At 41.9% G+C, this 70,775-nt stretch overlaps 2 protein-coding genes and 1 pseudogene across 2 annotated transcripts in view; 1 reads left to right on the forward strand and 2 right to left on the reverse strand.

The window, feature by feature from the left end:
* LOC120051939 (homeobox protein Dlx4a-like) overlaps positions 1-7,886 on the forward strand; it is a 19,695-nt gene extending 11,809 nt beyond the window's left edge. The window contains exon 3 of the mRNA XM_038998821.1: positions 7,635-7,886. Coding sequence (XP_038854749.1) covers positions 7,635-7,886 — 252 coding nt within the window. The remainder of the gene's footprint in view (positions 1-7,634) is intronic.
* Positions 7,887-21,075: 13,189 nt separating this feature from the next.
* On the reverse strand, positions 21,076-27,635 carry LOC120052156 (homeobox protein Dlx3b-like). The gene is made up of 3 exons (XM_038998989.1): positions 27,293-27,635; positions 23,172-23,356; positions 21,076-21,396 (listed from the first exon to the last, which is right to left on the reverse strand). Exons 1-3 carry the CDS (start codon positions 27,633-27,635, stop codon positions 21,076-21,078), a joined length of 849 nt encoding a protein of 282 aa, XP_038854917.1.
* A 6,598-nt stretch (positions 27,636-34,233) lies between these two features.
* On the reverse strand, positions 34,234-59,220 carry LOC120051940 (annotated as a pseudogene).
* Positions 59,221-70,775: the final 11,555 nt, after the last annotated feature.

The raw sequence follows: 70,775 nt of genomic DNA on the forward strand, positions 1-70,775 counted from the left end.
ATGTTACCTGGGAGGAGGCAGGAATTATTGATAAGGTCATATTGAGAAGGGAGCTAGATATATTGGAATCACTCGTGTCCTCTAGCCTTCCATGAGCAGCAACCACCTGGCAGATTATGCATAGTCTTTTTTTGCACCAGAAACACTCACCACCACTCGCCAGTCACCACACATTTAACTAAGGAGAGTGGTTTCCCCAAATTGTACGGTACACACGTTGATATTTAGTTGGATATGTGGGACAGGATTTTCTAGCGTAATTTCTTAATTACCAAACAATTACCAAAAATTTCAGGCTGAAAGCCCTTGTCAGCTGAGTGTTGCTGTTGAAATCTAAAACCAATATTTCCAATTATTATAGGAAAAGCTACTTACATTAGCATGCTGTTGATTGACATTAGGGTCAAATTACTTCATAAATATATTTTCAATGCAATTCGGCATTAAAGGGGTAATCAGCAGTCGCTATATCACTTTTGGACTAAATGAATGATATGTACCCATTGATTCTTGAAGAATATAACTCATAAAGACCTTATGAACTTATTAGTTAAACAGTCCTACCCCATAAGAACCCAAAATATAAGCTTGTTTTACTCCAATGGTTTATGTGAGACTTGGTTTTTGTTACATCTGCAAGAACTGTTAATTATATTGCTGGCATGGAATGTGATACACAGTTTTTATTAATATACCCATTTAGTCAGTGTTAAAATACACTGGAGTGGGTTAAAAAAATATATATATATAATTTTAACACTTATAGGGGTGCCCACATTATTACGTTTAGGCCTATGGGAGTGTCCTAATGTGTTTATGGGAGTGAAATATGTTATTGTTATGGTCCTAATCTTTTTTTTTCATGTTGATCAGAACTGATGATGTGTAGGCTAAAGTCAGAGAAAACGACGTAAAAGTTGGCGGACTTGTGGACTCCAGTCACATGACTTGGACTACTCGAGTCACATGACTTGGACTCGAGTCTGACTTGAGTCACAAATTTGATGGCTTGAGACTCGACTTGATAAAAAATAAATTAACTTGAGACTTGACTTGGACTTGGAGCCTCAAGACTCGGGACTCGACTTTGACTTGAGACTGAAGACTTGAAATTATCTGTCCAGGTTTTGTAATGTTGTCACTCATTTTGTGGCACAGAGTCTACGTGGATTACACTACATGCAGCCAGAGACAATAGCCGCAGCATCGCAGCATAGTAGCATCACAGCATCACCCTTTTGGCTAGTGAAACGCACACTCAGCACTCTGATTGGACCAGAAAACTATCAATCAACACAGGCGAACAGATTGGTGATTTGCTATACAGCTATAGGATCGGGTGCAGCGCAAGCATCAAATTGTAGGAAGAGAGGATTGAAATCAGGCCAGCAGGCAGTAGCAGTGCCTTGGTAAAATCACTGGAGAAGCCAGTGTTAGACAGATTCGATTTGGTTTCTCAAGGGGAGGGTGTACTGTCTTGCCCTCTACCAGTGTCCGTTCAGATAGGACAGGTTAAGCCTGATACAGAGGCTATTCATTTTGGGCTATTTCCTGTGTATATTTGGTAGATCTACTTGTATATTTTGAATGATATGGTTGGATCACCAAAACCTAATAAACACCATTGGATCACCAAAACCTAATAAATCTACACTCTGAGCACGTCAACCTGCCTTGCCATCAGCTGATTTCATGCCCTTACCACAGCTACAAGGTCCATATTTTACAATTATATAGGATAATAAAAATATGTTGTACACAAAATAATGAAAAGAGCTGTCTGGTAGCCTCAATAAATAGACAAAGATTTGTAGTTCAGCAAGTCGTTGCATGTATATATACAGTACAAGTCAAAAGTTTGGACACACCTACTCATTCTAGTGTTTTTCTTTATTTTTACTATTATCCACATTATAGAATAATAGTGAAGACATCAAAACGATGAAATAACACATATGGAATCATGTAGTAACCAAAAAATTGTTAAACAAATGAAATATATTTTATATTTGAGATTCTTCAAAGTAGCCACACTTTGCCTTGATGACAGCTTTGCACACTATTGGCATTCTCTCAACCAGCTTCATGAGGTAGTCACCTGGAATGCATTTCAATTAACAGGTGTGAATTTCTTTCCTTCTTAATATGTTTGAGCCAAACAGTTGTGTTGTGACTAGGTAGGGGTGGTATACAGAAGATAGCCATATTTGGTAAAAGACCAAGTCCATATTATGGAAGGAACAGCTCAAATAAGCAAAGAGAAACAACAGTCCATCATTACTTTAAGACATGAAGGTCAGTCAATTCTGAAAATTTCAAGAACTTTGAAAGTTTCTTAAAGTGCAGTCGCAAATGATGAAACTGGCTCTCATGATGATCGCCACAGGAAAGGAAGACCCAAAGTTACCTCTGCTGCAGAGCATACGTTCATTAGAGTTACCAGCCTCAGAAATTGCATCCCAAATAAATACTTCACAGAGTTCAAGTTTTTTTTTTTTTTTTTTTTCACCAGGTGAGCTAGTTGAGAACAAGTTCTCATTTACAACTGCGACCTGGCCAAGATAAAGCAAAGCAACAGACACATCTCAACATCAACTGTTCAGAGGAGACTGCGTGAATCAGGCCTTCATGGTTGAATTCCTGCAAAGAAACCACTACTAAAGGACACGATAGTAAGAAGAGACTTGCTTGGGCCAAATCTGTCCTTTGGTCTGATGAGTCCAAATTTGAGATATTTGGTTACAACCGCTGTGTCTTTGTGAAACACAGAGTAGGTGAACAGATTATTTCCGCATGTGTGGTTCCCACCGTGAAGCATAGAGGAGGAGGTGTGATGGTGTGGGGATGATTTGCTGGTGACACTGTCTGTGATTTATTGAGAATTCAAGGCACACTTAACCAGCATGGCTACCACAGCATTCTGCAGCAATACACCATCCCATCTGGTTTGCGCTTAGTGGGACTATCACTTGTTTTTCAACAGGACAATGACCCAACACACCTCCAGGGCTATTTGACCAAGAAAGAGAGTGATGGAGTGCTGCATCAGATGACCTGGCCTCCACAATCCCCCGACCTCAACCCAATTGAGATGGTTTGGGATGAGTTGGACCGCAGAGTAAAGGAAAAGCAGCCAACAAGTGCTCAGCATATGTGGAAACTCCTTCAAGACTGTTGGAAAAGCATTCCAGGTGAAGCTGGTTGAGAGAATGCCAAGAGTGTGCAAAGCTGTCATCAAGGGTGGCTACTTTGAAGAATCTAAAATCAAAAATATATTTTGATTTGTTTAACACTTTTTCGATTACTACATGACTCCATATGTGTTATGTCATAGTTTTGATGTCTTCACTATTATTCTACAATGTAGAACATTTTAAAAATAATGAAAAACCCTGGAATGAGTTGACAGGTAATGTATTTCTTTTTTCCCCCTCATAAATCTACACACAATACACCATGACGGGGCCTCCCGAGTGGGGCAGTGGTGCAGTGGTCTAAGGCACTGCATCACAGTGCTAGCTGTGCCACTAGAGATTCTGAGTTCGAGTCAAGGCTCTGTCGCATGCCGGCCGCGACCGGGAGACCAATGGGGCGGCGCACAATTAGCCCAGCGTCGTCCAGGTTAGGGGAGGGTTTGGCTGGCAGGGATGTCCTTCGAGCACTAGCGACTCCTGTGGTGGGCCGGGCGCAGTGCATGCTGACACGGTCGCCAGGTGTACGGTGTTTCCTCCGACACATTGGTGCAACTGGCTTCTGGGTTAAGTGGGCATTGTGTCAAAGAAGCAGTGCGGCTTGGTTGGGTTGTGTTTCAGAGGATGCGCGGCTCTCGACCTACGCCTCTCCCGAGTCCGTACGGAAATTGCAGCAATGAGACAAGACTGTAACTACCAAAATTGGGGAGAAAAATCAGTACTTTTTTTTTAAACAATACCCCATGATGACAAAGAAAAAAATGTTTTTTAGAAATTTTGCAAATGTAAAACAAATAAAAAACTGATTTATCAAATTTTCATAAGTACATTGCCTTGCAAAAGTATTCATCCCCCTTGGTGTTTTTCATATTTTGTTGCATTACAACCTGTAATTTAAATGGATGTTTATTTGGATTTCATGTAATGGACATACACAAAATATTCCAAATTGGTGAAGTGAAATGAAAAAAATAATAATGGAAAAGTGGTGCGTGCATATGTATTCACCCCCGTTGCTACGAAGCCCCCAAATAAGATCTGGTGCAACCAATTTCCTTCAGAAGTCACATAATTAGTTAAATAAAGTCCACCTGTGTGCAATCTGTGTCACATGATCTCAGTATATATACACCTGTTCTGAAAGGCCCCAGAGTCTGCAACACCACCAAGCAAGCAGCACCACCAAGCAAGCGGCACCATGAAGACCAAGGAGCTCTCCAAACAGGTCAGGGACAAAGTTGTGGAGAAGTACAGATCAGGGGTGAGTTATAAAAACATATCAGAAACTTTGAACATTCCACGGAGCACCATTAAATCCATTATTAAAAAATGGAAAGAATATGTCACCACAACAAACCTGCCAAGAGAGGGTCGCCCACCAAAACTCACAGACCAGGCAAAGAGAGCATTAATCAGAGAAGCAACAAAGAGACCAAAGATAACCCTGAAGGAGCTGCAAAGCTCCACAGCGGAGATTGGAGTATCGGTCCATAGGACCACTTTAAGCAGTACACTCCACAGAGCTGGACTTTATGGAAGAGTGGCCAGAAAAAAGCCATTGCTTAAAGAAAAAAATAAGCAAACAAGTTTGGTGTTCGCCAAAAGGCATGTGGGAGAGTCCCCAAGCATATGGAAGAACGTACTTTGGTCTGATGAGACTAAAATTGAGCTTTTTGGCCATCAAGGAAAACGCTATGTCTAGCACAAACCCAACACCTCTCATCACCTGAGAACACCATCCCCACAGTGAAACATGGTGGTGGCAGCATCATGCTGTGGGGATGTTTTTCATCGGCAGGGACTGGGAAACTGGTCAGAATTGAAGGAATGATGGATGACGCTAAATACAGGGAAATTCTTGAGGGAAACCTGTTTCAGTCTTCCAGAGATTTGAGACTGGGACCGAGGTTCACCTTCCAGCAGGACAATGACCCGAAGCATACTGCTAAAGCGACACTCGAGTGGTTTAAGGGGAAACATTTAAATGTCCTGGAATGGCCTAGTCAAAGCCCAGACCTCAATCCAATTGAGAATCTGTGGTATGACTTAAAGATTGCAGTACACCAGCGTAACCCATCCAACTTGAAGGAGCTGGAGCAGTTTTGCCTTGTAGAATTGGCAAAAATCTCAGTGGCTAGATGTGCCAAGCTTATAGAGACATACCCTAAGAGACTTGCAGCTGTAATTGCTGCAAAAGGTGGCTCTACAAAGTATTGACTTTGGGGGGGCACACTCAAGTTTTCAGTTTTTTTGTCTTATTCCTTGTTTGTTTCACAATAAAAAATATTTTGAATCTTCAAAGTGGTAGACATGTTGTGTAAATCAAATGATACAAACCCCCCAAAAAATCTATTTTAATTCCAGGTTGTAAGGCAGCAAAATAGGAAAAATGCCAAGGGAATACTTTCGTAAGCCACTGTATACAGACCCTTTACTCAGTACTTTGTTGAAGCACCTTTGGCAGCGATTACAACCTTGAGTCTACTTGGGTATGACGCTACAAGCTTGGCACACCCGTATTTTGGGTGTTTCTGCCATTCTTCTCTGCAGATCCTCTCAAGCTCTGTCAGGATGGATGGGGGGTGTTGCTGCACGGCTATTTTCAGGTCTCTCCAGAGATGTTCGATCGGGTTCAAGTCCGGGCTCTGGCTGGGCCACTCAAGGACATTCAGAGACTTGTCCAGAACCCACTCCTACATTGCCTTGGCTGTGTGTTTAGGGTCGATGTCCTGTTGGAAGGTGAACCTTCGCCCCAGTCTGAGGTCCGGAGCATTCTCGAGCAGGCTTTCATCAGGGATCTCTCTGTACTTTGCTCTGTTTATATTTCCCTCAATCCTTATAAGTCTCCCAGTCCCTGCCTCTGAAAAACATCCCCACAGCATGATGCTGCCACCACCATGCTTCACCGTAGGGATGGTGCCAGGTTTTCTCCAGACGTGATGCTTGGCATTCAGGCAAAAGAGTTCAATCTTGGTTGTTTCTCATGGTCTGAGAGTCCTTTTCCTTTAGGTGCCTTTAGAGTTGCTTCCGTCTAGCCACTCTACCATAAAGGCCTGATTGGTGGAGTGCTGCAGAGATGGCTGTCCTTCTGTAAGGTTCTCCCAGTGACCGCCAGGTTTTTCGTCACCGCCGTGCCCAAGGTCCTTCTCCCCAGATTGCTCAGTGTGGCCGTGCAGCCAGCTCTAGGAAGAGTCTTGGTGGTTCCAAACGTATTCCATTTAAGAATGATGGAGGCCACTGTGTTTTTGAGAACCTTCAATGCTGCAGACATTTTTTGGTACTCTTCCCCAGATCTGTGACTTGACACAATCCTGTCTCGGAGCTCTACAGACAATTCCATCGACCTCATGACTTGGTTTTTGCTCTGACATGAACTGTTACCTGTCGGACGTTATATAGACAGGTGTGTGCCTTTCCAAATCATGTCCAATCAATAGAATTTACCACAGGTGGACTCCAATCAAGTTGTAGAAACTTCTCAAGGATGATCAATGGAAACAGGATGCACCTGAGCTCAAATTCAAGTCTCATAGCAAAGGGTCTGAATACTTACATATTTATGTAAATGTAATATTTTTTGCAAAAATGTATAAAAACATGTTTTTGTTTTGTCATTATGGGGTGTGTGTGTGGGTTGATGAGGGAAAAACAATTTAATACGTTTTAGAATTAGGCTGTAATGTAGCAAAATGTGGAAAATTTGAGGGGTCTGAATACTTTCCGAATGCACTGTAAATGTAATTAATTCAAGAGATCACAACAGTATTTCTGTCATTGGCGTGTTTGGGGTGACACTCTTGGGCAGATCTCTCATTTTGGTCCATTTACGAGCCCTTGCGAAATGTGAGCTATCTGAGCCGTGTTTTCCACTCATCTCCACAATCAATTGCAATTCATAATTAGATTTTACTAGAGCTGCTTTTACCACGCTGTGGGTGTTGCGGTTACATAAACGTCTCACCAGGCTCTCTCCATATCAAAATATCTCTGTAAATTCTCTGCATTGTTCGTAGAATGGGGAAAACAACCGTAAAGGAATGCCAAACGTATTGCTTGCCTGGTCTGTAGTGGGGTTTAGTGTTAATTCTCCTGGCAACCTGAACTCACCCACCAGCTTTATTTAGTCTTTCTTGTGAATGTTCTGTTTTTAGTCCCTTTTCGCTAACAATGCAGTCATATAGCCTACAGTTATAATTTCAATAATTTAATGCTCTATTTGCCAGCATGCTGGCAACATGCAAAGGTGCATGACAATATTATCAAATAACAATTATATTAACAACAATGAGGCCATGGATATTATAATAAACTATTATTATTATTATTATTATTATAGTGAGTACTGAATAGACTAATAATAATAGTAGCTTATTAATTATGATAAAGATTATAATAATAGCCTAATTGCAGGCTTAATATACTACATTTTATTTATTGTTGCAGGTTAAGATATGGTTCCAGAACAAACGCTCCAAGTACAAGAAGATCATGAAGCATGGCCCGGGCGGACCGGAGGGAGAACACCTGCACCCTGGGTCATCTGGGTCTCCGTGTTCCCCGGGGATGCCGCCACTTTGGGACGTTTCCATGGCAAATAAGGGGACGCCTGCGCAATCCGGTGGATACATGAACAATTTCGGACACTGGTACCCAAGCCACCACCAGGAATGTATGCCGAGAACTCAAATGATGTGACGGAATGTGGACAATGGGATGGAATTCTATCCTCTCTCCTCAACTGACTTTACTCAATCTCAACATTTAAATTCGTGTTTCGTCTCCTCTTGTACATGAACCGCGTAGCCTATCCCCTTTTAAATGTAGCTCCAAGCCCCAGCTATCACATTAGACTTAATTTTTGAAACGGACGTTTAAAGGTCTTTTGCTTGAATTTCATCCGAGGTTTTGCCTACAATTTCGTGGACATGAAGAAATGACTGCACGGATTTTGCCTTGGAGGCCTATGTGGATCTGGATTTTGAATGCAGTTCAGTTTCAAATAAAGCCTCAGTGGTCAACTATGCACTGCAATAATATCTCTTTTTACGAAATGAGCAATCCGAAGATTTCAGAAGTTTGAGCATGAAAACGCCTAACACCGTCATATATATATATATATATATATTATTTAAATATTTGATGCAAAGACATAAGTTCGATTAGGCATGAGTTTATAATTATTACTATTATTATTAGTAGTAGTAGTATTATTAGTAGTAGCCTATTATTATTATTATTAAAGTAAATATCAAAATATACCAAAATACGCAAAAAAACGGACTTCTATGGCGCAATGAAAACTAACATCTCACATAAGAAAGGGTAATGTATTTTACCCTAAAACATTTGGACAAGCAATAGAGGGTATTATTTTAATGTTGACAATGATTTTATAAAATGGGCATGTCAATTAAAGGTAATTTGGGACATAGCTTGTTAAATAAATAAAACTTTCATTCCAACAGTATAATTACCAGCAATTTGCAGGCAACAAAATATTCCTCTCCAAAACTGAAAGTCCATAGGAACTAATAGGAAAAGGACAAGGAGCATCCATCGGCTGTTGCGGGTCTACAAGGCAACGGAATCGTCATTAACCCAAATTACTTGCAGGAGTAAGCTAATTGTAGCCTATCAGCAGTCCGGCACAAATAGCTGAAAAACATGATAGCGCCAGTGAGAGTGCTATCATGAGAGTGCAAACCAACTATGGTGATTTTTTTAAACTATAGGACTAACTATTGAGCACAAAGGTGGCAACACATGTCCAAGAGTGGTGTGGCGATAAAACAATTCTGGGGCCCGTAGTTTTTCTTGATCTTGTAACCTATCCACGTAAAAGTCAATGCCTTATACTGTATACATGATTCATCTCTTGTAAAAAAAGGTTTAATATGGGCTGTGATGGGACCAGAGTTTTTCTAATCAGGTCACGTGGGTTTTAAAAAACTCCTGGGAAAACTGGCCTTGGTGAGGATAAAAACCCTGTCAACTGCAGCAACCTTGTACTTGCTAATATCTGAATTATATTTTAAAAGGACTGGAGGGTTCCTATACACGTACACAGAGAAAGCAACATGATTGGACAATAAAACACACAGAGCTGAGCTTGCTTTATGCAGATTTGCATAGTGTAGTCCTGCCATATGCAACTGTAGGCTGAATAAAACATGTACTCACAGTCTTTCAGCTATTGTGTTTACTGATTAATTCCAGTTAATAATTTTGGACTGAAAAATCCTAAATGGCCTAGTCAGCCCAAGTTTGAATATAAACCACATTTGATCCATTCACATTTTCTCACAACCAAATGGGCTATAAATAAGCCTACACAACGTTACCTAAGCTAGAGGGAGGCTAGACTATGCAGCTACTGTTGTTAGTAGCCTACAGTTGATCAGACTGCAAAATTGTCTAGTTTCCAGGCAATACAGCATGTACGATCGCTAATGTTTTGTCTGCTACATTTATGTAATAGTCTTTGCTTGTGTATGTCGGGAGTGTTGTGTTATTATGCTTGCTAAATAAATACCAGAGGAAAGTGAAGAGCCCGCCTTGAGCTTTGTCCAGCCCGCGCTACCTGCGATTTCCGTGAATCTGATTGGTCAAGACAAGCAAAGATCCCACAGCAGCACTCGGATGCAAAGCACAAAAATTGTGCGGGAGTTGACAAATAAGGCAAATCGGTCTAAATAACAGCACTTTGCCCCTCTTTTTAAAACTTTGCTTCGAAATATTTTATTGAACAAAATATACGTTAAATTAAAAAAAAGTGAAATAAAGGTTAAATTAAATAAAAAAGTGGTTGAAAAGTGTTGTAAAACTCTTTTCTTATAGCCCGGCGGTTGTCAATGTGCGGTTGGATTATTTTCCCCAAATGGCTACTCAGGGCTAAATATGCTAACAACGTTATATTGTGTTGACCACAATATTACCACTGCGACCTACCTTGGTCTGAAGGTAGGCTTTGGCACGTGCTACCGGAGTTATCGGAAGCTCCTAGTTCCCAGTGGGAAATGTTACTTGAACGCAGTAGCGGTGCGTGGGTAAAATCACTGGGGAAGCCAGGGAAAAAAGCCATATTACAACCTATGTATTATGATAATTGCGTTGTTTTCTCTATAACCAATTAGTTAATTCATATGCATTACGACCGTGATATACAGGCCTAAAGGCCGAGACAAAAGGAAGACACAGTGGCAGAATAAATTCAATCACACTTTGATTCATCACAAAACCGGAGAGCAAGTCCATAAAGCATATTGCATGAAACGAACAGTTACATGACCTACAGAATGGTAAAGCAAGTTAATGTTTACAACATTTTCGGACCACTAAACAACTATTGATTTCACACCTAACAAAAATCTAAACCCAACATGCAACAATTTCAAAGATTTTACTGAGTTACAGTTCATAAGGAAATCAGTTAATTTAAATAAATTCATTAGGCCCTATTCTATGGATTTCAAATGACTGGGAATAGATACAGATATGCATCTGTTGGTCACAGATACCTTAAAAAAAGGTAGGGGCATGGATCAGAAAACCTGTCAGTATCTGGTGTGCAGCGTGACACATCTCCTTCGCATAGAGTTGATCAGGCTGTTGATCGTGGCCTGTGGAATAGTGTCCCACTCCTCTTCAATGGCTGTGCGAAGTTGCTGGATATTGATGGGAACTGGAACATGCTGTTGTACACATAAATCCAGAGCATCCCAAACATGCTCAATGGGTGACAAGTCTGGTGAGTATGAAGGCCATGGAAGAACTGGGACATTTTCAGCTTCCAGGAATTGTGTACATATCCTTGCGATATGGGGCCATGCATTGTTATGCTGAAACATGAGATGATGGCGGCGGAGGAATGGCAAGAGCATTCAAATTGCCGTCGATAAAATCCAATTGTGTTTGTTGTCCGTAGCTTATACCTGCCCATACCATAACCCCACCGCCACCATGGGGCACTCTGTTCACAACGTTGACATCAGCAAAATGCTCACCCACACGACACCATACACGTGGTCTGTGGTTGTGATGCTGGTTGGACATACTGCCAAATTCTCTAAAACGACGTTGGAGGCGGTTTATGGTAGAGTAATGGACATTCAACTCTCTGGCACAGCTCTGGTGGACATTCCTGCAGTCACCATGCCAATTGCACGCTCCCTCAAAACTTTAGACATCTGTGGCATTGTGTTGTGTGACATAACTGCACATTTTAGTGACCTTTTATTGTCCCTAGCACAAGTTGCACCTGTGTAATAATCATGCTGTTTAATCAGCTTCTTGATATGCCACACCTGTCAGGTGGATGAATTATCTTGGCAAAGGAGAAATGCTCACTAACAGGTGCGTGCGTGTGTGCGTGCAAGTAGAAAAACATGTTGACTCACCCTACTTGTAGAGAAACTCCAATGCCATCCTCCTCTCTTTCATGTGGATGAAACAGACTATCACTCTGTCATACAGTACATTCTTTTATTTTTTGTTTTCTTAAGTTTCCTGGCTAAAATGCTTGCTCGTTAACCTAACTTACTTTCATGGGCAATGTTAGCTAGTTAACATTAGCCTTCTACTGTACATCTAGCTACATATTGAACTTCCATACTCTCAGGCCAGGGGCACAATGTATGGATTAATGGCTGGATCAGAATCACCGTTATAATCTTTGGCCGGTACGGAGAATTAAGTAAAACTACAAGTCAAAATCCCTTTCTTCATCCATGGCTAATTTAGGAAAGGGACAATTTTTGCTAGCTAGCCACTGGAGGACAACAACACAAGGAGATGCAACAATTCAAGATGTTTCTGTCAATGATGTATGCTCTCGATGCGATGATGGGAGTGACGCCAAATCCAAACTGGCTTCCCTTGACACTTTTCTTTGGTGTTCCTGGACCATTCACAGTTGAGCTCACTCAGTTTAGCTCAACGCTGATTGGCTATTATTTTATACTTTTTTTATCAAGGGGAGGCCAAATGCTTGCTGGCTTCCCTTGCATTCAATGCTGCGGGCGGCAACAGTGTCATAATCTTGTGGACCAGACAGAATCAGATAGATGGTCCAGGAACACCGACACATGCGGAGACAGAGGGGCGCTGTTTCGCATGCTCGGATGCATTCTCCGGTGAGATACATTTAGCCTCTTGCCAATTGAAGTAAAATTATGAAACACAGAGACGAAAGATGTTTCTCCTATTTTTTCTTGGTAAATGTTTTGGGGAGGCCTGGCTTCCTTTGCCATCCATGAATACACACCACTGCTTGAACAACACTCCAATTTGGAATTACAAGTGGGAAACAGAGAAAATGTTGTTACCCGAGTTGACGAGTTGTGACGTTTCACCACTGACCTTTTTCCTTTTCAACCAAAAGATGACAAATACGTTTTTGACAATTACAACGTTATCAATAAGGAAAATATAGATAGTTTGTCCATTATGTCAAAGTTAAGCAAGCTATCTAACTTAGTTATTTGCAATGTTAGCTAGCTTATCAAGCTAAAATCTTATTGGTTGAAGAATTGTTCCGACTTCAAAGGCACGTGAACACATTCATGTCAAACTTCCCAGTTTGCCATTTCCCATGAGCACATGAAGCAACCCTTTATCCATAATCGGTAGATGGTTTAGGCCTATATTAATTCTGCATCATTTACAAAGCAGTGCGCAAGAAACAAACCTATTCAAAACAGTTCTTAAGAATTGACCCCCCTTCCCAAATCAAACATGGGTGCTAATGTTGTCCCCTCGTTCTGCATGCACATGCTTCCACTACTTCCTGTCTGTTGCAGCTAATCATAGGTGACAGCATGACACGCATGTTTAGCAGGGCTCATTAGCTAATGGGGGGATACCTAGTCAGTTGCACAACCGAATGCATTAAACCGAAACGCGTCTTTTGCATTTAACCCAACCCCTCTGAATCGACATCCATGTTATCAGCACCCGGGGAGTAGTCGTTGTTGGGGGTTAACTGCCTTGATCAAAGGCAGAACAGCAGACTTTTCCACCTTGCCGGCTCGGGGATTCAAACCAGCGACCTTTCAGTTACTGGCCCAATGCTTTTAACCTCTAGAGATACAGGTGTGTGAACCACAGACACAGGTGTGCACGCAAAGCAAGAAAATTCCGTCCTAATTATTTTGGAAATGTCTACGAATATGGATAGACCTATAACTTCCAACCTGGGAAAAGTGTCCTAAACAGGTAGGCCAACATCACAGGTACAGTCATTTCAGCATGACTAATCTCGACCACATCTATAATTAAATAATGAATAAGAGGTCTACGTTTAGGGTTAGTGGAAGGAGAGGTAGGGGTCAGAGCAAGGTGGCAGAATAAATATGGAAACGACATGGAACCAACCCAACCTTAGGTGCAATGCATCCCCATCTACAATTAGTAACACCCCAAGCAAGTGGCAGAAAAGTGTCCCTGCTTCAAACATCAACACTGAGAAGAAATACTCCAGGGGCCAGTGGGCCAGCGAAAAGTCCACAGCTGTCTCTCATGCCTCTTCCATCCCAGTTTGTGTGTTTCTTTCCCCATATGAAAATGACTGTGGTGAGTGATGTTTGTGGTTGGAGTGAAACCATATCCCTTCCCTGACATCTGTAAGCTGGGATGTTGTCCTCCTCAGCTGTGCTTCTTAGTTCTCACCCAACCACCCAATCCACTTCCAGATACCCCCCCCCCCCCATAGGTTTGCTTGTGAGAATAAGAGTGGGAACATGGATTCTAGCATCTATCCCGTGTAAGTGACAATTAGCATTGCCCACACTGGTCCCAATAATACCGTAGACGTGGACCGTGGCTGCACCTACTACACCGAGAATACAAAACATTAAGGACACCTGCTCTTTCCATGACACAGACTGACCAAGTGAATCCAGGTGAAAGCTATGATCCATCATTGATGTCACTTAAATCCACTTAAATCAGTGTAGATGAAGGGGAGGAGAAGGATTTTTAAGCCTTGAGACAATTGAGACATGGATTGTGTATGTGTGCCATTCAGAGGGTGAACGGACAAGACAAAATATTTAAGAGCCTTTGAACAGGGTATAGTAGTAGGTGCCAGGCACACCAGTTTGTGTCAATAACTGCAACGCTGCTGGGCTTTTCACGCTCAACAGCTTCCCAGGTGTAACAAGAATGATCCACCACCCGAAGGACATCCAACTAACTTGGCACAACTGTGGGAAGCATTGGAGTCAACATGGGCCAGCATCCCTGTGGAACGCTTTTGACACCTTATAGAGTCCATGCCCCGACAAATTGAGGCTGTTCTGAGAGCAAAAGGGGGTGCAACTCAATATTAGGAAGGTGTTCCTAATGTTTGGTAAACTCAGTGTACATACTTTGTTTGTTTGTTTTTCAAATGTGGTGGATTCTGATCAATCATGTCCGACTTCGTTTACGATTCAGTTACCATGACAATGTTGAATGTGCTAAGTTGCTTGGTGGGATAAAACCCCAATGCTACCCCCTCGGCCAACACACCAGACATATAATCAACTCATATCTCCTAAGGCTTAAGGCGTCCAGTCAGCCTGCTGAGTGAGGCATGAGAGACCAGAGGCCCACACACAGAGCCAGGGAGCGCTCCTCCTACTAACTACAACATTCATAATGTTCTTCCCCTAGAGTCATTGGTAGAGGGGTGGCAGGTAGCCTAGTGGTTAGAGCGTTGGGTCAATAACCGTAAAGGTTGCTAGATCGAATCCCTGAGCTGACCAGGTAAAAGATCTGTCATTCTGCCCCTGAACAAGGCAGTTAACCCATCATTGTAAATAAGAATTTGTTCTTAACTGACTTGCCTCGTTAAAAAAAGGATTAAAATATAATGTTGTTTATGTACTGTGAGATGAAAATAAGCATTTCCTCACACAGATGAACGGAGGTAAAGCACATCACATTGGTCTTGTTGCTTGACTGGTTTAGGTGAGTGAGCTGAGAGATGGGGGACTATGACCTGAGGCGGGGAAGGAAACAGCAGCCCAATCTTTCACGACACAGCTACAAACTTTCCTTCCGCTTTTGACTTTTCCCGTTATGCTTGTGACAGGTGATGTCATCACCTTGTCTTTCCGCATCTTCAGAGTTACCGGCGGCTGCCGAGAGGCATTTTTCTTTGTCACTTGAAAGGTCTTTAACAATAAGATAAGCGCAGGCTTCTATAAACAGAAACCAAAAATTCAGCACAGCCCAAAAAGACATAGGTCTACTTCCTAATTTCACGCCATTATATAAATGTGTCAATCCTTCATAACAGAAGAAAAAGCATGAATGAACATATATGATAGTAAGGACAGTACTGGATCAGGGTGACATACATATTATCTTTAACTATTTCATTTAGTTTTGTTGTTGTTGATGTTTGTCAAAGAGCACAGTGACATCATGGAAAACATGACCTTGAATTGAAGGACCTAAAAGGTATTTACGTTCATCAAGCCTGTGACACCATCATGTGCCATTCAAGTGAAAACCAATCCAGTCCAAGTAGGGCTAGATCGGCACAGATTTCCAGCATAAAGGTAAAGTAACTTCTATAGCGAATTTTATACACTTCAAACTGAAAAGTAATTCCAGCTCTTGAATAATAAAAGGAAAATGAAAGCAGGAGTGATTGTCAGGATCCATCCTTCAATGACTCTTACCCCAATGATTGGCTTTCAACATCAAAGGGATTCAGCTGGCTTGGATCAAAGGAAGATGGCAGAGAATCATGAATCTGCCTGTAGTAAGTCACTTAAAAGAAAGGTAATCCCTATCAATTTTAGTTGATGTTGAAGACTGGATCTATGCATTCCCACTAGCTGGGCACAGCTGACAACTTGGCATTTAAACTACTATTTTAAGGTTAACAATATACAGCCATTTTAAATATTGTATTCCACTATGCAAATGTAGATTTTCACAATATACCTCTAATACGTTTTCTTTTTCTTTGGATAGTAATGTATTTGTTATCCCTTTAATTTTCCAGACTGAATTATTTTCTTCTCCCCACAACAGCTCATATCTCCCCACAACAGCTCAGTCAGTGCTGTTCTAAATTATTTTATTTTCCCCACCACAGCAATACAGTCAGTGCTGTTCTAAATTATTTTTTGGTGCAGTAGTGTCATATTGGGATGCACCTCTCATAAACCATACTTTATAGCTATACTCAACCCCAGGCTTGAACCTCCTGCAACATAAAGTATACTACATGACTTTAAAGTAAGCACACATTGAATAACGTATCAGGTGCAGCAAATTTAAACTTAATATCACCCTTTTCTCTGAGTCTTGGATGTTGATCTATCCCTATTTTATACTTTTCCTTTCTCCTTTTCCTTTTTTCTTTTCCCGTCATTAGATAAACTGTTGTTACTCTTGGTCGGTATGCAAGCGTCTGAAGCAAGCAAGGATTCTCGGAGATGGACTCTTTTTCTTTCCAACTGTCTTTCTCCCACTCCTTAACTGAGTCTCTTTCTCTCTCTCTCTCTCTCTCTCTCTCTCTCTCTCTCTCTCTCTCTCTCTCTCTCTCTCTCTCTCTCTCTCAGCAGTATGCTATTAAAATCCAGAGACTCCAGTGTGTCTGCTTGCCTGTCACCTCCCACAGTCTCTTCACACGCAGGCAGCTCTTCCTAAAACCAGGGCATGTGCTCCTCACTGACTCAGCCAGATAGTTTGTCTATCTGCCTCACACACTTAACCCATGAGATGCCAAATACAGCTGGTCTCTTAACTTTTCAAAAGGAACCTTTGTATGAAAAATATCATGATGCATCTAACATAACTACAGTTGTTTTTATCGCTTTGGTGCAATTTTCACAGGTACTGTATGCGGTACATTTTAACAACTGTTATTCTCTTTACATGTGAAAAGGTGGTGTTAACATGAGAACACTACATTAAATACATGTGAACATATGGTTTTACATGTGAACAACTGACCTCGTGTCTCTTTTTGTTTTCACGTGAAAATTTCAGCTCAACGTGTAAACAGCTATTTCACAAGTGTTTGTTTGTAAGGGAAGTAATGAAATAGTATGGGGGTTTTAAAGTAAGTGTTCAGGTAACTTCCGCTAAAATAGTGTAAACATTACATTTGACATGATCCCTTAGTACTGACTAACACCACTTGGATTTTAAACTCACAACCTCTGGATTTTGGGGTACACTGATCTTTCTGCTGTGCCAGAAAGTCTGTAGAATTCTCAGAAGTCCCCTGCATATCCATTACCTATAATACATTTCTGCACTTAGCAAAAGACTGTCATCTGCACTGCTATTTTAGTTATCAGTTAATCTGACTATTCTCTCATCATTGATATAATTTACTTCTTTCAGCAATTTCAGGGTTTTCTGTATAGTTGTCTAATGTTGGTGGGGTATATTATTCTGTTTTAAAGTTACTCCTGATTAACTATGATACCTTTAATAGTTTTTTGTGTGTATTTGTAACAAAGCTGAGTTTTACTTTGAAGTCCAGAGTGTAGGAATACAGGTGAAATCAGTGGCGTAGCAGAAAGATCGGAATGCCATGAACCAAGAGTTTAAATCCCAGGTGAGGACATGTTGAATAATAATTATTGTATAAATAAACATTCACAGTGTAATTATGTATGTCAATATCACGTTTAAGGTAAGACCCAGGTGCAGACAGTGTCGAAATAACAAAAATGTATTAATCGAACAGGGGCAGGCAAAGGGACAGGTCAGGGGCAGGCAAAATGACAGGTCAGGGGAAGGCAGAGGTCAGTAATCCAGATAGGTGTGGCAAAGGTACAGGACGGCAGGTAGGCTCAGGTCAGGCAGAGGTCAGTAATCCAGATAGGTGGGGCAAAGGTACAGGGCGGCAGGCAAGCTCAGGGTCAGGGCAGGCAGGAATGGTCAAAACTGAGAAACAAGAAAACAGGAACTATAGCAGACAGGAGCAAGGGAAACAACACTGGTAGGCTTGACAAACCAATACGAACTGGCAACAGACAGAGAACACAGATATAAATACACAGGGGATAATGGGGAAGATGGGGGACACCTGGAGGGGGGTGGAGACAATCACAAAAACAGGTGAAACAGATCAGGGTGTGACAGCCAAAGTGTGTCTAATATCTCAGTTGAAAACACTGTGACTGCGTGACGTTCCGGAGACATCCTAACCACACATTTTTGTTTGCAGGGCAACACCTGTGAAATCTCGTGAAAAATATCCACATGTGAAACTTCATATAAAATATCATCACGTGAAGTATTCCAAAACCACATGGTTTCACATTATTTCACATGTGAAATTTCAGATGAAAAATAACATGTTGCATGTGCAAAACTTGAAATCATGTCATTTTTCTGTAAGCGAGTACTGTAATATATGCCATTTATGCAGCAGACACAGTCCACACATTTTGGTATGTGACCCCGGTGAGAATCGAACACACAATTCTGGTGTTGCTAGTGCCATGCTTTAATGAACTGAGCCACATACAGGACCACTGCAAATACATAAGTACAGTACTGCAAATTACAATACATGATTACAATACAGATGGAAGATGTATAATTGCCATCCCCATGAGCGTACCACCCTCCTTCTGGCCATAGAGGAGGCATGCAAGGATTCCAATCCAGACCAATTTAGACCGAATGGTTTTTCCCAAGGTACATGCATAATGAGGATATTTACTGCCATTTCGATCAAAACCTATGGCCAAATGCTCAAGACAGGCTTGATGCAAACTAGCGCCTGCTAAAGATTGTTTCTTTAATTTCTTTCATTTGAGTACATTGTGAAGATGTCTTCAATGATCACACTTTTGATCACACAAGGGATAGAAATGATGGAAATTTGATGTTCAGTCAATTTTCATGGGTAGTGCAAGTGTATAGCCGAATGTAAAACAGTGTAATGTACTGTAATTTACAGTACTGTAGCATACTACATTCAAAGGACAATTTTGAAACATGTATCTTACATGTTTTGGTATTGGATTAAATGGTTGTTAAAATAACTAAATTGAGAATATATCATTATGTTGTGTTTTTGTGATTAAACCAATGTACTAATTATATTTCACAGTAAACATATATTTTGGATCAATGGTTGTGTGGTGAAAGATGTTTACAAATAAAATGAATGCACTATGAAAGGTTTTGAATGTAAGACTGGCTGTCTTGCAAGTGTTTTTGTACTAAAGTTTTAAAATTTCACCACATACTTGTGAAAGTAGTACCAACGTGATAATTAAAAAAAATATATATAACATGTGATTCCATCTCAATGGAGATCAAGCTCTAAGCGCCTATATATTTATTGGTCTGGACTGTTAATATATAATTTATTCCATTCCATTTTGTCCTTACAACTGCTTCATTGGATCATTTGTATAAAGAAGTCTATGGAAACAAGATTTGAATGTTATCTCAAGGGGTCATTTACATCTGTGTGTGTGTGTGTTTGTGTGTGTAAATATTACATAATTTCAATTGGTGTAAATAGAATTAATAAAAACAGTGGGCCTCCCGGGTGGCGCAGTGGTCTAGGGCACTGCATCGCAGCGCTAGCTGTGCCACCAGAGTCTCTGGGTTCGCGCCCAGGCTCTGTCGCAGCCGGCCGCGACCGGGGGGTCCGTGGGGCGACGCACAATTGGCCTAGCGTCGTCCGGGTTAGGGAGGGTTTGGCCGGTAGGGATATCCTTGTCTCATCGCGCTCCAGCGACTCCTGTGGCGGGCCGGGCGCAGTGCACGCTAACCAAGGGGGGCGGGTGCACGGTGTTTCCTCCGACACATTGGTGCGGCTGGCTTCCGGGTTGGAGGCGCGCTGTGTTAAGAAGCAGTGCGGCTTGGTTGGGTTGTGCTTCGGAGGACGCATGACTTTCGACCTTCGTCTCTCCCGAGCCCGTACGGGAGTTGTAGCGATGAGACAAGATAGTAATTACTAGCGATTGGATACCACGAAAATTGGTGAGAAAAGGGGGTAAAAAAAAAAAAAAAAAAAAAAAAAAAAAAAAACATATAAAAAAAATATATATAAATAAAAAGATTTAATAAAAACAAAAACTTTATTATTCACTCAAAAGACTAACTATAAAATATGTGTTTCTCAGGCACCAAAGTGTCACAATTAGATGTTTAAAGTTCTCACATTGAAGTTCTATTAACACATCAATAGAGTATAAAATAGGCTACATTATAAATAACAACCTGAGTTTATGGCTTTTACCAAAAATCTATTGCAAATGCAAAGTACCAAATACACGTTTTTATTTCCTATAGTTCTCTGCAACTTCCAAGAGATGTTTCGTTTTGAACCATTGTGTAATAAGATGTTGTATGGCTCAATATGTGAATTGAGCCTTAATTACATCTATATAAATGCAAGAAATGGCAAGTATAATTTATGAATGTATGAAAATGGTACACACTACTTCCATGTATATGTGGGTGTTTCATATTGTGAAGAAACAAAGGGTGTTGAATGCACTGACAGTATATATTTGAATAGCTGTAGATCAAAGAATATGTTCAGTTAATGGTCCCACAGTGTTCCACTATAAAGGAAAGTGCCACCAAATAGGCTGCTATTCCATCCATTCTCATATCAAATCTCTCCAACAGAGTGAAATGAGCCACTGATAATATTAGCAACTCATCACTCTAAACATCCATCTAAACAGAACATGGATTTGTCCATTCTTTTTGTATTCAGTTCCTCTGTTTTGAATCCAAAAGGAACAACAGAGACAATAAGTCCTTGTGCATGTTTCCCAACTTGTCTGTGAACTTCAGCCCTCTGTATTGGCACACAAATCCCATCACAGCCCTCTAGGCTTTATTTCCAATGAGCGGCCATGTTGTTGGACCACAGTTTGTTCCGATACGTTTTGAATTAGTACACCGCCCCCATATTCTTTGGTGGTGTTGTGTGCTGAAGAACCAGTCCTGAGTGCTGTGAGCGTGACTGTGAGGTCTGTTGATACCAGTGATGAGTGTAGTCCTCCACATAACATAGAGAGGAGCTGAGGGAGGGCTGGGGAGCCTGCTCTCTAGTGGCAGGGTCTGTGGGTATACTACTGTTCCAAATGGCCAGGGATGGGGGTGAATTGCAGGACATAGAGTCACTGGCTCCTGGGCTGTGGTCCAGTGGAACTTCCTCGTTTGTGTACAGCTTCTTGAATTTGGAACGCCGATTCTGGAACCAGATCTTGACCTGGAAGAAAACATATTTGAGCTACAGGTTGTTTGGGATGTTTGTACCAGAAAATGTGAAGGTATGAGTTAAACATGTATTACCTAGCAAAGTGTTGTAATTTCATATTGACACCCTAGGCCTTATTAGAATAGAATATACCTAATTATGTTGCATTGAAATTGGAATCCAGATGCAAACTTAGATCCATAAATGAAGCTATCAATTACCAGATATGAAAACAAACAGGAAGAGGTTAATAAACCCGGTGGTTTGACATATAATATAAACAATACTGCTTTTTTATCACTTTGGTATACATTTTACAAGTATGTGGTGAATTGTAAGATACATGTTTCAAATTTGTACTTTGAATGTAGTATGCTCCAGTACTGTAAATAACAGTACATGACACTGTTTCCACATTAAGCTATACACTTGCACTACCCATTAAAATAGACTACACATCAAATGTCCATCATTTCTATCCCATGTGTGATCAAAGGTATGATGATTGAAGACATCTTCACAATGTACTCAAATGAAAGAAATTAAAGAAATATGTTTTAGCAGACACTAGTTTGCATTAAGCCTGTCTTGAGCATTTGGCCATAGGTTCTCATCGAATTTGCAGTAATTATCCTCATTGTTCATGTACCTGGGGAAAAACCTTTTGTCATGGCAAACTTCATTTAGGATACATTTTTATTGTATAGGGAATGCATTTCTTTCTTGTTTTGGACTTTCTGGATTATTTATGCATTGGTATTGTATTGATATTGTATTACTGCACTGTAGGAGCTAGAAACACAAGCATTTCATGCAACTGCTGTAACATTAGCTAATCTGTGTACGTGACCAATAAACCTGATTTGATCTGATCACTGATCAGATTTTTTTTTATTTACTGTGAAGTAAAATCATAGTCATCATCATAGTAGTACATTCGAGTATATATCATATTTTTTATGTTTATACTTTACAGACATACTTTTTAATAGGTCATTCTTAAAATCTGTAGTAGACAAACCAGTTTACGTGTACAATCTATAGGTTTACCAAATGTTTAAATGATCATCAATTAAGAACAGTCAGATTAAGTAATAGTAACATGTATTTTAACAAAAGAAAAGTGAATCATATCAAAAGTAATGTGAGTATTGCATTGTGAAAGGAAATGACTTTATATGAACATGTATTGCAATGTGAAACATGTATTTCTAGATGAAACACTGTTTAAGTTGGGCTCCTGAGTGGCGCAGCGGTCTAAGGCACTGCATCTCAGTGCAAGAGGTGTCACTACAGTCTCTGGTTTGAATCCAGGCTGTATCACATCCGGCTGTGATTGGGAGTCCCATATAGCGGCGCACAATTGGCCCAGCATCGTCTGGGTTTGGCTGGGGTAGGCCGTCATTGTAAATAAGAATTTGTTCTTAACTGACTTGCCTTAAATAAAAGTATTAAAAAACAACATTTAATTAAGTTTGGTGAAAAAGTGACTATGATTTTGTATGTTGTACTAAGTCAATTGAACATGTGTTAAGAGTTTAAAACAACTGCCTTTTTGAATATCTGTTTTGCGTTTTGTACTAAGAGTTGTGAAAATGTACCACATACTTTTGAAAATGAAAAGCGATAAAAAACCTATAACATCTCAGATGATTCACTAAGTGTAGAATTACAGTATGCAAAAAGATGCCAGTATAGTTCATGGTTTTATTAGACAAAATAACATAAATCATAGAGATATAAATCTCTCAACAGCGTGTCATTACAGTGGTATGTGGCTTCCTCACCTGTGTTTGTGTCACACCGAGATGAGCCGCTAGTTCGGCTCTCTCAGGAAGAGACAAATACTGAGCTCCCTGGAAGCGATGTTGCAACGCAGCGAGCTGGTAACTAGAATATATGGTGCGAGGTTTTCTGATTTTTCTAGGCTTTCCGTTGACCATTCTCACCTCAGGCTCTGGTTCCTCTTTCACTAAAAAATGAAAAATGACAACAGAGCATTAGTAGGCTAAACGACTTGAGGGGCTCATACATTTACACTAGACCTACAGAGGGCTTCAACAGTAGGCTATAGGCCTATGCCTACAGAAAAAAAGTATTATGATAACAGATTAATTAATTAATGACATATTTTATAAGTCAACATCATTTAAAAAAAATATGATTATGCCTTACATTTTTTTACCAGTTCTGAAATAGGCTTTACTCAATAGCCTAAACAGGGTTTGGTGCACAAAATGTCTCTGTCCAAGATATTACACACTATTATGGGATATGTCACTAATGAGAGAAGATGATTGGTGCATCGAGTATATAGGCTATTTAGCCTTCATGTATTGTTTGTGGTGTTTTCACATGGAGTGATCAAGTCAAAACTCTAAGACAGGCTATTGAGCCAAAAAGCAATGTGTGCCAGACTGACATGTCGTGACACCTGATGTTGATGCATGTGGCTTTGGGCTTAGCCCCGGGCCAATTTCGAAGAGAAAGATTCTTCCTGGAATGTCAATGCTACCAGCTAAACGGTATGTTATAGGGCCTGGATACCTAAACATTGTTAACAACACTAAAATTACCAATGACAACACAAACACAATAGCAGTTCTCTCTCAAATGTGAAGGTTTCAGCTGCTTTGCAAAACCAATTTTGAAAAAAATAACGAAACCTTTTGCGTTTATAGAATAGGCTACATTTTCATTTGCATTCTAGGCCATATGAACAATTTATATTATTTAAGAGCTTAATAGCATAGTGTGTTATTGCAAAACAATCAAAGTAGACTAGGCCCAATGGGTCATTTGAATTGTAGGATAAAAAGTATATTTCCTGGGAGCTCATCTTAAAGGTCATGAACAGTCAAAATCATGTATTTCATGAAATTGGATGATATTTGGATGAAACCAGATCAAAGTATGATGACCAATGTATGAAAAGTATGACTGTTGCTTCTACATTGATCAAGTTTGATCATAAAGTTACTGGTCCCCTCCCCCATGTCAAACACTTGGATTCAGGAGGCGGGATTATTAAGGGGATAGGGTATCATCACCTTCATTTTCTCTTACCTAATTTAAATAAGTACCGCCTTGTAACCAACATCGGAGAAGGCGTGGTTGCAAATGGGCATGTGTAACAGTATAGCTTCCGTCCCTCTCCTCGCCCCGAACCAGGGACCCTCTGCACACATCAACAACAGCCACCTTTGAAGCATCGTTACCCATCGCGCCACAAAAAACACAGCCCTTGCAGAGCAAGGGGAACAACTACTACAACTTCTCAGAGCGAGTGAAGTCACTGATTTAAACGCTATTAGCGCGCACCCCGCTAACCATTTCACATTGGTTACACTCAGCCACCTTTTGACCTCCTCCTTTTCCGGAGCAACCAGTGATCCGGGTCAACAGCATCAATGTAACAGTTTTGCCCCCGTCCCTCTCCTCGCCCCTACCTGGGCTCAAACCAGGGACCCGCTGCAAACATCAACAACAGCCAGCCTCGAAGCATCGTTACCCATTGCTCCACAAAAGCCCTTGCAGAGCAAGGGGAACAACTACTTCAAGGTCTCAGAGCGAGAGACGTCTCCGATTGAAACGCTATTAGCGCGCACCCCGCTAACTAGCTAGCCATTTCACATCGGCTACACATGGTTTATATAGCTAGATAGCTACTTTACTGTGCCGACATTTGGTGGTAGGGTATCAGCAAATATAATTAAAAGTTTGCCATATTCATATATGGCAAAGATACTTTCATGTTTACACTTTCATCTGTGTCTGGCATTAGCTAACTACCGGTTATCTAGGTCTTCAGCCATCATGGAACAAAAGGGAGGGAAGGGTCGTTCAAAACTCTGACGCAGTTGTCAAGTCAAGACATCCGTTAGTGCTGCTGTGAACCGCATCACAAGAGACATGCCAAACGGGAAATGTATAAAACATTTTTGACATCATTAATGCAATTTTAATGTTGTTTGAGTTGTTTGTATATCAGCAAATTTGCTTGAGATGATTTTACTGCAATACTGCTCAGTGCAACCAAGTTGCTTGAGAGCTCATATATGCTCCCCGCCCACTCGCCTGTCTTTTCAAACTTCCTAGTGGTTAGCTATGAGCGAAAAAAAATTATCTCATATTTTGAGCATTTCTATCCAAAACGAATATTATGGGTAATATTTTAGTCACTCAAAAGGCTATTTTACATGGGAATCAGAATGACTGTTTGGTACCTTTAAGATTTTTTTTACAAAAATACAAATGGGGTAGGATTTAGCTCATTTTCTTTTAATTATAAGTTGTCACACATCACATGTTGTTAGCTTTGCAGCCTAGAAAGCAGAATAGCAAAAAAAAATGATTTTTTTCCTTACAGATTTTTTGTTATCACGTGAAGTAAATGTGATAACATGTGAAACAAGTAAAAGCAACACGTGATAACATGAAAGTACACGTGAAATCATTTCAGCACATATGAAAACATATTATATGAAATAAATCTGACAATATGGGGAGGCAAAATTTCCACGTGACAACATTTGAAAGTATTTCACGTGAAGTGAAAACATTATTCTCCTCACATGTAAAAAGGTGGTGTTAAAATGTGAACTCTATATTGAAAACATGTGAACATTTTTCACATTTGAACATCTGACCTCAAGTGTCTCTTTTGTTTTCACATGTGAAAATTTCAGATCAACATGTGAAAACAGTTATTTCACATGTGAAACTTTTTTTGTATGGGAAGTAATGCAATGCTATGGGGATTTTAAATCTGGAATCCTTATTAACTACATACATGTTTGAACTTTAATGACAAATTAATGATATATACCCATTGATTCTTGTATAATACAATTTATAAAGGCCTCATGAGCTTAGATCAACTGTCGTACCCATCAGAACCCAAAATACAAGCTTGTTTGACTCCAATGTTTGTAAACAATGTAAATGAGAAAAAAAACACTGTATAGCCTGAAAACATGGTTAAAACTATAATTGTGATATCATGGCTCAATAGCTGTCTATGAATTTGAGAGTGGTTACATTTCTCCAGGCCAATCTCTCAACATTTGTAAACTTACTACTGACTTTTCAACATGACCCCACCTGGGATTTGAACTACACAACCTGGGTTGTGCTGCTCTTTCTGCTGTGCCACAGTCTCCTACAGATTAATTAACATAATACATCTCTGCATTTAGCAAAAGACTGCCATCTGCACTGCTATCATTTAATCTGACTATTCTTTCATCATTGATTTCATGTATGTACTTATCTCAACATTTTGAGGGTTTTCTGTATAGTTGTCTAATGTTGGTGGGGCATATTATTCTGTTTTAATGTTACTCCTGAATCACTATGATAAATATAATAGTATTTCTTGAGTGTATTATACAAAGCTGAGATTTACTTTTAAGTCCAGTGTAGGAATACAGGTGAACTCAGTCATTTACACAGACATGGTGGCATAGTAGGAAGTTCTGAATGCCATGAACAACGAGGTCTTGAATTCATATCCCACATGAGGACATGTTGAATAATAATTACTGTATAAACATGCACAATGTAATCATGTATGTATAATACTGTAGGTAGGCCTAATTTAGTTGATCAATTATTCAAAATCAGTAGTAGGCTAACTTACACTATTTTCGAAACCGTTGAACTCCCCCCAAATTAATGCCTAACACCAATATTAGGCTGACCAAATGTATATTCGATTCATATCAATTTAAATAGGCCCATTTAAATTATGTGGCATAAAGGTTGGTCCTCGTTGTCGATAAGCGATAGCCTACGCATTTGGGATGGTTAATTTAACATGGGCCACATTGACACTATTAATAAACATAACTTCGAGACAACTCTTTATTCACCAAAAATGGCAACGCGCCTCATGCGTAAATCTTACCGATATCTTGGAGATGTGACTGTATGTCCCGGGTATAATGAGCGTATTGCTTATGGGGATAAGGGTATTCCGATTTTGCAATGTAGGCCCCCGATACCCCAATCCCATGGAGATTGTAATGGTGATGATACGAGTATGGCTTCATTGGTTGCGAGTAGGACTGGCAGTGGCTGGGGTAGTAGCCGTGGTGGCTGTGCATCGTCTGGCCGCTGTAGAACCCCATGTCCATGGGAGAAGACTTTGGCAGCGTCGGGAAATCATTGGAGCCCGGGTGACAGCTCACTGTGGCGTGGAGATCAGACGACAGGCTCGATGCCGCCTTCTCAGAAGTAGTTCCATTCATCCTGCACCGCTCTCCTTCACTCTCCTAATAAAACCCTCCAGAAGTGTGGAGACTTGTAAGAAAGCCGTAGTAAATTGAAATACAAGTTTGAAAAGAAAACATCAACTCCCCAAAATAAAACCAAAACAATAGGCCTATTGTGGAGCATCGAACTCCTCCGAGCCAATCCAATGTCCCTCCGCGAGACTGCACTGCACTGTGGCGGCACCCAACCCAACTGAACTCAAAGTTACAGAGCGAGGGGAGTGGATGCTTCATTCCCATTGGTTCCAAACAGCCTCTGCTTCGTTTACCCTGAGGGCTAAACTCGAACATTTCCAGAACCTCCCCCGGCCCGAACCACAGTCCCACAACCTTTCTAAAAGTAGAAGATACATTTTCTGTTGGATGTGTTTATTAGGAGTAACTAATGCATGTTTAGTCTGTCTGCAACAAGGATTTGCACCATTCTTCAGTGGAGTTGTGTATAACAAACAAAAAAATGTAGCCTATATATATATATTTGTTTTACCTTTATTTAACTAGGCAAGTCAGTTAAGAACAAATTCTTATTTTCAATGACGGCCTAGGAACAGTGGGTTAACTGCCTTGCTCAGGGGCAGAACGACATATTTGCACCTTGTCAGCTCAGGGATTCTAGCTTGCAACCTTTCGATTACAAGTCCAACGCTCTAAGCACTATGCTACCTGCCGCCCCTATATGCATAGGTTTGGGCCTAGGCTATTTAATCATGGGCTTTTAGATCAATTTGATAGACTAAATCCTCTTTAGGTTGGCTCGTGACTTGCCCTAAGGCCTTTCCCTAGGTGTGGCAGCCCTAGAATTGTGTCGTCACTAGTTACCACAACCAATAAGTAATAAACCCCGCCTATTTCTACCATTTATCTTCTTAAAATCTGATTTTAAACCTACCCGTAACCCTAACCTTAACCATACTGCTAACCATATGCCTAACGCTTTTTCTTTTCATTAATATTTACGATAGCCTATAGCCAATTTTGACTTTGTGACTGTGGTAACTAGTGGAAACCCTAGACGTGGCCATCCCATGCACATCCTCCAAAACAACCCAAAAAGTGGGTCAATTACACCAAGGTTTGGATAAATCAAGGTAACGTGTGTGTAATTCGACTTCGCTGATTATCAGATATGCAGCAAATGATGGCCTACCAACCTAACAAAACGCAATTAACTCATATAACCTATAGATAATGTAAAGTGAAACCAAGTGAAACTCTCATGATGGTGTGTAAAAAAAGAAACATCAACTTTCGCTTTCCTCTTTTAACTTCAATGGTTGAACGTTTTTAACTTTTGTCTATTAGCAGTGGACCAGGTTCTACAGAGTCCCTTGGGGATCATGATAGGGAATTAAAACAGCCAGGCTAATCAGTTCCCTCGGGTTTTATCCATTCCCTCTGTTTTTTTATTTGTTCTCTCTATTTTATTATCCATTCCCTGTTTTTTATTCCTTAAATTGTTAGTTTTTGTTCATATTAAATTACTTCTGGACAACTTGTGGATTTATGTAGCCTCTCTCTCAGCATGGTCTCATAGACTAGACATAACATAGTAACTTTAAATCTGGTACATTCAAATTAGTGTGATATGTGACATTTGGTATGGAGTTTGAATCTCATCACAGACAATTTTAGCTAATGAGCAACTTCAACTACTTACTACTTTTTTAGCTACTTTGCAACTACTTAGCATGTTAGCTAACCTTTCCCTAACTCTAACTTTAACCCTTTAACTTAACTCCTAAAATTAACCCTAACCCATAGCCTAGTTAGCTAGCCAGCTAGAATTCGTAACATATCATACATTTTGTAAGTTTGTAAGATATAATACGAATTGTAATTCATAACATATCATACTAAATGGGTGATGGAATCCAAAAATGTATACATACCATACGAAACATACCATACTAAATCTCGGATTTGCATACAGAATAATACAAAATGCCCTGAAACCAGCTTGGATCTCTAAATATAAATATACATAAATATGCATGTATAGGTCTTGAAGCTATCATCCGCCTAGTATATAGACTTTTCCTTTTGAAGGACTGTCTGTAACTATTCTAAGCCTAACCACCTCCGAGGCCTGAGCCCTAAGCCTAACCTCTCTGACCCACATGCCTAATCCTAACCACTACTGAGGCCTGAGGCCTATCCTCTCTGGACCCTGTGCTGAACCCTAACCACCCTAACCACCCCAGAGACCTGAGTCCCAACCCTAACCTTTCTGGCACTTAAAACCCAACCATAACCACTCCGGAGACCTGATTCCTAACCTTAACCTCTCTGGCCCCCATACCTAACCCCAACCATTCCTGAGGCCTGAGTCCTAACCCTAAACCTCCTTGGTTCTGATGCCTAACCCTAAACTCTAGGGAGATCCAGTCCTTTTTCCCACATGATAAGTTTAATTGACACATTTACCTAAAACTATAAAAAAATATTTGTCTACAAATTATTTTGAATATGCCCCCCCTATTTTCTTATGGCAAAATACACCCCCCCTTCCACCTCTTCTTATTTTTCTTTTCATTTCTTTTTTCTTTTGTTCTTTGTGTGAGTTTTTATTTTATTTTTCATTTTGAAGGGATGGTTATATGTACGATGACCTGTGCCTGTGCTCGCTTGACATCTACGGATGACAAGTGTACTTTCCCCTAACCAAACCCTAGCCTAGCTGACGCTAGCCAGCTAGCTAATGTTAGCCAGCTAGCCAGAATTTGTAACATATTATACGTTTAGTAAAAACATATTGCAGCTAAATGTAATTCTATTTAGTTAATTACATGCTTCAAATGGTGATGATAACTGACCATTTAATATCTTATTTCCAGTTTCCGGGTTTTCATAGGTCGCCGAATTATAAAGGGCAAATAATAGGTAATGGGCGTGTAAAACCACTCAATTAGTCTAAGTAATTTCAATAGCCGAAAAGCCAGGAGCCTCACTAGCAGCCATACCTGAATGATGCATGTTTATGATGCAAACCAAATAGGCTACACTTTGTGAAGACTCGGATTGATGCAACTTTGACAACATGAACATTTGGCAATTTTGTGAGCCACATCTCCGCGACATCGTGCAGTGCATAAAGTTAGGACCATATGTCCAGTAAAACATGGTGCAGCCAAACACCTGGATGTGTTTGTTGTTTCGATTCAGCAACCTTTCGGTAACTAGCCCAACGCTCTAACCACTAGGCTACCTGCCGCCCCTTAAAGGCTACGTTTTGTTCAATATCTATGAGATCATCCTCAACAGCTAACATCACTTTTTGTGAATTTTGAAGAATTTATGTAGGCCAATAATATAAAACATAAATCACATAAAAGCCTCATAATTCATAAAGGTCATGTTAACTGACTGCTATTATCTCATGGAAATCCATTTAACTTTTTTTGGGGGGGGGGGGGTAAATTGGAATTTAACCGCAAAAGTTATTTGTATGTGCTCATGACATCACGCACCACATCCCTTTATCCGCAAAAAGACAATTTGATGGAAACATCTCTGGTGGTAAAATGCACATAGGTCCTATTGTTTTTATGCGGATTTGAGAAAATTGGCATTAAAATCTGGCGCCAACCTAGCTAGTAACCACGTTTACATTCACCGTTTTTATGTGAGTGGTCATACTGTAGCCTATATATTTTTTTTCTAAACAGCTGTGTTGGAAACAGGAAGTTTCAGTACACTTTTATAAATGCCAACAGCTAATTTGTTCGTCTGACATGGTGGGATCTTTTTGTGTCGGTAAAACGTATTATGCGCGAAATGGGGGTGGAAAGCCTTTATGCGCAGATATTGATATAGCGTATAACCATCACATCTAAGTAAACTTGGAGTCACGCGATGATATGGTGTGTTGTTCTCCCACTATGACTCGTGAAAACATGCAGTTTGTTAGGCTACAGATGAAATACATTGATTCACTTCAGTGTGGTGAACGTGCACGGCGATGCGTTTTATGCCGGTTTCCAATAAATATCTCGGGTGACATGAGGATCGATGCTTGACTGCCGTTTGACAAATACAAATATTCTCGCTATTATCCATAATAATCTCATCATGTCAACGAGCCTACCCGCACAGGCACTGTATCTGTCAGCAGTTGGCTAGAGCGCATGTGCCAAGACCAGAGTAGACACATTTTATATTTAACGCAAGCTACTGAGCTATTTGCTTTGTTGCAATTACAATATGTTCAATTTGAAATTTGCCAGGCTAGGGCATTGATAGCTAAAGAACTCCGAAGTACAGATTTAAGGTCATGAAGCAGAATTCCTGCCTAGGGATGAGAGCACATCATTACACCATATTTGCACCAGGAGTGATTTTGCATGCCCGTTACTATTATTTGCCCTTATGATTCAGAGACATATAAAAACTCTATGGCATATGGAAATAAGCTATTGAATGGTCAGTGGTCATCACCATTTGAAGCATGTAATTAAATATAATTACAATTTTGGCTGCAATATGTTATCGGCCAAATGGGACTATCATGGTAGCCTAAAGAGAAGAGGGAACTAATAAAACATGAGGGAATGGATAAACCTTGGAAGCAAATAAAGAGAGGAAACTAATAAAAAAGAGGGAAATAATAAAAAAAAAGAGGGAATGGATTAGCCTGGCTGTTTATTTTTCTCCACCAATACCCCTACGTGGTTCCATAAAGGTTAATTAGGTAAGATATAAAATGCAGTCTTATTCATGATTAGGTTAGACCATTTTTGAAGTTTGAAAACATCTGACAAACTTTGATTTTGGAGTGAAATGTTTCTTGAATAAGCATGTAGCCTGTTATTTCATAGTACTTTTGTCAGACAGTAGGCACACCAATTACAATGTGAACATGGCTCAAGCAGAGCGTGAAGGATTTATAAGACATATATATATTAACAAATTAGTCAATCTAAAGAGATTATTTTCCCCTTTCATCTGTGACCCAACTAGAAAACGATGTTTCACTTGTGAAAATCCTAATCCAACAGTGCTCCCTGGTGTCTGATAAGTGTAGCTACATAATGCCATTCATTTGTAACCTGTGCACCTTTTGGTGTATGTCCCAGATGACACCCTATTCCCTATATGGTTTACTACTTTAGGCCAGGCCCCATAGGGCTCTGGTCAAAAGTAGTAAACCATATAGGGAACAGGGTGTCATGTGGGACACAACACTGGGCTATGTTAAGATGCCCTAGCTGCGTAAAATGGTTTGGTGAACAGACCCCAGAGTCGTTGCAGCTCTGACTGTTCAATCACCTTTTGCCTGTTTGAGTTGTCTAAAATTGAATAAAATGTAACAATTAATTTACCCTGATAAATGCAGCACATATGCTGAACCTGATAACCTATGCAAGAAAAAAATCTATATACAAAGACACGATAGATTTGAAAACAAATCAAGGTATTTCTTGATTATTGTAATAGGCAATGGGCAAAAACGAGACAAAGTCCATCTAGTTTAGGTCCTTCAAACAGAAAATTAAGCTGTGACATTCGATATATTTATTAGCACTTGTCTTTTATCTGTCTCATGGGAAATGGTCGACTAGTAGTCCTTGCAAAAAGTAGTCCCCAAACCTTACAGCTTTTAGCTGTAAGCCCCGTTTCTTTTAATACATGAGGAATAAACAACCAACTCACTCTCCCTGTCAGCCAGTCACAACACATACAACCAGGTCAATCACCACCACTCACAAAAGCACACAGAGGGCTTATTTTATTCTCGTTTAGTGTAATAAAAAAAAGGGGATGGGCAGGGTGTTAGCATGGCAAACCTGACAGACACACACCTGTCAACATTATGTACAAACTGGAATTGGAGGCAGGGAGGGGAAACAATTACACCTGGATTAAAATACTATTAGAGATCATATCAGGTACTTTATTTGTTCTCGATTGAGCTAACCTGTTGAAATGGAACAAATAGAAAGTCCCAAAAAGGAAAACCACACCCTCCTGGCACCCCAGGCAGGATAAAACAAACGCTCAATACTTGAACGATTTTCAAACAATATATTAACCCAGGTCTGGAAACTATAAAACGGTGTGGCGATGACTTCGTCCTTTTCCTGTGGCGTGTTCGCAGGGACAGTGGTCTGTTTTATCTGTCCACTCTGGCACAAAGCCAGCAGACCCAGATTGCCGTCTGTGTGTGTTGGGGGGATGAAGGCAAGAAAACATATGGGTTGGCCAGGGGTTGTTTGGCAACAGAACTGAACCTTTAGGCAATGCAAGCCCACCAATTACACTCTTTCAGAGATCTTTCATACATGGTATGTATATGTTTGTTTCTTTATTGTTCATTTTTTACAAGATTCCCTGATGGTCGGCAAGGAGGGGGATGCCGAGGAACATAGAAACCTTTGATGGAGATGCCAGTAGTTGTAATGTCCGTTGGGGGAAAAACAGTTTAAAAATAATGTGCCCAGTCTGAATTGAAGAGGGGTGGAGAGCCTAGCCCTGTCAGTTTGTGTGTTGGTCGGTTGGTTTATTTGCTTGCTGGGTTGTTTGAGTCCAAACACCCCCCCCCCACCCTCTCCCCTTCCCGGAGTGCTTCACAAACTTGCCGGACAAGCTCTGTGCTGGGGTACAGGTGGTCTCCTCTCTGGAAAGAGACAAAAGGGAAAATATATCAACTAGCAGGCTGGGGCAGCAGATTTAGGGACACAGATCAAGCCTAGTCATGGACTAAATAGCATACTCAATTGAACGTGGTTAATCTGTGTTCGGGAAACCGTCCCATAATTTCCAAAGCAAGGCTGTCATACATAATGACACATATTCAACATACATTTATTCTATATGACTCCAATTCTGCTAGCGGCTCAGGGGACTGACTGACCTATGTGAGCTTCTTGGCTTTGTTGTAGAGTGAGTCCACCACTTTGCTCATGTTCTGAATGGTCTCCAGGGCCGCCTCATACGTTGTGTCTACTGCAGGCTCATCGAAGATGATCAGCACACCCAAAAATGGTCCAAAAATACCTAGAGAGAAGGAGGTGGAGGGATGGTGTCAAGTAGGTACAGAGTAAAGGCAAAAAAAACTTAGACCTAAAAAATGTGATTGTCTTCCTTTAACTTGAAGTTAATTATTACATTTTCCCAACAACTATGGGACTAATATGAGGGAGGAGGACATCTGGATTTAAACTCCCCTATGTATTTATTTGGAAAGTAAAGCTAAAAGTTTTAATTTGGCTCTATGCTCCAGGATTTTAGATTGGTCGGCAGGTTTTAGCTTCACTGTCCAAATAAATACATAGAGAAGTGTCTGTGTTCACATTTTTCATTATCATAGACACCTACCGTGAAATTTTGTGTCAAGAATCATCTGTGACAAGTTCCTCTCGACATCTCCCTGTGTAGAAGTGAAGAAACCAAATCAACACATCTTAACACACACGCTCACCATGAATGGAGTAAAAAGAACACCAATCATTTTTTTTTACATTAATGCATCCGTAAACATTAGAGCACATTTTTAAGGAAGGAAACGGGCAAGGCAAAATAACAAAAATAAGTGAAAGATGTGCTGACACCATTTAATGTCCTAATAGTGGAATAAGCTATGACTTTCTTTAGAGAGTTTTATGAGGGTGGAAATGTGTTCTATCTGTGGGGAAACAGAACAACACTTGTCAGTGGTCTGGAACACAAGCTCAACAAAGCAAAACAAATACTATACAAAATTCTACAAATATTACTTTTACAAACACAGCAATTTGAACTTTACACTTTACAAATCCTTAAAGAACTTTACAAGACAAAATATCCAAGCTGAACAAAGCTAAACAAATACTAGCCTTTTACAAATAGCCGTGCTACAAATTCCCTGCCAGTAACCTATCAGCATCTCACAACCTTTTCAAGCTGCTCACTCCACTTCCCATAACCCACAACCCTAGTGTAACGGATCTCCTCTTCCTCTTCATCCGAAGAGGAGGAGCATGGATTGAACCAAAACGCAGCTTCTGAAGTTGACATATTTATTTACAGAAAAGACGAAAACACGAACTTCACTATAAACTAACAAAACAACAAAACGGAGTAGACAAACCTGGACATGCGAACTTACATAAAACGCAGAACTCACGAACAGGAAAATTACTACACAAAAGACCGAACGTACAAACAAACCGAGAACAGTCCCGTGTGGCGTAACATACAAACACTGACACAGGAGACAACCACCCACAAACAAACAGTGTGAAAACACCTACCTTAATATGACTCTCAATCAGAGGAAATGAAAAACACCTGCCTCTAATTGAGAGCCATATTAGGTCACCCTTTAAACCAACATAGAAACAGAAAACATAGACTGCCCACCCAAACTCACGTCCTGACCAACTAACACATACAAAACTAACAGAAAACAGGTCAGGAACGTGACATAACCCCCCCCTCAAGGTGCGAACTCCGGGCGCACCAGCACAAAGTCTAGGGGAGGGTCTGGGTGGGCATCTGACCACGGTGGTGGCTCAGGCTCTGGGCGAGGTCCCCACCCCACCATAGTCAATCCCAGCTTACTTCTCCCCCTCAGAATGACCACCCTCCTATTCCACCCACCTAAAAGAAGAGGCAACACCAAAATAAGGGACAGCTCCGGGACAAGGTAGCTCAGGACAGAGAGGTAGGTCAGGATAGAGAGGTAGCTCAAGATAGAGAGGTAGCTCAGGATAGAGGGGCAACTCCGGACTGAAGGGCAGCTCCGGACAGAGAGAGAGCTCTGGACTGAGTGGCAGTTCTGGATACATGGCAGCTCTGGACTGGCTGACGGCTCTGGACGCTCATGGCTGGCTGACGGCTCTGGACGCTCATGGCTGGCTGACGGCTCTGGACGCTCATGGCTGGCTGACGGCTCTGGACGCTCATGGCTGGCTGACGGCTCTGGACGCTCATGGCTGGCTGACGGCTCTGGACGCTCATGGCTGGCTGACGGCTCTGGACGCTCATGGCTCACTGGCGGCTCTGGACGCTCATGGCTCACTGGCGGCTCTGGCAGATCCTGTCTGGTTGGCGGCTCTGGCAGATCCTGTCTGGTTGGCGGCTCTGGCAGATCCTGTCTGGTTGGCGGCTCTGGCAGATCCTGTCTGGTTGGCGGCTCTGGCAGATCCTGTCTGGTTGGCGGCTCTGGCAGATCCTGACTGACGAATGGCTCTAGCGGCTCCTGACTGACTAACGGCTCTGACGGCTCGGGACAGACGGGCGGCTCTAATGGCTCGGGACAGACGGATGGCTCAGACGGCGCTGGGGAGACGGATGGCTCAGACGGCGCTGGGGAGACGGATGGCTCAGACGGCGCTGGGGAGACGGATGGCTCAGATGGCGCTGAGGAGACGGATGGCTCAGATGGCGCTGCGGAGACGGATGGCTCAGATGGCGCTGCGGAGACGGATGGCTCAGATGGCGCTGCGGAGACGGATGGCTCAGACTGATCCTGTCTGGCGGAAGGCTTTGGCTGCTCCTGTCTGGCGGAAGGCTCTAGCGGCTCCTGTCTGGCGGAAGGCTCTAGCGGCTCCTGTCTGGCGGAAGGCTCTAGCGGCTCCTGTCTGGCGGAAGGCTCTGTAGGCTCATGGCAGACGGGCGGCTTTGCAGGCTCATGGCAGACGGGCGGCTTTGAAGGCTCAATACAGACGGGCAGTTCATGCGGCGCTTGGCAGACGGACAGTTCAGGCGCCGTTGGGCAGACGGCAGACTCTGGCCGGCTGAGACGCACTGTAGGCCTGGTGCGTGGTGCCGGAACTGGAGGCACCGGACTGGAGACACGCACTTCAAGCCTAGTGCGGGGAGCAGGGACAGGGCACACTGGACTCTCAAAGCGTACTATTTGCCTGGTGCGTGGTACCGGCACTGGTGGCACCGGGCTGAGGGCACGCACATCAGGACGAGTACGGGGAGAAGGAACAGTGTGTACAGGGCTCTGGAGACGCACAGGTGGCTTAGTGCGTGGTGCCGGAACTGGAGGCACTGGGCTGGAGACACGCACCATAGGAAGAGTGCGTGGAGGAGGAACAGGGCTCTGAAAACGCACTGGAAGCCTGGTGCGTGGTGTAGGCACTGGTGGTACTGGGCTGGGGCGGGGAGGTAGCGCCGGAAATACCGGACCGTGCAAGCGTACTGGCTCCCTTGAGCATTGAGCCTGCCCAACCTTACCTGGTTGAATGCTCCCCGTCGCCCGACCAGTGCGGGGAGGTGGAATAACCCGCACCGGGCTATGTAGGCGAACCGGGGACACCATGCGTAAGGCTGGTGCCATGTAAGCCGGCCCGAGGAGACGCACTGGAGACCAGACGCGTTGAGCCGGCCTCATGACACCTGGCTCAATGCCCAATCTAGCCCTACCAGTGCGGGGAGGTGGAATAACCCGCACCGGGCTATGCACACGTACAGGAGACACCATGCGCTCTACTGCGTAACACGATGTCTGCCCGTACTCCCGCTCTCCACGGTAAGCCTGGGAAGTGGGCGCAGGTTTCCTACCTGCCCTCGGCCCACTACCTCTTAGCCCCCCCCCAAGACATTTTTGGGGTCTCTTCTCGGGCTTCCAGCCACGTCTCCTTGCTGCCTCCTCATACCACCGCTCTTGGGCTCTCGCTGCCTCCATCTCCTCACGAGCGCGGCGATATTCCCCAATGTGAGCCCAGTGTCCTTTTCCCTCCAATACTTCCTCCCAAGTCCATGAGTCCTGATTTCTTGGCCGCTGCTCAAACTTGCGCTGCTTGGTTCTGGATTGGTGGGTGGTTCTGTAACGGATCTCCTCTTCCTCTTCATCCGAAGAGGAGGAGCATGGATTGAACCAAAACGCAGCTTCTGAAGTTGACATATTTATTTACAGAAAAGACGAAAACACGAACTTCACTATAAACTAACAAAACAACAAAACGGAGTAGACAAACCTGGACATGCGAACTTACATAAAACGCAGAACTCACGAACAGGAAAATGACTACACAAAAGACCGAACGTACAAACAAACCGAGAACAGTCCCGTGTGGCGTAACATACAAACACTGACACAGGAGACAACCACCCACAAACAAACAGTGTGAAAACACCTACCTTAATATGACTCTCAATCAGAGGAAATGAAAAACACCTGCCTCTAATTGAGAGCCATATTAGGTCACCCTTTAAACCAACATAGAAACAGAAAACATAGACTGCCCACCCAAACTCACGTCCTGACCAACTAACACATACAAAACTAACAGAAAACAGGTCAGGAACGTGACACCTAGTGGTACAATAAACTGGCCTCTCAAACATGTGTGACCTGGGTTGCTAAGGGGTACATTGTTTGTGGGCAAGACACCTGACAGTTCTTCTGACTGTGCAGGCCAGTGTCTGTTCACTCCTCTGAGGGGACTTGTGGGATGGAGTGCGTGCAGAACTGAGTTGTTGTTGTTATTGTTGTAACGTGTGCGTGTGTTTACTATTTACTGTTGGTAGTAGATAATAATTGTTTGCTTATACAGTCCTTTATATTTATACAGTCCTTACCAGTCCTCTTGCTGTGCTAATAGTGTACAGCCTATTCATTACTGCTTATCTCCTGTATTACAAAACCACATCCTTCCCACATCTATTCCCTGTCTGCTGTGAGTGTGTACAGCAATAAAGTTCCCTTGTGTGTAACTGAGGTTGCCTCATTCCCCTCTTACCGGGGGAGGTGCTAGCGGGTCACAGATCAGCCCAAGAATTTTACAAGAACAAATCCTAGTCCTGGACTGGAAAGCATGCGCCCACCCTCCACAAAATGCTCAGCTGTAAGCTCACCTGTACCCTGGAGAAAGGCTCGATGACACGGATGAGGTTCTGTTCAAGCAGGTTGTCATAGAGCGTGGTCAAGTGTGTGCTTATGATGGAGTCGTCTCTCAACTCACCTCTGTACTCTGTCAGGGCCTGGAGAGAGGGGGGATAGAGCTAAGAAATGGGGAAAATAGAAGGATATAGATAGGAGGGGAGAAAGTAAAGATTTAGCAAAAGAGGGGGATAGAAAGAGAGGAAGAGTAAAACAGGTGTTAAGGAACCTACAATATGGGATAAACAATGCAAGGGATAAAAACAGCAAATGAAAAAATGCATCTGTGCATCAATGTTATTCAGTGCTATTCAGATCACTCAACATGCTCTTTACCTTTTCAAAATCGTCCAGCGACCAGTTATTGCTGGCCTGCGCCACGCATTTCAGAGAGTCTGTCTCCCGGCGTGCCGCAAGGCTAGCTTTCCACTGACGAGACCCTGGACCTCCTCAGGACTACAACAAGACAACAGGTTACTCATTCAAGACATCAACTTTCCTCTTAAGCTCTTATCCACACATAACCAACTCCATAACTAACTGTTGTGCTGCATATTTACTAAAATTCCAAAGTTATATCATGCGTAAGTATAGTGAGTACACATTGGTCATCATTACACACAACATATAGAGTTGAGCGTTCAGCTGCTTACAGATTGAGCATGATTTTGCAGAGCAGCATGTATTTGAGAGCGGTGATCGCTCTGGGATGGTCGATGGAGTCGTAGCCTTCGAAGGCCTCGTAGAAGTAAGAGTAGGCAGTCTTCCAGTCCTCCTCTGCTGCGTGGATGATCCCTGTAGGGGTGGAGGGGTGAGGAGGCTATCAACCTACTCAAATCTGGACCTCAAGTCCTGTTGCAATGCTGATTGTCATGCTTGCTCTCTAATCAGGGATTGATTTAGACCCAGGACACCAGCTGAGCGCAATAAGGTAAACATGGAAATCAGAGGTACAACTGGACTCAATATCTCAACACTGCATGGCCACCTCTGTACAACCAGAAAAAGTCAACCTACAGCTGTGTCTAGTTAGGACCCAGGCCTTTATGCTTGGTGGATGTGGAAGAGCTGATGCCCTACCACTTTAAAAGGATTTAAATATAAATTATAAAATGTCTAAAAATCACTGAATTTATAAAACTGCAGAAGCCACTCCTACACAGTGGACATAAGAATGAACTAGTGGTGGGTGTTGTAGGGGAGGCGAATGGAGAGTAGCGGACCTGACTGCATGTCCAGGGCGGCCTGTAGCTTGGGCGGGCAGTAAATGCCGTTGGCGGTGGTGCGTGCAGAGGTGAGGGCAGCTCGGGCCTTGGGCAGGTTGCTGAGGCCGTGGTACGTCTTACTCTCCAGCAGCTGTACCTCCACCAGCAGGGCCTTGTCATCCATTTTCTTCAGCTCCTGGAGTAGCTGGGTGCCTGTGGGAGAGAGGGATGGAAGGAGGGAGGGATGGAGAGAAAGGGAGAGACATGAATGAGTACACCAAGCCAGAGTTGGCAGATATGAAGGGCATTTTTTTAAGTACTATAATTGGGACTGGTCAACTGAAGTGTATAAAACAGAGTTAACATGTATCTGCTGTGCACCAACTGTAATCATATTCTGCTCTTTTTGTTGTGATTAATATTTTTTTGTTTCTGTACAAACAAAAAACGCACCTAGATGAAGCGCCTCCTGATACCGCTTTGTGTCAAAATACAGAGATGAGACGAGCCTGGAGAGAGAGAGACAAAGTCAAGGATACCACCACCTCTGAAATCATCTAAAATAATCATCACCACCAGAGGTCGGTTTTAAGAAAGAAAATTCTAAAATTGTTCAATTGGAATTTCAACTCAATTCCCAAATTGACATAATTGAAATGTGTCATCAAGATCCACCAATGGCCCTAGCAGCAAGAACTGCAGCGCTACATAGAGCGAAATAGACTCAAGAACCCTAAGACGGGCTTAATCTCCATCCACTGTAAACCATTTAGTGAGGCGAACCAAACCCATCATGTCAGTGCTCCCGCTCAGCTCTCTTCCAGTGGGGTCCCCTCTTCCACTCCTCACCTCCAGGGCCTGTCTGAGGAATGTTCTCTTCTCAGCCATGGCCCACTCAATGTACTCCAGACACAGCTCCACCTCCTGGCCTGTAGCTGCCTCCATGTCCAGAAACAGCTCCAGCAGCGAGCGCACCAGCCGCGCCGCCTTGGCCTTGCTGATGGAATTCAGAAACGGCCGCACATACTTCAGGAGACCGCCCAGCTCTGAGGGACCCAGACAGCAAATTGGAAGGGATCAGTTAAAGCAAGCCAAGGTGAGGAACAGAAACACTAATGTTGATCACAATGACTAGGTATTTGGGATGCAAGGTGATTTGTAGATAAGTAATTCTGGGCAGTCCGCATGCAATGTAATCAAATCTCAAACTTGTCACCGTCACTCAACATTATAGAAAAAGTTAATTTCCACAGCATTAAAACTAGTCAGTTTTAGTGTTGCACGGTATACCCAGGGGCGAAAATCTGATATCAACTTTCGAGGGGACAATTACATTAAATTCTCAAGAGCAATTCCTGAAGGGGACACCAAAATTAGTGCTGTAACACAGCCTACATTGTAATATGTTAAATTGAGGAACCATAATCACTACTACTGGATAATTGATAGGTAGTTAACTGAAGGGTTGTCCCAAATTGTTCAAATGTTTAAATCATTATAATAGTACTACTACAAATAATAGTTATAGCAGTGTTCCTTATCAGTCCACTATGTTTGCAGGTGTTTGTATTTACAACCAGCAATACCAAGAAAGGCCATTAGGTGGCAATGGTACTGTACACTGTTTATGGGTGCAGTTTTCGTAAATACAATGAGCATGGTGTGATCTCATCTAACATAATCTCCATTGAGAACCATCAAAGTTTGTCTCAGTATTGAATTTACCTTTTCATTTGACTTTCTGATACATTTATATAGTCATTAAATATGTGCCACTGACCTGAATCTACTACAATAGCTTTACAAGAACAAAAAGCTCAAAATAAGTACAGTTCTAAAAGTGAAAGAACTACTTCAATGAATAACCCAAATAAATCAACCAAAATATCCTTCAAAAATACTTATTTATTGTTCAGTCAGTGTCTCAACTCTTCAAACAAAAGCTATGGACAAGTATGTCACAAAGTAAGCCATTTTAAATAAAATAACAAAATAAAAGTGTACTGTCATGTACTAAAAACTACTAAACAAAAGAACAAATTTACTATATACCAGGGGTTCTCAAACAGGGGTCTGTAGACCCCTAGGGGTCCCTGGTGTAACTGCAAGGGGTCCGTGAAATAAAAAAGTATAATGAACATATTCAGTACCACAAGGTTTCCAGTAACTTTACATATAATATAGAGGGGGTGGGGGTCCCTGAGGACTGCTCAAAACCTTGCCTGCCTTGCCTCAAAATATGCAGGGGTTCCAGTACCCAAAAAAGGCTGAGAACCACTGCTATACACACTACTGAACCGAACATATATTTGCGGGTTTCAATGCATCCAACAAATTGCTGGCAGATAATTTCCCTCGAGACTGTCCAGCCTGTACATTACAGACAACTATGCCATTCAGTCCCTCTTGGCCCAAGCTAGCCCGTATCCAAGTCTTCATCCTGCGGAGTGGACTGAAACTCCTCTCAGCCTCACATGAAGACATTGGCACCACAAACAAAATTCTGATCAGCACCTCAACTTGGTGAAACAACCCCTTGCACCTCCACTGGAAGCCTCCTTGAGGACCTCTGCAGCCTCTCCACTGCTGCTACAGTGGTATTTGTTGCGAAAGAGAGAGGCAACTGCACTGAAAGAGAATCTATGTTCAGCTCAGGGTACTGATCTAGAGACTCATCCAACTCCCCCGTGAGAAGCGCTCTTTCCAACTTTTGTAGGACGTTTAGACTGTCCTGGTCAAAACGGTCACCAAACTGAACCTCCACACCATCCAACACTTTTAAAAAATTCTGCCCTATAGTGATCCACTGCTTTTCCAGCAAATCGTCTTGAGTGTGTCTCAATGGACTCAATCAATGTTGTTGCTTTCTAATACAGTGCAAGGTAGCTTTCGTCATTTCTCTTGCCACTAAGAGATGACCGCACACACACTCGACTGCAGCCTGCATACCAGAGACAGTCTGAGTTTTCTTCTGCAGTGAAATGTTAAAGGATTCAAGCTCTCCAAGAACAGCAGAGGCAAGTGTGGGGCACAACACAGTCTTGCCTATGCTGAAGTGCTCAAATAAGCCACTGGCAGTTGAAGCTGTCTTGGATGCAGTTTTTGCCATCTCCTCTAGGCTGCTTAGTACCCACTCATACTGCCCTAGCACAGCTCTATTAGCAGTATTCCGCACAGCCCACCTTGTTGGACATAGGGGTTTTAGGGTGGTCAGATGTGCATCGTCAGACGTGGCAATTGATTCAAACATGCTCTTAAACTTTCCTGACTGGCCATAGAGGACACCTAACTGATTGACCCAAGGGAATCCCGGATCAGTGTGGAGGCTGAGCAGCCAGCCTGTGTAATCAGATTTACACAGTGTGCTCCACAATGCACATAGAGGGCTAATGGCTGCTGCCTCCTCACAATTGCTAGTGCACCTGTGTATTTTCCTGCCATGTTTGAGGCACCATCGTAACTCTGCCCACGTAAGCCAGACATGGGCAAATTGAGCCTCAACACATCAGTTGCTACTTTCGCAATGCTCTCGCCTCTTGTCTCAGACACCCTGAATAGCCCAATAAACTCCTATTGAGGGACAAGGTCATGGTTAACATAACACAGGCAGACACTCTCCTGTTCAGCACCAGAGACATCTTGAGTACCGTCAACAATTACTGAAAATGGTACAATCGGAAGAGACCTAATCTCAGCTGCAATGCCTCGAATGACTATTGGCAATGATGTTCAGAATTTCCTTCTGTGCTTTGGGGCCTATGTACATTGTGGTACGCTCTGTTAACCACTTCAGTAAAATGGGATCCTCCCCTAAGTTTCAAAAGCTGGTATAAATTCCCACTGTCATCTGTGGCCTCTAAAAGCTTGTCCCGGTCTTGCCACATGCTGCACTGAACTAACAATTTTCATCAAGCAGTTCATGCCTTGCGTCCTCCTGCCGTTTACCCCACGCGCTGGATAACAGGGCACGATTGGATTTAGCTGGTGTGCTGCTACAGTTACAAAGTTGCGGTGGGTTAGGTAGCTTAGTTGTGCTCTGAATTTTACAATGGATTTTCTCCAGTTCCTAAACCCTGCACTAATGAAGGCAGCATCCGCTTTTTGGCCAAAATATGGCTGGCTTGAAACCCTTGGCTACAGTGCAAACACTCCTTTTAATGATGGTTTATAACGTAGCCAGGGGAAATCGCGAAACCATTTCTCTTGAAACGTCAACACTCACTTGGCAAGAGTTTGCGGTTCTATAAATTGTGGGTGTGGCTGATATGGTTTTGTGCCATCACTAAGGTAACTGGACAATGCTGTGCCACTGTCCCCTATACGGGTGCTGCTGGCAAAAAGGTTGACACCTGGTCCTGCCATGGCTGTGACACTGTCCTCTGAAGTCTCTCTCCCTGGCTCTTTCCCTTTCACCACCCTCACTGACACACAGTCTGTCTCCTGGTAAAGAAATAAGGTTTTTGCCATACTCCTAACTTCCAGTACCCAAAACTACACAATTAATCACAACAGCAAAACCATTGCCTTAAACAAATCTTTGTTCAGTCACCAGTTTAAGTTGAGTGGGGGTATCCATGGCATTGTCCAATTATGTCCCTATTTTACAAGTCTAAAAAAAGAGAACCTTTCATAATGTTGCCAAACAAAGACTCAAACTTACCTGAGACTCCCTGTCTCTGCCAGTCTGTCCCCAGCTCTGCTGTCTATATGCCATCTGTTGCCCGCTCTGCCTAATGACATCATTATGAAACATTTCCATTAGCATGTCACGTCTTTCTTATGAACATTTTATCAACTAGTCTTTGAGATATTAGGCTACTAGGGTTCTTACTTTGCATTGTGGTGTACTGAAAAATGCTCTGATTTCCGTCTTTTTTCTACATAGCTGGCGACATGAAAGCACTTGTGCTGATTATAGACACAGGTTATTTACAATAGGAGACAGATAATAGAAGTTCGCAATCTTTTGAAATTTAGGCGCTATTAAGTGTCTATAATCAAGCACAAGTGCTCTCATTGCATATTATTGAAATAAATAGTTATGTTTACAGTAATTTATTGGGTGGGACAAATCATATTTTTCCCAGATTGGGGGGGGGGGGGGGGGGCGCGTCCCCCCCTAGGATTGCCGCTTATGGGTTTACCGGTACCATGGTACCAAAACATCATGATAACATTTAAGAATACCGTAGTACTGTTTCATTTGATACTACTGACTTTTTCATCCCTACCGATCTAAAGAACCTGCTGGCGTCTGTTATAAAATGTTTATAAAAGTCAGCTTTGTTAATAAATTCAGTTGAATTGAAGCAACAGCCACTAGTCTCTTGTATGGGCAGGTCTAATAATATCCACTTCAATTTCATGCGCATATCACGTGTGGCAGCTGTAATCAGCCAGCACCATCCCCTAGACCCTACCAGCCCTCACTCACCTGCTTCTCTCTGCCCGCTTTTCACTCATGTCTATTCCTCCATCAGTTTTTTAAAATATAATTTTGCCGTGATAGCGAGCAGAGATGCAGACCCAGATGAGTCTTCTGTTACATTTGACATGCAGATCATTATGCATGTATATCCCATGATGTTGGTGGCACCTTAATTGGGGAGGACGGGCTCGTGAAAATGCCTGGAGCCATTCCATTTGTGCCGTTTCAGCCATTATTATGAGCCATCCTCCCTTCAGCAGCCTCCACCGATGTATATTCCTGCCTCTCATTGTTCCTGCCAAATCGCAGGTAGGCTTTTGCAAATATTAGCAAAATCAGACATTCTATGCAGTATTATATTATACACTGAACTGTGCGAAATTAAATTCAATGTGTTGTATTGAGTAGAAGTCTGAATTTCAGTGACAGGTTTTTGGAGAACGTTTCGAAAACGTAAACGCGTCTGGGGACGGGGCGAACAGGATGCTAGGCCACAGATTTTCTTCCACCATGGTATCGCGATACTACTCGGTATAGTGATACTTGGCCTGGTATCGTATTGTTTGCAAAATGTTGGTATCGTGACAAGCCTAGTCAGCATAATTCTCTAGTACAGGTGATGTGTCTACTCTGAGTCTGCACTTATCCACCTGAAATCGGAGGGGATGAGGGAGGGAGGATATGTTACCTGCAGCCTGGCCCGTCTTAGCCAGCAGACCACCCAGCTCCAGGATGCTCTGCTCTTTGACACGCACCGCCTCCTCATCGCTCTCCTGGATGTCCCGCTTTACTGGAACAAACAATAGAAGAATACTTGTTGACATTGGCAGCACAACCTTTTACAGGTAGACCTAGCGTAATAGATGGCAACATCTAGGCTATATGTGAGAAGAAATGTGCAAACTATAATACATGCCATAATCAGTTTTGTTGTCAAATCAGTGGGGATGCTCACTTATAAGTCACTGCTTTCAGTTGACAGCTAGCTGGGGGAAATCATCCCTGGGTCCAACATTGGACATAGTTCGCTAGCAGTCAATGTAACAAAGGCTGAGCCACTATCTGTTGAGCTTCTGCTGTCAATAAATCTGAGTTAGCTGGCTCTACTTACCAACAAAAATGTGTAGCTAGTTAGCTAACATTACTGAAATTACACCGAGGTAAAGACAGTTTCAGGTTGGATATTCAACGGATAGTCACGCTTTCAAACCTCAATACCTTTCAAACCACTTGAGCCACAGACTCCAAATAAGTCTCATGATGTTGGAAAAATTGCGCACAACATTGCACAGGTCTTATTTTCACGATTTGGACATTAATTAGCTTTCCAACACTAATAAACATGTGGAAATGTGAACAGGATTTTGTATTCCTAGTTGAATTAGTTAGGGAGCGTAAACAAAGTACAAACTTTTTTCACATTCAAATTTCAATAGCTCCTTGGTCATGTAACCTACTGACCTCAACCAAGGTTCAGAATGTCCACCGACTACACTTCTATATTGCACACCCTTTAGGTTTGTCCATTTTCATCTCATGATTTTACATTCATTTTTCAAAATGTTAAATTTCAATAGCTCCTTGGTCATGTGACCTACTGACTTCAAACAAGGTTCAGAATGTACACTCAGTGGGCCTACCCATTGCACACCCTTTAGTTAGTCCTTTCCCCCTGCCCTACCCAGCCCACAGCAGAGTTTTGTTTTTGGAGCACAGCACCGCGCCGGCGGCTGGCAACCCGTTCCGTTAATGATCCTTCCGCAGGTTCCTTGTTACGACTTTTACAAATTCCCCAACCCCCGGTACGTCTTTAAACGTTAATAACTCAAACTATAAGTCCAATCGGGATGTTTTTTTTAGCACAATGGCACGCCAAGACCCGCATATCCATGCAACCAAAATCGATTTTGCATCAAATGTAATATAGGATAATCGTGTTAGAAGGTAATGAAAAAAAAGTACTGGGGGCGGGGGGAGGCGGAAAGGACAAACTAAAGGGTGTGCAATGTGTAGGCCCACTGAGTGTACATTCTGAACCTTGTTTGAGGTCAGGTGCTATTGAAGCTATTGAAATTCTATAGCTTACAAAACTCATGTAAAATCATGTGAGATGAAAATGGACAAACAAAAGGGTGTGCAATATAGAAGGGTAGTCAGTGTACATTCTGAACCTTGTTTGAGTCCAGTAGGTCACATGACCAATGAGCTATTGAAATTGGAAACATCGAAAATGAATGTAAAATCATGTGAGATGAAAATGGACAAACAAAAGGTTGTGCTACATATCAGGCTACACAGTGGATATTCTGAAAGTCGTTTGAGGGTCATAAGACTAAGGAGCTACTGAAAGTTGAATATTTTACAATTCTCGTAAAATCTCATGAGATGCAAATGGACAAACACAAGGGTGTGCATGTGTAGGCTCACTGAGTGTACATTATGAACCTTGTTTGAGGTGTGCAGATCACGTCACCAAGGCACTTTTGGAGAAAAAAAATCATAATTTAAAATAGTGTGAGATGTAAACCGACAAAAAAAGTGTGCTATGTGCGTCTATGACATCGGGTTAGCTAGAACCAGTTTTGAAAGTTTTAGGAGTAATGGTTAAAGAGCTATTGAAAATTAAAAATGTTGATTTGTCACCATGTTGATGGTCCCAAACTGCTGTTGGTGGGCGTAAGGGTTAGAAAAAGGCATTAGTCAGATAGCTATCACATTCGCTAACATTTAGCTAGATCTGTAAATAAAAAAAAATGTAGCTAGCTAGATGATTCCAATCTTAACGTATACGTTCCGCTACAGTAGAAGGTTGGAAATGCCTTTTGTTTAGATTAACACAGCCGAGCTGGTGCAAGATATGGCTTAGAAAACGTACCTCAATCAAGGGATATAATATGGAATTGTACTCCGAATTGTCCCATTATTCCACCTACTACATGAGAAGATTGCTACTGCTACTGCCTCCAGTTCATTGCAAAGTGCTGTGTGACGCACTGAAGCCTGCCTAGTTGCCATGCACTTGAATGGTGACAGGGAAGCGTACTTCAATTACCAGTTGAGAGAGAAAATGTGCTATTTGTAATCGTGGCCTTTTTTAATTTTACACAAATTGCCTTTAGAATTGTTGCAAAATAATTGGGCTTATCTAAGCTGTTTGAGCTGTATCAGAAGCTCTCGCGCTACATCGACTGGTATTTCAATCAAAGAATAGGCTAAAATGCACTATTTTTCGTGGCTACTGTTAGCTAGCATGAGAAGAAAAACTTCAGTTTACTTAACTAGCAGTCCAGTACGCATTTCAAAATCATGTTCATTGTTTGAAACCAGAACGTTTCATTACATATGAGGCATGTCTTACCTTGCTTCAAAGTAGCCTAGCCAAAATCCAACCAAATGTGCAGGCAATAATTTTATAAAGACTTCCATATGCCATTGAAACCAGTAGCCTTTCTCTCTCATGTTCTATTGGTTTTCAAATCAACGTACTTTCATTGTCCAGTAGCAAAAGCCAGTGGTATAAAACACTTTAAAGTACTACTTAAGTAGTTTTTTGGGGTAACTTTACTATTTATATTTGACTACTTTTACTTCACTCCTAAAGAAAATGTAAATTTTCTCTGACACCCAAAAGTACTAGTTACATGTTGAGTGCTTAGCAGGACATGAAAATAGTCCAAATTACACACTTATCAAGAGAACACATGGTCATCCCTACTACCTCTGATCTGGCAGACTCACTAAACACAAATGCATCATTTGTAAATTATATCTGAGTGTTGGAGTGTACCCCTGGCTATCTGTACATTTTAAAAACAAGGAAATGGTGCAATTTGCTTTGCTTAATTTAAAGGAATTTAAAATGATTCATACTTTTGGTACATTTAGAACCAAATACTTTGACTTTTACTCAAGTAGTATTTACTGGTTGACTTTTACTTGAGTAACTTTCTATTAAGGTATCTAAGGTATATTAACTGTCTAGGACTGGGGTGCCGCTAGCGGCACTCCTCCCACATTCCACTGAAAAGCCAGGGCGCGAAATTCAATTTTTTTTTTTTTTTTAAATATTTAACTTTCACACATTAACAAGTCCAATACAGCTAATGAAAGATACAGATCGTGTGAATCCAGCCAACATGTCCGATTTTTAAAATGTTTTACAGGGAAGACACAATATGTAAATCTATTAGGTAAACACCTTAGCAAAAGAGACCATTTTTTCTTTGTCCACCAACACCACTAGCTATCACCAATTCGGCTAAACTAAGATATTGATAGCCACTAACCAAGAAAAAACCTCCTCAGATGACAGTCTGATAACATATTTATGGTATAGGATAGGTTTTGTTAGAAAAATGTGAATATTTCAGGTAGATATCATAGTTTACAATTGCACCCACCGTCACAAATCGACTAGAATAAATAGATAGAGCAACGTGTCTTACCTAATTACTAATCATAAAACATTTCGTAAAAATACACAGCATACACTAATCGAAAGACACAGATCCTGTGAATACAGACAATATTTCAGATTTTCTAAGTGTCTTACAGCGAAAACACAATAAATCGTTATATTAGCATACCACATGTGCAAACATTACCCCAGCATTGATTCTAGCCAAAGAGAGCGATAACGTCAACATCGCCAAAAGATATTAATTTTTTCACTAACCTTCTCAGAATTCTTCAGATGACACTCCTGTAACATCATATTACAACATACATATACAGTTTGTTCGAAAATGTGGATATTTAGCCACCAAAATCGTGGTTATACAATGAGAAAAGTAGCCGAGCTGGTCAGAAAATGTCGGACGCAATATTAGACAGTGATCTAGTCGTATACATAAATACTCATAAACGTGACTAAAAAATATAGGGTGGACAGCGATTGATAGACAATTTAATTCTTAATACAATCGCTGATTTACATTTTTTAAATTATCCTTACTTTTCAATACAGTTTGCGCCAAACGAAGCTACACGAAACAAAATGGCGGTATTAGCGATTAACATTTTTCGACAGAAACACGATTTATCATAATAAATTGATCTTACTTTGAGCCGTTCTTCCATCAGAATCTTGGGCAAAGAATCCTTTCTTGGGTCTAATCGTCTTTTGGTCGAAAGCTGTCCTCTTGCCATGTCGAAATGCCCACTGCGTTCGGCATGAACTGAAAACGTGCCCAGAGCTTGAAATTGTCTCAGAAATAAATGTCCCAAAATCGCACTAAACGGATATAAATTGCTATAAAACGGTTTAAATTAACTACCTTATGATGTTTTTAACACCTATTACAAGTAAAAACATGACCGGATAAATATTACTGGCTACACTAATGCTTGGAAAAATAGTAGGTCGGTGTCCACCGCGCGTCCGACGCAGCTGGAAAAGAGTTACTTCCTACACGTTGATCTGTTTTATAGAGGCTGTGATTGCGCAATCGACACCATTCAAAGCGTCATCACGTAAAGACATCCAGGGGAAGACGTAAGCAGTGTCTGTATCCTCATAGCATTTACGGGGACCTTTAAACTGACTCCAGATCAGGGGCCAAGATGTGTGAAATCTGACTCCATGTCAGGGAAATTGCTGTAGAATGAGTTCTGTTCCACTCAGAGACAAAATTTCAACGCCTATAGAAACTAGAGACTGTTTTCTATCCAATAATAATAATAATATGCATATTGTACGAGCAAGAATTGAGTAGGAAGCCGTTTAAAAATTACACGATTTCCAGAAAAAGTGACAACAGCACCCCCTATCCCAAAAAGGTTAAGGGTTTGGCCGGGGTAGGCCGTCATTGTAAATAAGAACTTGTTCTTAACCAACTTGCCTAGTTAAATTTAAAAAATACATCTATACTTTTACTCAAGTATGACAATTGTATACTTTTTCCACCACTGGCAAAGACACACTCCTAGTCATATTGGTCACCAATGCTAGTTGTTGCATAGGCCTATTTAGATCTCCCCTCTTTCTACATTTCTAACGGATATCTTCCTCTCTGTCAAATGAAACCGCACACAATGGTATTTTTCGCAAATTGTATTATGGAACATACTATTTAATGGAGCGTGTAGTGGCCTAGAGTAAGCCTAGACTATAGGATATATCTGAGCCTACATTTCTTCACACAGGAAAACGTTGGCCCTTTATAAACACATTTCATGCAATTCTACAACACTTAACTGGAAAAATGTGTAATATGACATCCATCTAACTTGGAGGAAATTATTGTCCAAAAAACAAACAAAAGTGGCACTGACAAGGATATGGCCAAAGTTCTCCGCTGGTGCGTTAAACTAAGTTGAGAATTTTGATAACTAAAAGACAGATTGGAGACCCTGTGACTTTTTCCACATTTTGCTACGTTACAGGCTTATTCTCAAATGGATTAAATTGTAATTTTTCATAAATGTTTGAAAAAACTAAAACAAAACTGAAATATCACAATTACATAAGTATTCAAAACCCTTTAGTCAGTTGAAGCACCTTTGGATGCGATTACAGCCTCGAGTCTTCTTGGGTATGACACTACAAGCTTGGCACACCTGTATTTGGGGAGTTTCTCCCATGGGCTCCCGAGTGGTGCAGCAGTCTAAGGCACTGCAACTCAGTGCTTGAGGCATCACTACAGACCCTGGTTCGATTCCAGGCTGTATCACAACCGGCCGTGATTGGGAGTCCCATAGGGCGGCGCACAATTGGCCCAGGTTAGTGTTGGGCCAGGGTAGGCCGTCATTGCAAATAAGAATTTGTTCATAACTGACTTGCATAGTTCAAAAGGTTATAGTTGAAGTCGGAAGTTTACATACACCTTAGCCAAATACATTTAAACTCTGTTATTCACAATTCCTGACATTTAATCCAAGTAAAAAGACCCTGTCTTAATTAAGTCAGTTAGGATCACCACTTTATTTTAAGAATGTGAAATGTCAGAATAATAGTAGAGAATGATTTATTTCTGCATTTATTTCTTTCATCACATTCCCAGTGGATCAGAAGTTAACATGCACTCAATTAGTATTTGGTAGCATTGCCTTTAAATTGTTTAACTTGGGTCAAATGTTTCGGGTAGCCTTCCACAAGCTTCCCACAATAAGTTGGGTGAATTTTGGCCCATTCATCCTGACAGAGCTGGTGTAACTGAGTCAGCTTTGTAGGCCTCCTTGCTCGCACAAGCTTTTTCAGTTCTGCCCACACATTTTATATAGGATTGAGGTCAGGGCTTTGTGATGGCCACTCCAATTGTTCTTAAGCCATTTTGCCACAACTTTGGAAGTATGCTTGGGGTCATTGTCTATTTGGAAGACCCATTTGAACCAAGCTGTAACTTCCTGACTGATGTCTTGAGATGTTGCGTCAATATATCCACATAATTTTCCTGCCTCATAATGCCATCTAGTTTTGTGACGTGGACCAGTCTCTCCTGCAGCAAAGCACCCCCACAACATGATGCTGCCACCCCCGTGCTTCCCGGTTGGGATGGTGTTCTTTGGCTTGCAAGCCTCCGCCTCCTTCCTCCAAACATAACGATGGTCATTATGGCCAAACAGTTATATTTTTGTTTCATCAGACCAGAGGACATTTCTTCAAAAAGTATTATCTTTGTCCCCATGTGCAGTTGCAAACCGTAGTCTGGCTTTTTTAATGGCGGTTTTGGAGCAGTGGCTTCTTCCTTGCTGAGAAGCTTCTAAATCCATGACATACATTTCTGGAATTTTCCAAGCTGTTTAAAGGCACAATCAATTTAGTGTATGTAAACTTCTGACCCACTGGAATTGTGATTAAGTGAAATAATATGTCTATAAACAATTGTTGGAAAAATTACTTGTATCATGCACAAAGTAGATGTCCTAACCGACTTGCCAAAACTATAGTTTGTTAACAAGAAATTTGTGGAGTGGTTGAAAAACGAGTTTTAATGACTCCAACCTAAGTGTATGTAAACTTCAGACTTCAACTGTAAAAAAAAAAAAAAAAAGATCTGCAGATCCTCTCAAGTTCTGTCAGGTTGGATGGGGAGTGTCACTGCACAGCTATTTTTCGGTCTCTACAGAGATGTTCGATCGGGTTCAAGTCCAGGCTCGGGCTGGGCCACTCAAGGACATTGTGACTTGTCCAGAAGCCACTCCAGCGATGTCTTGGCTTTGTGCTTAGGGTCATTGTGCTGTTGGAAGGTGAACCTTCGCCACAGTTTGAGGTCCTGAGCACTCAGGAGCAGGTTTTCATCAAGGATCTCTGTACTTTGCTCCGTTCCTCTTTCCCTCGATCCTGACTAGTCTCCCAGTCCCGGTCTCTGAAAAACATCCCCAAAGCATTATGCTGCCACCACCATGGTTCGCCGTAGGGATTAGAGGTCGACCGATTATGATTTTTCAACGCCGATACCGATAACGATTATTGGAGGACCAAAAAAGCCGATACCGATTAATTGGACGTTTTTTATTTTATTTATTTGTAATGATGACAATTACAACAATACTGAATGAACACTTATTTTAACTTAATATAATACATCAATAAAATCAATTTAGCCTCAAATAAATAATGAAACATGTTCAATTTGGTTTAAATAATGCAAAAACAAAGTGTTGGAAAAGAAAGTAAAAGTGCAATATGTGCCATGTAAGAAAGCTAACGTTTAAGTTCTTTGCTCAGAACATATGAAAGCTGGTGGTTCCTTTTAATATGAGTCTTCAATATTCCCAGGTAAGAAGTTTTAGGTTGTAGTTATTATAGGAATTATAGGACTATTTCTCTCTATACGATTTGTATTTCATATACCTTTGACTATTGGATGTTCTTATAGGCACTTTAGTATTGCCAGTGTAACAGTATAACTTCCATCCCTCTCCTCGCCGCTACCTGGGCTCGAACCAGGAACACATCAACAACAGCCACCCTCGAAGCAGCATTACCCATGCAGAGCAAGGGGAACAACTACTCCAAGTCTCAGAGCGAGTGACGTTTGAAACGCTATTAGCGCGCACCCCGCTAACTAGCTAGCCATTTCACATCGGTTACACCAGCCTAATCTCGGGAGTTGATAGGCTTGAAGTCATAAACAGCGCAATGCTTGAAGCACAACGAAGAGCTGCTGCCGAAACGCACGAAAGTGCTGTTTGAATGAATGCTTACGAGCCTGCTGGTGCCTACCATCGCTCAGTCAGACTGCTCTATCAAATCATAGACTTAATTATAACATAATAACACACAGAAATACAAGCCTTAGGTCATTAATATGGTCGAATCCGGAAACTATCATCTGAAAAACCAAACGTTTATTCTTTCAGTAAAATACGGAACCGTTCCGTATTTTATCTAACGGGTGGCATCCATAAGTCTAAATATTCCTGTTACATTGCACAAACTTCAATGTTATGTCATAATTACATAAAATTCTGGCAAATTAGTTTGGAATGAGCCAGGTGGCCCAAACTGTGGCATATACCCTGACTCTGCGTGCAATGAACGCAAGAGAAGTGACACAATTTCACCTGGTTAATATTGCCTGCTAACCTGGATTTCTTTTAGCTAAATATGCAGGTTTAAAAATATATACTTCTGTCTATTGATTTTAAGAAAGGCATTGATGTTTATGGTTAGGTACACGTTGGAGCAACGACAGTCCTTTTTCGCTAATGCGCACGGCATCGATTATATGCAATGCAGGACACGCTAGATAAACTAGTAATATCATCAACCATGTGTAGTTATAACTAGTGATTATGATTGATTGATTGTTTTTTATAAGATAAGTTTAATGCTAGCTAGCAACTTACCTTGGCTTCTTACTGCATTCGCGTAACAGGCGGGCTCCTCGTGAGGCAGGTGGTTAGAGCGTTGGACTAGTTAACCGTAAGGTTGCAAGATTGAATCCCTGAGCTGACAAGGTAAAAATCTGTCGTTCTGCCCCTGAACAAGGCAGTTAACCCACCGTTCCTAGGCCGTCATTGAAAATAAGAATGTGTTCTTAACTGACTTGCCTAGTTAAATAAAGGTGTAAAAAAATAAAAAAAATAAAAAAATGTAATGGCAAAATCGGCGTACAAAATTACCGATTTCCGATTGTTATGAATCTTGAAATTGGCCCTAATTAAATCGGCCATTCCGATTAATCGGTCGACCTCTAGTAGGGATGGAGACAGATTTCTTCCAGATTTGACGCTTGGCATTCAGGCCAAATAGTTCAGTATTGGTTTCATCAGATGAGAGAATCTTGTTTTTCATGGGCTGAAAGTCCTTTAGGTACCTTTTGGCAAACTCCAAGCGGGCTGTCATGTGCCTTTTACTGAGGAGTGGCTTCCGTCTGGCCACTGTTTGGTGGAGTGCTGCAGAGAAGGCTGTCCTTCTTGGAGCTTCTCCCATCCCCGCAGAAGAACTCTGGAGCTCTGTCAGAGTGACCATCGTGTTCTTGGTCACCTTCCTGACCAAGGCCCTTCTCCCCCGATTGCGCAGTTTGGCCAGCTCTAGGAAGGCACTGTCGTTCCAAACTTCTTCCAATTAAGAATGACAGAGGCCACTGTGTTCTTGGGGACGTTCAATGCTGCAGAAATGTTTTGGTACCCTTCCCCAGATCTTTGCCTTGACACAATCCTGTCTCAGAGCTCTGCGGACAATTCCTTCGATCTCATGGCTTGGATTTTGCTCTGACATGCAATGTCAACTGTGGGACCTTATATAGACAGGTGTGTGCCTTTCCAAATCATGTCGAATCAATTTAATTTACCACTCCAATCAAGCTGTAGAAACATCAAGGATGATCAATGGAAACAGGATGCACCTGAGCTCAATTTCAAGCCTCATAGCAAAGTGTCTGAATACTTATGTAAATAAAGTTCTGTTTTTGTATTTGTTAAACATTTTAAATATGATATTGAATATCCACCTACTTGAGACCCAAAACTCTGTATATTGGTCATTCTCCAGTCTGAAGGTACAAACTCTGCCTACATGGCGGGGCCCAGGGGGAGCAAATCAAGGAACTGCCCTATAGGCCTACCGCTGGCCAATCGGATGGCTCAGCTAACCAGGTTTGCAGTAACATAGCAGGCATAAAAGAAAGCTACAACAAAGTTGATACTGTGAGATTTCAAGACTTTTAAAACCATGACTAGAGAGACTGTCAACAAATACAGCAAAGAGTGAGTTCATGTTTAAGTTTTTACTAAGCACTGTCAACACTTTCGATTCAACACTTTTATAAGCCATAAAATGTGCATTCTCCCTACTTACATTTGCACTACAAGCAGCACTGCAGCTGCAATGAATGAGTATGAAAGTGTATCGATAGGCTTGCATTGTTATTATTAGGAATATTTTACTTTCTCTGGTCATAGGAGTAACATCATGAATTTGTGCGGTGCGACTCGAGTTTAGCCATCAGCATGAAGACAGTGACCCTTTGTGGTCAGTGGAGAGCGGAGGGATGTTGAGGCAGACCCTCACTTTGTTTCCCTCTCCCGCCGCTGAGACTGACCATCAGAAACAGGCACCATCAGCCCAGTAAAATAGAAAAAAATGTAATTATTTAAATATATGCTCACTCAGCTGTGCTTTAGGAGTAATACAACTGATCTATTGCCAGTGTGATCATATAGCCTACCTCGATTATTTTTTATTTTTTTCTCCAAACTGTTCTGAGAAGAATAACAGTGTATTGGCAGGGCAATTCAAGTAAAGCCAATATGTGGTGATAATGTATAGGTCCTATAGCCTACTGCACATAGTTAAGCAAAAACCATGGTAGAAAATAAAGATTCCTAATTGGGTAGATGTGTATATTTATATAAAAACTGTACATATACAACTTATTACTACAGTACTGTTTTAATTGGTTAATTTTGCATAGGCTCACATTTATTAAAGAAGTAATGTTAAAAAAAATCTGAGTGGTAAATCTCGGCTTGAAATTTGACTCAGAAAGTGATCTTGAATCATAAAAGGTTGGTGACCACTAGCCCACAGGGTCTGTGTAGCAGGCGTCCCTATTCTCACACCCCAAATCCTGGTCACGTCTGTCGAGTCTGCTTCGCAAGCGTTCCTGAAAGTCCCGCGATGTTGCGTCGATGGGTATACGGTTGGAATCACTTCTGTCTGTGTCGGAATCTTCTACCATTTAGCTAGCTAGTAATTATATGCGCAAGCAAAATAGTAGTTAGCTAATGTTACATAGCTAAATGCACAGCATGCTAGCTATCGGTGTCACTGCTGCTGACTCACTGTGACCAATGGGGGAAGCCCGGTACGGTCATTACGCTAAAGTACGGTGGCTAGCAAGCTACTAAGTTACTAGCTAAGTTAGCTAGCTAACTTCTCTAACCCATGGACAGGGACTCTTTTAGCGATAATCTAGACGTCCAAGACACTTGGATACTACAAGTTATGTTGTAGCTATATACTTACCTATTGTTAGGATTTATGTTTATGCACTATAGCCCGCTACCATATTGTTTGAAGATGAATATTGTTTTGTTACACACACACACAAACAATACAGATGTGTAGGTGTGTAAAGACTGATCAACATAGATGGACAGGCTATACAGGCTGTGGTCAATTTGGAGAGGGGAGGGGTGCATATCTCTAAGCCAACCAGGGAGGGTAGAGCACTGGACAATACCATATTAGGAACTGTTTGAGTGTAGAATCGACGGAGACACAAGACGGATCTAATCTACCCAACATCCAGATGCGGACAGAGGAGAGCACTAAGGGACTTGGACAAGTCCGAGTGCCAGCATAGGCTGAGCAAAGTTTATACCGCGCTCAGCCTCTACTATGATAGGCCAACGGACGAGTTGGAACTAAAGCTGTCATAGTATAAAAACTGCTATTTGAGTACATTCCACAGTTCTCTGATCTACCCTGCGCGGTGATACAGTGAACCCGTATATACGAAAATTGCATTTACCATTTATCGCTTGAGTTTAATTAAAATACTTAAAGTATATTCGGTGACTCTGAATCACATTTTGTCCTGATACCAGATTTGAACTGACGCAAATCTCTATCACTATCGAATGTAAAATATCGATAGATGCATTCCGGTCTGAACTGAGAAGAGACTGGGCTCTTTGAAACTCAGCCACTGCCGGGGCTGCCATCTTGCCTCCTCTCAAGACGGCTTGTTTCCGGTCTGTCAATCAACATTCCCCTTCTTTTCCTTTGAAGTTAAATGGCGGTTGCCGCCACCTACTGGACTGGAGTATGTAGCCTGTGTTTCACAGACAGAGAAGGAACCTTGCCTAGTGCCCACTAATGTTGTCTCCTAGGGTAGCAGACTGGTTTCACGAGGCTAGTTATCTCCCTAAAATAAAAGACAAAATGTAACCTCCTAACCTCTCAACACAGGTTCTCCTTGATCTGGGCTATGGACAACTCCCTGCATGTGTAAAGGATAGGAACCACCCCTGTTTCCCAGTGGACCCTTAGTGAGGCTTCTTTTATTGAGAATTTCGGTTGAGAGGTTAGGAGGTTTAAATGTTATATTTTTTATTGTATTTTACTGTGCATTTGAGTTGTAAGGTTACCGCCTGTAGTCGAAAAGCAATGAGTGAAGTCGGGGGAGGTGCATCTCCGACAGCCGAAAGTCGGACCCTGTTGTGGTTTTCTACAGCAAAGGCTCAGATCAACATGTGACAGTGTCAACGTGCCATTGTTTATATTTTTTATTTATTTATAATGTCTAAATAAACATGTTTCTTAACCTTTAACGAGTCACCAACCCGGATCCGGGATCACCCCCCACTCCCCCGCCACTGAGTAGCATAGCTAGCATAGCGTCACAAGTAAATTGTAGCATCTAAATATCATTAAATCACAAGTCCAAGACACCAGATGAAAGATACAGATCTTGTGAATAAAGCCACCATTTCAGATTTTTAAAATGTTTTACAGGGAAGACACAATATGTAAATCTATTAGCTAACCACGTTAGCATAAGACACAATTTTTTTACTCCAACAGTTTTTTCCTGCGTCAGTAGCTATCACTAATTCGACTAAATAAAAATATATATAGCCACTAACCAAGAAACAACTTCATAAGATGACAGTCTGATAACATATTTATGGTATAGCATAGTTTTTTTTTGAAAAATGTGCATTTTTCAGGTATAAATCACAGTTCTACATTGCAGCTGCAATCTGAAATAGTGCTGACGCAGCCAGAACAATTACAGAGACCAACGTCATATAACTAATTACTTATCTTAAAACATTTCAGAAAAATACACAGCGTACAGATATTGAAAGCCCAACATCTGGTGAATCCAAACAATATTTCAGATTTATTAAATGTTTTATAGCGAAAACAAAATGTAGCGCTAAATTAGCATAGCCACGCCAGCCAGAACCAGCTGGGCGCCCCCGACCAGTTCACATGCACGACAGATATATGAAATAACATCGTAAATTGGGTCTTACTATTGCTGATCTTTCATCAGAATGTTGATCAATGTGTCCTTAGTCCTGATGAGTCGTTCAATCCATTCATAATGGCAACTTTCCCTCTTCATTTAGCATATGTACTGGTCGACTGGCCAAAGTAAAAAAAGTCACAGAACGGAACACGGCAAAACTCCCGAAAAAATTCAAATAATCTGATTAAACTATATTGAAAAAACATACATTAAGATGATATGGTCACATGTATCAAACAAACTTCGAGACGGAGATAGTTTTCATCCGTAACGGCAGCAAAACAGTAGACAATCGCACCTCCAAATAGCGCGAATCAGAGAACCGGAAGTTGTCGGTCACGCCAAAGAAATAGGTCTTATTTCACGTCAGTACAAGGTAAACAAAAAATTTCTCCTCTGACGTCCTCTTGACACCCAGAGGAAGACGAATGAAGTGTGTTTCGGGTCATAGGTGGCGTGACCATATATAGGCAGAGCGTTGAAGCGAGCATACACATCTTGCATTCTTCTTCTTGGTCAGGGAAAGTGCTGTCAAATGACTTCTGTTTAACTCAGAGACAAAATTGAAACGGTTTTAGAAACTATAGATTGTTTTCTATCCAATGGTATTAATTATATGCATATAGTAAGAGCAATAATTGAATAAGAGGCAGTTTAATCTGTAGAGGAAATTATGCTAATGCGAAAACAGCACCCCCTATAGTGGCAAGAACCCCAATATCAAATGGTGACCCGTCATTCAGGGCAGGTGGGGCGTTTAGCTTGAGCCCCACCTATTTTGCATGTTATTTTGGCATTCATATCAAATCTAATTTTATTGGTCACGTACACATGGTTAGGAGATGTTATTGCGAGTGTAGCGAAATGCTTGTGCTTCTAGTTCCGACAGTGCAGTAATATCTAACAAGTAATCTAACAATTCCACAACAACTACCTAATACATACAAATTTAAGTTAAGGGATGGAATAAGAATATACACTACCTTTCAAAAGTTTGGGGTCACTTCGAAATGCCCTTGTTTTTGAAAGAAAAGCTAATTCTTTGTCCATTAAAATAACATCAAATTGATCAGAAATACAGTGTAGACTGTTAATGTTGTAAATGACTATTGTAGCTGGAAATGGCAGATTTTTTATGGAATACCTACATAGGCGTATCAGCAACCATCACTCCTGTGTTCCAATGGCACGTTGTGTTAGCTAATCCAAGTTTATCATTTTAAAAGGCTAATTGATCACTAGAAAACCCTTTTGCAATTATGTTAGCACAGCTGAAAACTGTTGTTCTGATTAAAGAAACAATAAAACTGGCCTTCTTTAGACTAGTTGAATATCTGGAGCATCAGCATTTGTGGGTTCAATTACAGGCTCAAAATGGCCAGAAACAAAGCACTTTCTTCTTAAACTCATCAGTCTATTCTTGTTCTGAGAAATTAAGGCTATTCCATGCGAGAAATTGCCAAGAAACTGAAGATATTGTACAACGCTGTGTACTACTCCCTTCACAGAACAGCGCAAACTGGCTCCAACCAGAATAGAAAGAGGAGTGGGAGGCCACTGTGCACAACTGAGCAAGAGGACAAGTACATTAGAGTGTCTAGTTTGAGAAAAAGATGCCTCACAAGTCCTCAACTGGTAGCTTCATTAAATAGTACCTGCAAATCACCAGTCTCAACATCAACAGTGAAGAGGCGACTCCGGGATGCTGGTCTTCCAGGCAGAGTTGCAAAGAAAAAGCCATATCTCAGACTGGCCAATAAACATGAACAGTGTCCACACTGTATTTCTGATCAATTTGATGTTATTTTAATGGACAAAAAGTTAGATTTTCTTTAGAAAACAAGGACATTTCTAAGTGACCCCAAACTTTTGAACGGTAGTGCATATTCTCTCTTTGTTTGAACTTTATAAAGTATTTTTTTCTCTGACGTAATCACAGGTGTAACGTCCTGACCAGAGTTCTTATGTGTTGTGCTTGTTTTAGTGTTGGTCAGGACGTGAGCTGGGTGGGCATTCTATGTTGTGTGTCTAGTTTATCTGTTTCTGTGTTCAGCCTAATATGGTTCTCAATCAGAGGCAGCTGTCAATCGTTGTCCCTGATTGAGAATCATATATAGGTGGCTTGTTTTGTGTTGGGGATTGTGGGTGGTTGTCTTCCGTGTCAGTGTTTGTTCCACACGGGACTGTTTCGTTTGTGTAGTCTGTTCCTGTTCGTGCGTTCTTCGTTGTTTGTTAAGTTCTCATGTTCAGGTCGGTCTACGTCGTTTTGTTATTTTGTAATTTATTCAAGTGTGCTTCGTGTTCGTCTTGTCTAAATAAATTAATTCATTATGTCTACACACCTCGCTGCGTTTTGGTCCGATCCATGCTCCTCCTCGTCTGAGGAGGAGAACGACTTAGACAACCGTTACAGAACCACCCACCTAACTCGGACCAAGCAGTGTGGCAACGGGCAGCAGCGACAGCAGCAGCGGTACCAGGAGGAATGGACATGGGAGGAAATTTTGGAGGGAAAAGGACACTGGGCTCACATTGGAGAATATCGCCGCTCTCGGGAAGAGATGGAGGTAGCTAAAGCCCAGGAGCGGTGGTATGAGGAGGCAGCACGGAAGCGTGGCTGGAAGCCCGTGAAGAAACCCCAAAAATTTCTTGGGGGGGGGGGGGGGGGGGGGGGGCTAAAGGGTAGTGTGGCGAAGGCAGGTAGGAAACCTGTGCCCACTTCCCATGCTTACCGTGGAGAGCGGGAGTACGGGCAGACACCGTGTTATGCGGAAGAGCGCACGATGTCTCCTGTACGTGTGCATAGCCCGGTGCGGGTTATTCCACCTCCCCGCACTGGCCGGGCTAGATTGAGCATTGAGCCAAGTGCCATGAAGCCGGCTCAACATATCTGGCCTCCAGTACGTCTCCTCGGGCCGGTGTACATGGCACCAGCCTTACGCATGGTGTCCCCGGTTCGCCAACACAGCCCAGTGCGGGTTATTCCACCTCCCCGCACTGGATGGGCTACGGGGAGCATTCAACCAGGTAAGGTTTGGCAGGCTCGGTGCTCAAGGAAGCCAGTACGCCTGCACGGTCCGGTATATCCGGCGCCACCTTCCCGCCCCAGCCCAGTACCACCAGTGCCTACACCACGCACCAGGCTTCCAGTGCGTCTCCAGAGCCCTGTTCCTCCTTCACGCACTCTCCCTGTGGTGCGTGTATCCAGCCCAGTACCTCCAGTTCCGGCACCACGCACCAAGCCTCCTGTGCATCTCCAGAGCCCTGTACGCACTGTTCCTTCTCCGCGCACTCGCCCTGAGGTGCGTGCCCTCAGCCCGGTACCACCAGTGCCGGTACCACGCACCAGGCCTATAGTGCGCCTCGAGAGTCCAGTGTGCCCTGGTCCTGCTCCCCGCACTAGCCTTGAGGTGCGGGTCTCCAGTCCGGTACCACCAGTTCCGGCACCACGCACCAGGCCTACTGTGCGCCTCAGCAGGTCAGAGTCGGCCGTCTGCCCAACGCCGCCTGCACTGCTCGTCTGCCCAACGCCGCCTGTACTGATCGTCTGCCCAGCGCCGTCTGAGCTGCCTGCCTGCCCAGCGCTGTCTGAGCTGCCTGCCTGCCCAGCGCCGTCTGAGCCATCCGTCTGCCCAGCGCCGTCTGAGCCATCCGTCTGCCCAGCGCCGTCTGAGCCATCCGTCTGCCCAGCGCCGTCTGAGCCGCCCGTCAGTCAGGAGCCGCCAGAGCCGCCAGCCAGTCAGGAGCCGCCAGAGCCGCCAGCCAGTCAGGAGCCGCCAGAGCCGCCAGCCAGTCAGGAGCCGCCAGAGCCGCCAGCCAGTCAGGAGCCTCCAGAGCCTCCAGCCAATCAGGAGCCGCCAGAGCCGCCAGCCAGTCAGGAGCCGCCAGAGCCGCCAGCCAGTCAGGAGCCGCTAGAGCCGCGAGCCAGTCAGGAGCCGCCAGAGCCGCCAGCCAGTCAAGAGCTGCCAGAGCCGCCAGCCAGTCAGGAGCTGCCAGAGCCGCCAGCCAGTCAGGAGCTGCCAGAGCCGCCCGCCAGTCATGAGCTGCCCTCCAGTCATGATCTGCCTTCCAGTCATGAGCTGCCTTCCAGTCATGAGCTGCCTTCCAGTCATGAGCTGCCTTCCAGTCATGAGCTGCCTTCCAGTCATGAGCTGCCTTCCAGTAATGAGCTGCCTTCCAGTCATGAGCTGCCCTTCAGTCATGAGCTGCCCTTCAGTCATGAGCTGCCCTTCAGTCATGAGCTGCCACTCTGTCCGGAGCTGCCTCTCTGTCCGGAGCTGCCCCTCTGTCCTGAGCTACCTCTCTGTCCTGAGCTACCTCTCTGTCCTGAGCTACCTCTCTGTCCTGAGCTACCTCTCTGTCCTGAGCTGCCTCCTCTATCTAGGGGGGACCTTTGTGAAGGTTCCTAGACCAGGGTCGGGGGCGAGGGTCGCCACTCAAAGGACGCTAAGGAGGGGGACAAAGACAATGGTGGAGTGGTGTCCTCGTCCTGCGCCGGAGCCGCCACTGCGGACAGATGCCCACCCAGACCCTCCTCTTGAGTTTTAGGGGTGCGTTCGGAGTCCGCACCTCAGGAGGGGGGTACTGTAACGTCCTGACCAGAGTTCTTATGTGTTGTGCTTGTTTTAGTGTTGGTCAGGACGTGAGCTGGGTGGGCATTCTATGTTGTGTGTCTAGTTTGTCTGTTTCTGTGTTCAGCCTAATATGGTTCTCAATCAGAGGCAGCTGTCAATCGTTGTCCCTGATTGAGAATCATATATAGGTGGCTTGTTTTGTGTTGGGGATTGTGGGTGGTTGTCTTCCGTGTCAGTGTTTGTTCCACACGGGACTGTTTCGTTTGTGTAGTCTGTTCCTGTTCGTGCGTTCTTCGTTGTTTGTTAAGTTCTCATGTTCAGGTCGGTCTACGTCGTTTTGTTATTTTGTAATTTATTCAAGTGTGCTTCGTGTTCGTCTTGTCTAAATAAATTAATTCATTATGTCTACACACCTCGCTGCGTTTTGGTCCGATCCATGCTCCTCCTCGTCTGAGGAGGAGAACGACTTAGACAACCGTTACAACAGGCAGTTAGGTGGAAGACGGAATAACCGAGAAATGTCCATGTAACTAAGTTGAAGATGTTTGTAAAGCATGGTTACTATTTGTATTCAATGTTTTATTGACAGTTAGGAGAGGAACAAAATGCACTGTAAAACCATGAAACGTGACACCGTTTATAAACCTTAAACATCAGTGTTTACATCTTAAAAACTAACAGGAGAGAAATAACAACAGAAAACTTCTCAGGAGATGGAAAGATATAGGCCAAATCAAAGATGCACTGCATCTGGTTTTTGTAACCTTTATTTTATTTTTTATTTTTTTCACAGAGAGAAAAAAACGGATTAACAATAAACCAGATTTATATGATCCTGGATTGAAAAATATGGTAGAAGTTTTGAAAAACTGAAAAATATCTACTGAGTTTGAAAACCTTAACAATGTTGTTTATGGTCATAACATAATCAACATCATCATAGTTGATAATGAACTGTGTTTGTATGAGATATATTGCTGTTTTTAAGAAGATCAAGCCTGTTTTGTCTTGTTTATTCCACAGAATAGAGCAATGTTTCCCAACCCTGGCCACCGAGTACCCCCAACAGAGCACATTTTTATTGTAAACCTGGTCAAGCACACATGATTCAATTAGTCAACTAATCATCAAACCCTCAATGAGGTGTGTTTGTCCAGGGCTACAACAAAAATGTGTACTGTTGGCGGTACTCGAGGACCAGGGTTGGGATACTTTATATTGTAAGACCCAAAATGGAGATGGTATAAAGAAAATTGGCTAGTATTCCTAGTGTTGATTTTTCAGTGTAACATTTCTAGTGTTGATTCAGGTGTTAAATTAACTCTATAACTGTTAAATGAACATTCATTGGTGTAAAATAACCTGTGATGGTGTTAATAACCAGTGTTAAACCAAAACCACGCCCATCATACTGAAATTTCCCAGCACAATTTTTTTAATTGTTTGTTTCAACATCTATGTTTTTGTATCTTCATTAATTGATTAATTACTTGTATCTTACTCAAATACAAATAACATAATTTGGTTTATTAATTCCAATCTGTTACTTGGACTTGTTGCACCCTTTACTGAAATGGTTGTTCCAGGAAGGTCCTATATATAGGGGCAGTACTTAGTGACATCACTTCCTGAAACAGGAGGTAAAAAATATATAACATAATTTCACAAAATTAACATTCAATGTATCAAAATATATGTTCATACACAGGGAATGTGATCAAAATATACAGTAATAAACATACACATAAAATATTAAATTAGGATTAAAAAAACACAATTTGGACATACTGAAACTATAAAAACGGTTTCAAGTCAAACTCTTCATTAAGGCCAAGAGAAGACAATACATTGAGCCTGTGGATCCAGAAAGATTCCCTTTGAAGAAGTTTCCTCTCAATGTCCTCTCCCCTACGTGACATCTTGACCATTTCTATTCCAATGTATCTCAGAGAACTAATAGGATGTCCACCTTGTACAAAATGAGCAGCAACCAGATGTTTTGTCTCACCTGTCCGTATAGTGCTGCGGTGTCACGACTTCCGCCGAAGTCGGCCCCTCTCCTTGTTCGGGTGGTGTTTGGCGGTCGACGTCACCGGCTTTCTAGTCACCACCGATCCATGTTTCATTTTCGTTTTGTTTTGTCTGTATTACACACACCTGGTTTCAATTCCCATATCATGTTCCTTATTTAACCCTCTGGCATTCCTTTCTGTTCTGTCCGTGATTGTTGGTGTCTTAGTGGTTCGTGTAGGTGTTATTCTGTCTGTATTTTCCTTATTGGAATATTGCTTGCCTTTTTGTGAGTAAACTCAGTTGTGTTGCTCAAACCTGTGTCCTGCACCTGACTCCGCTACATCTCTGCACCCAATCGCTGACATGCGGTGCTCACTGATCCGTGTCTTAAGGCTTCTACGGGTGTTCCCTATGTAAGACAGACCACAAGGACATTTCAACATGTAAATAACATTGGTGGACATGCAGGTAATCAGGCCCTTGATCTGAAATCTTTGTCCTGTGCGGGGGTGGATAAATGTAAGTGAAGCTGCATTGATACAAAAATAATTACTTTCACACTACTAGAAGAAAACAAAATTGGTTTTGCAAAAACAACAACAAGAACAACAACAAACAACAAATGGGGAACACAATAACAGAGCATAAAACATTGCACATTGCTGATGTCCATAGAGTCAGAATGGGAAAATGACAAGTGCTGTTTATGCTTACTCTGCATTTATAACCAAGTGGGAGGTGGGAATTTACCAGTTGTGAAGTCATAAATACCAGTTGGATGCATTCACGTGCTTTTGAACTTATTGAGAAACACAGATTTGCTAATGGCCAACATCTGCTTAAACCGTGAACTAAAAGTACAGCTATCAAGCTTGTAAACAAATTATAGTATTCAAAAACCATATTAATAGATAGTTTTTTATAAATAATGCTTTGTTGCATTTAACTGTCGAAAAGGCTGTTATCGAGGTAATTTCCTTAGAAGGTGATGTCAGGGGTCAGCATGTGGAATAAGTGGGAGCTCAAGATGATGACGAGTTTCCCACTAGTAATTACCAGTTCAAGTGGAATTTTCCCAGTCATATGTGGTAAAGTTCACTTCCCACTTGGCCAGGAATGCAGCATTTGTGTACAGTAGTAGATTATTCATATTGCTAATGCCCTCCACTGGGGGCATTAGCCTAGAGTATGTCACCTCATCTGAAACTAAAACTGAAATTACATTTTCTTTCACTGATGGCCAAGAATAACGTTCTGAAAGCCATGCCCCTACTAAGCCACGCCTCCAGTCTTCTGATCTGACCAGGTGGATTGTAGCCAGGGATGGGCACAAATTACAAATTACAATTATGCCTCCAGTCTTCTGATCTGACCCTGTGGATCATAGCCAAGGTTGTGCATAAATTACTATTTCACTTACAAAATAAAACTACAAAATACCCTAAAGACCAATGTATCGAAATAAAATACGAAATAATAATACAAATAAAAATCTAACTTAGGTGAATGCATTGACACTCTGGATAAGAGCATCTGTTAAATTACCAAAATGTAAATGTATATGTGAAAACGAACAACTGCAAAGCACACTGGGTATTTTCATTGGCCTTGTTTCAGGGCAGAGCTCATTAGAGTAATACTCAGCATGCTTTGCAATTACTCATTATTACATATACTGTACATTTTCATTTAGTTAATTTAGCAGACGCTCTTATCACACCATAGTTCCATTAGCATTTTGATACCAATGTAGAATGAAAGGGGGGCACACAATTGTGAACAACTATAAAGAAATAGTATAGTATTTTGAAAATACACATTACAGCTTTCAAAAGTATCTTGTTCCAAAATACACTGGACCGTTCTTCAGCCCAGTGTAATACAACATACAAAATACTCAGAAGTAATTCAAATACGTATTTCAAATCCATGTAACATAAATACTTCCCATCTCTGGTCGTAGATGAATAACCAAGCATCAACAACCCAACCTGGCTCTGGCAATGGATTGTGAAGTGACCCAACTGCTGGTTCAAAATAAACCAACATGTGTTTTGTCCAATATTTACACAAATTGAATTGTTTTTAACCCAGCATTTATTTTGTCCATCACCCAACTATGCAGACACGTGTTAGATGTAGCTGCCCTATTGAACCCAAACATTATTCCAGAATTTAGCATGCATTGGAGAGATGAAAGGGAAAGGCTAGTGGCCTAAATTATGCTATATAGTGCTATTTATTCTCTTGCAATGGGGACAATATCTAAATGATCATTTTGATTAAATACTCGATTTCAAGTGTAGGCTATTCAGCATTGTAAAAAAAACATTGTCCATCGGAGATGCACGATGCAGAATTTCACCATCAGTTACAAGTGCATGTGTATCTAAAAGATATAGACCAACGGATAAAACATGATCTGCCAATGGGGTTTGAGTTTACAGGAGTGTATCCAACTAGTTTGTATGGCGTAGCTGTATTGGTTGTCAGTGGAGTGAAGGGCACCTCTGGATAGCGGATTCAGCACCATGGACCGAGCACCCAGCGGTTGGCTAACCACACATCCACAGACAATACCATCTCTAGCGCTACGATTGCAAGAGCGACATAGCAGAAACAGCAGCCTACAGCGCGGACCAATAGGATGGCTGCATATCAGTTTCACAGCCAACCCGAATATCTGCAGATGCCTGCATCAAAGCGTCGAGATTTATGCTGGTTTGCTTAAGGATAAGCCATCTATTTTTAGAATCTGTAGTATACATTTGATCGTTTTCTTTTATATGTTTACATCTTCCTTTTATTCTTTCTCGACTGTCCCTGCGGCGTGTTTGAGAGAGATACCCCCCTCTGTCTGCTTCGTCGCGTGGACTGAGATAACAGCCGTGCTATTGATTTTTGCTCTTCAATGGAATACATTTTTATTCTAATAGCGAGTGTTGGCAATACATTTCGCATCTGCTGTGTACCGGTATTACCCTCTATGAGAAAGAGAATATTCCATTATTCTTAGCTGAAGATTGAGACACCACACATAGACACAACAAGAACCGGGAAACGTTCATTCGTAGAGCTTTCAGTTCCATAGCGCCTGGTATTGCTCCCCCCTCGATACCCCAGGACCGTGGACAGCGCTTGTGCCAGTGGCCGCAGCTCGGTGTGAAAAACAACTATTAGGCCTAACGGTTAATCACAATCATAACAAGATACTCAAGAATTTACTAAAAGTAAAGATTACAGGCCGTGATTCTGTATGGATTATACCAGAAGAGTCTACTGATTTGAAGGTAAGACATAGTGGCGTTATGAGCAGTTGTTATTCTGCAGCTTGTGTCACCATCATTATCAAGTGATTTAATCAACATGCTATAAACAATACAGTATATTCGGTTTCTTTATCATTGCACTGTATTTGTCTTTACTGGGAACGATTAAGGAACCATTTAAAAAATACAGTGCACATTTTTTGCTTGCATTCTTTGCTTGAATTTCTATATCTCCATGTCATGTGTCATAAATAAACAACATTGATCAATATCACAAATAAAATATATGTAACATCAACAAATATAACATCTATATCTATATCAAAGCTGTATTGTGCTAAAGGGGATGGTGTTTTCATTCAAGGCTTCCATTTTGAAGTTAA

This window comes from Salvelinus namaycush, chromosome 8, assembly GCF_016432855.1.
Source record: "Salvelinus namaycush isolate Seneca chromosome 8, SaNama_1.0, whole genome shotgun sequence".
In the NCBI taxonomy this organism is placed as follows: domain Eukaryota; kingdom Metazoa; phylum Chordata; class Actinopteri; order Salmoniformes; family Salmonidae; genus Salvelinus; species Salvelinus namaycush.

Excerpts from the sequence above, each read along its gene's own strand:
- LOC120052156 (XM_038998989.1), bottom strand. The coding sequence starts at position 27,635 with ATGAATGGAACTACTTCTGAGAAGGCGGCATCGAGCCTGTCGTCTGAT. Across the intron at positions 23,357-27,292 it reads GTCACATCTCCAAGATATCG|TGAAAGAGGAACCAGAGCCT; the intron begins GTAAGATTTACG and ends TTCATTTTTTAG. Across the intron at positions 21,397-23,171 it reads TCGGTGTGACACAAACACAG|GTCAAGATCTGGTTCCAGAA; the intron begins GTGAGGAAGCCA and ends GTTTTCTTCCAG.